This window comes from Sipha flava, unplaced genomic scaffold (assembly GCF_003268045.1).
Source record: "Sipha flava isolate LNK unplaced genomic scaffold, YSA_version1 325_pilon_pilon, whole genome shotgun sequence".
NCBI classification, from domain to species: Eukaryota; Metazoa; Arthropoda; class Insecta; order Hemiptera; family Aphididae; genus Sipha; species Sipha flava.
The window spans coordinates 658,089-719,036 of NW_020273010.1; the positions used below are offsets into that span (position 1 = coordinate 658,089).

At 32.4% G+C, this 60,948-nt stretch overlaps 1 protein-coding gene across 1 annotated transcript; it reads left to right on the plus strand.

The window, feature by feature from the left end:
• Positions 1 to 29,195: 29,195 nt before the first annotated feature.
• LOC112686824 lies at positions 29,196 to 60,549 on the plus strand. The gene is made up of 3 exons (XM_025559269.1): positions 29,196 to 29,597; positions 57,168 to 57,908; positions 59,566 to 60,549. Exons 1-3 carry the CDS (start codon positions 29,568 to 29,570, stop codon positions 60,454 to 60,456), a joined length of 1,662 nt encoding a protein of 553 aa, XP_025415054.1. The 5' UTR covers positions 29,196 to 29,567; the 3' UTR covers positions 60,457 to 60,549.
• The last annotated feature ends 399 nt before the right edge of the window (positions 60,550 to 60,948 follow it).

The window sequence follows — 60,948 nt, forward strand, 5'->3', positions numbered from 1 at the left end:
AGTACAGCAGTATCTCGTTATATCTTGTTGTATCTAAGTGTTTTCTCGCCGTAAACGCTTCGGTACACACCTGAGATTAAGTACTCCGGAAAAATATTTAAAAAATAATTAAAAACAAAGTAACTCTTAACTGAAACAAAACCGGAATATATTTTAGTTTTTTTATTTTTTTTTTTGTTTTTTAAGAACTTACAGTAAAAACTATTATAGCTCAACAATAACATGTATACCTACATATAGTTTATAATGAAATAACTTAAAATTATAAATAATGATACATTTTAATATTGAAATATTTGATACGGAAAATAACGTATATACATTATTATTATAATAGTTGGTATTATAAAGGTGCAATATAGATAATGAAGGTAGATAATGGAATGAATCGCTGTGGATATTAACAATTAAGGATTGGATATAGAAACATTATTGTTCAAAGAATTTCGACAGCAAAGCTATTAACGGAGTAGTAATAGATCATTGAGAATTTTCTTTATATCCTCGGGTTTATTCAGTTGGCAGTTTGTGTACAGCACCAGAAAGATCATGTGCGTAAGAAGTGGGCTTAGAGTTAGAATTTAAATTTATATTCAAAGGATATGAAAACTGAAATATAATAATTCCAATCTTACAATAAGATTAGCAATTAACTTTTAACCAAAACTAGTCGTCGGCTACGACACTAACACGAAGCCCGACCGTCGTAGCCGCTGTCTTGCGTTGTCTTTGCAATTCGTTTGAATCGGTATTCGTTTATTTCTGCCTCTTACGGATTAACAGTACGGGGTTGTAATATTATAAAAACCTCCGTACACAAAGCGCGTGCGAATTATACATCGTTTCATATTGTTCGCGATGAAGTTGTTCATCAAGTCGACCCGGTCACGCGTCGCTAATGGGGTGGGTGACTTCTTGTTGAAAAATGTCGTGTCGATAATCGATTCACGACACATTCTAATCGTACTACTCGTACGGACCGTGTGTATTTCTAAATGTAACATAAAAGAGTAAAATTAAAATAAAAAAAGTTGTTCGTGTAGTGATTACTGTGCAGGACATTGCGATAAGTTACCACATTTATTATTTAACCGCGTCACACGTTAACTCGAGGTGATTGTGAGAGAGATAGGTAATTAAATAATAATTGAACACTTGTATTTTTAACACTTATGAAATTTACAACTTTTATTAATTAATAAAATAAATATGACAAACAATTAAAACAGTTTAATGATATAAAATAAATATCAGTTTAGTCTGGGTAAAGAATTATGTACTCGCCGCGATGTGGCTGTAACGATGTCCACGACGAATAATGATTTATTAAAAAGGGAAAATGACCGGCCCAACACTGTCTAACTCATAACTACCTGTCTTTTGCTTTACATTAGGTGTCACTCTCGTATTCATATGAGGGCTTCCAATGAAAAATGATTTAGAGATATGATAACTCGTGCTCTTTAAGTGATCCTCACACGATCAGTATTACTATCAGTAAAAATGTTGACAGTATTTCGATATCCGATTTTTTTCATCAGTCATCAGTATTGTTTTTTCATACTGACTGTACGTACAGTACTTACCTCACATGATCAATAATACTGTCAGTATTATTGATCATGTGAGGCCTGCTTAATTGAGCACAAGTTATCATATTCTTTATAATATAAAGAATAACTTATTGTTTTCAATTTAGATCTATATTTCATGTTATGTACATTCACCATATATTGAATATCGCTATCTTTGGAGGTACTACATTCGTTTCGTCCGAACGTGCGCGAGTCGTCGTCGAACCATGGGTATCCTACGGAACACCCAATGGATCCGCAGGTTTGAATTTGTTTTTCGAACGGAAACGCCACGAAAGACCGCGTACGGATCGTAAACGGTCCACACGAGCAGATCACTGCACAGCCAAAGGTATGCATGCACGGGGAAACCGATACGGCCGTATCAATATCGCTGCCCGCTGTCACTTTGGTTTCGGGACGCGTTCGCTTTCCCGTTGCAAACATCGAAATGCATTTCGCAAGTCGGGAAACAACAATCCCCATCCCGTTAGATCGATTTCAAAACGCAGGCCATAAAAGATTGACCGTCATGGACGTACGTAACCTCGATCCACTCCCCCACATTAAAATAATATACTTTTTTTTTTTTTGCCAATACTTAGCATGTAATTAGCATGTATTTTCATGGCCGGTTCCAAACCTCTAGTGTTATCCGTTGGTTCGCAAAATTAATTAAACCGATTTACACGTATCTCCAGCCCTTTTTATTGACACCATACAAATAAAAATCATGCAAATTACAAAAGTTGGCATGCAAATTTATGGTAATTACATGCTAAATATTGGCAAAAAAAGAATACATTATTCCAATGTGGGGGAGGGCCTGAGTTATGTATGTCCATAGTGGCACGTAACCAACACGCGTCGTCCAATACAGTTCAAATGCCGTTCCGATAACTATCATTAAAACGGTTCCATACATAAAACCGTTCGTAGTGCCTCTTATGTTGAGGTACATTTTCAGTTGGTAATAGTTAATTCCTAACGGAAAAAAAAATAATAAATATAAATTGACAACAATAATTCTGAGCCAGAAAAAAGAAATCGTACACCACGGGGAATGGGGGAGGGAGATTTAAATCCTATTCCATATTTTGGTAAGCCAGCGAATGTTCTAGCGTTTACATCTGAGCAATTATTGAGTTCTCGTGTAAACACTATCAATACTGTTTTATTTGTTATATCGTTTCATATACCTCATGAAACGCGTGTTCTATAACCCTTCCCCTCCTTATAACTTTCACTGTGATTTTATTATAGAAAAAATTATAACGTAAGACAGTATATATTGTATTAATATTCGTTGGAAATACCTTTCACCCGGAACATTAGTGTTTGTGCTGCACGTTTAAACTAATGTTTTGTTCTCGAAAGAATTACTGTTATTGTTATAATCAACAAATTTAGTCTACGTTGTACGATTTAAAATGAATCGATTCAACTATAGATATTAAATTGATAGTTTGTTGACGAATTTAAATGCAAGACAATTAATCAATTAATTAATTCAAGCCCGTTCTGTAAATGAAAACGAAACGATCGTCAACATAGATTTTGATTTAAAATTTTTCTTCGCACTATTAAATGCTTAGTTTATTAATTATTTTTGATAAATGTTAGATATCCGATTTAAAACGTGATACATATAAATCGAAAATACATTGATCAATTTACGTGCGTACGATAATACGTATACTATGTACAATGTCAAATACTATCGACAAATGCTTAAAAATGGTTTAACATTGAAAATGCATTAGTCAACCATTGAATTGTAACGCGTAATTTTTATCCGCACATTACATTGTATAGCTGTAGATTATTACCTGGATTATGAATAATTCATAATTGAAAACCATCAATATTAAAATTAAACTTTGTTAATATCACGGTTAATATCATGGTCAACGGAAACCGTTTAATTTTCAATCGTAACAATGAGCACAATAACATAACAAATCATACCTCAATTACCGTATTAAAACTGTATATTGATCAACTGCGGTATGGTAATTAAAACTAGACGGTGTATATAATGCCTGATGGTTGTTCTATGCATACATGTACAAAACGATTTCGATCCGTAGTCGACGACCTGTCATTTGACACCTCGAATGAATCATCTGTACCACAATTTTAACGGCTGGTCGTGGACAATTAAACACCAAATGAAACATTGTGATAATATTTATAAATATATGTGTATTTACTCTTGCGTGTTGATTTCTGTCGTCGGAGCATTGTCTGCTTATCGCGGACCAATCGGACGACGGAAATATACACTCAAGTGAATTAAGATATTTTTTTGTGTCGTTACTAAGTTGTATCTATTTAATAAAGTGAATAATTTTTTTTTTTTTTATAATAATATGTATTTGTTACCCATATTTTTTTAAAAAAGTTTCCTACAAAATCATGATGTAAATTATGATAAATTTTATATAATAATAATTATATTATTTTATTTTTTTTATAAATTTTTTTCTATACATTTTTACGTATGCAACGTTAGTAAGGGGGGAATCTCCTTGCAAGGATAAAAGTATGGGCGTAGGGGCCGTGGATTAGAAAATGTTGCGCACCACTGTCCATCGCACCTAGAATCATTTTCATTTTCTTCTCATAAGGTACGTTCCGATTTCTTAATTATTGCACGCGTTTTCATCGTTTATGAGCGTATTTATTATAATATTCTGCGAATCCCCTCCGTCGTCCGTGAACGATTAAATAGGGCATTCGCACGTGTGATGCGTCCAGGTGACGGCAACCCGCGTTTTTCAAAATTTGTACAACACCTAAAACATAAAACAACATCCTGAAACTTTTTCCCCGTCGTCCAGGATGTACACACACGGGTTTTCACGTGGTCATGTGATTTCCCTGCGGTTTTCGATCCGTTAAACATTAACGTTAATGTGTACACGCGTTTAATTACACCGGACGCATTAGCTGTATTCGCGGCGATCCGATGGGAATTTAAAAACACGGGTGATTTCAATTGGACCAACGCTCTCATAACACGAATACGCGTCATCGTTTTTTCGTGTCGACCTAGCCACGGTCATGATGGGCGTATAAACGCGCGTCTGAGAAGCGCACCCGCTCGACACCGTTCTCAACGTATACACAACGGTATACGATAATATTTATGGGCACGCCGAGTATGCAACGGAGCTGTTGCGGCGTTTGCGTTTTTCGTAGACGTTTTTATTGTTCTAAAAATGTCAAAGCTCTTGATTTAATTACTCGCATGTCCGTGTGAAATGTACATTAAACGAAATTAAAATAGTAAATAAAAATAAAAGAAAAAAACGTGATTTTACGTGATTCTCAATTGTGATGATAAATTGGGTAAGTAGGTAACGTATGCTATATAACACAACTAATCATTTATGTACTGCGAAATTATGTTTTGAGTGTTTTTTATTTCTGTGTTCATGATAACAGGCATCGTGTGCACTGTAACGTTATTTCATTTTTTAATAAACGGGTGGTGAGAGAAGGAAAATTCGTAAGTTTAACGTACACGATTCCACGGAATTTAAGATGAATGCTAAACACAATCATTCCACAATAATACCGTGAAGGTTATACGAGAAAATCTAATTTTATAAATTTTATAATAATAATTAAATTATTAGATATACCTACTGATTTATTTTCATGTAAAATTATTGATATGATTAACGTATATTTAAATGATTTAATAAAATACCACGTTTAAGAAATAAACTAGAACTTGATGGGTGTATCACAATATTATATCATATTTGTTTATATATTTATAAATGTATTTACCTAATTTAATAAGTGTTAAGTAATCAAATTAGAAAATTTTACACTAAATCGACCATCTTTATATTCATTTTTATTGGGCATCTTGTGTGTGTGTGTGTTATTATAATGTTATAGTAAACTGACAACACTGGTGAACTTGACTATGTCACATGTTTCAGGATACATGTGCACTACACTGCTACTATTGGGAACTCATACTTATATACAAGATAAATGTTTCTGTGAACATCGCCGATACGTGAATTTTATACCAATATGTATAACAAAATAATTTATCGTATACAATATTGCTATACATATCAACGTAACCACAAATATTCGTTTGGCTCGAAAAATGTTATTCCGATAAAAATCAAGATCAAAGTGAAGATTCTATTTTATGCTATCGAACCAAGTACTCTGTAAACATTTTCAATTACAGAAACAGTTAATGTATACCGCAGCAAGGCATAGTAATTTGTTGTTATAAAAATTAAATACATTATTTACTTCCGTAATACTGAATAACTTAATCTGTAAATAAATAATTTAGGTTTATTATAAAATATTTTTTATTTGCCCAACATGAATTAAATGACTGGTAACTTGAACAACAATTTAGATAATGGGTTCTCAATCCTTTGAGGTCCAACCTTCATATTATTTTATGAGGACACTCCTCTCCCCACTATATAATTGAAGTATAATTATTGTGCTAATCGATAAACAATTAAAATTTTTTAATACATTTTTTTACATAGAAAAAAAATATTAATTAAATTTCAATTTTTCTTTAACAAAGTTTACTAAAATATTATAATGACTTTATAAACATAACGTTTTTAACATTTTTTTTTTTTTTTACTATTAAATATACATTAATGAGAGCAAAAAAAAGAACAAAATTGATACTGTTTAGTTTTAACTAATTTTTAAATGTTTCGTGACAACTGTGGTAATACTATGCGTAATTAGTAGATAACGCAATTACTGAATTACGTTTGATAAAATATAAACAATCAGATATAACGTTTTCGTATTGTATGGTTTTTAAAAATCTTCACGCCTCCCCATTGAATTTTTTTTCATACACGTCATCAAGGTTTAGAATCATTGATCTAGATCATGTTACTCTGAACAAGACATTCGTATTGTATTTTACGTCTAAACGGCATTGGTAAGTTTTCGATACAAATGATCAAAAATCAAAAATATAATAAATTACGGTTTGAATAATTGTAACAAATATTATAAATCTGTACTAATGCGCTCACAATAACCGATATGATGCTCAAACAACACCGCAGACCGTAATAATAAACAGCTCCATGCACGTGTATGATTCGTGATGATCAAAGATGGTAAAAATTAATAAATAGTATAATAAACATGACTAATTGTTATCATCCTCTCCCAACGAGCCACGCGCTCAGTGTTTCATTAGATTTCGTCGATGGCCGCTCCACGTAGTTCATACCTACTACAATGTATTGTTATCGAAGATGCATATACAGTAGAACGTACTAAATAAATCGGACGATCAATCATATGAACAAAATCGGTATGGATATAACTACGAAACAGTAAATACGAAATCGGAGATGTAGTACCAAATAGTAAATAAACGGTAGTCGTCTAATCGTGTGATTACGATTGTTTTTAATTTTTTATGTTTTTTACTTTTAATTTTTTCTCTCTATACACAATCATGTGTACCGTTTTATTAATGGAATACGTCTTCGGCAATCTAAAGGAGTATGGATTCCTCTGAAGTTTAAGTCGAATTTTTTTATTACTCTACATAACCAAAAACTCATTAACTGTGGCGAAAATAGCGTTGTTTTTGAATACTAATCAGAAGTGTCATTCGCAGTGAAAATAAGAAGGAAAATTTAGTATTGTTTAAAGTTTAACACGACGAGTGGTAGTGCGTAAGGATATTACATGATAAACGTCGCGTATATTAACAGACAAAATAAAGACATGATATTATTATAAGCATACGTATATTTGTGGTTGATGAGTACAGATCGTGCAGGATTTTAATTTAGACAAGAGACATTCGTACATAGTTTAATATAGTTTACGAACAGAGAAATAAATAGAGTATAATATCACCGTCAAAGTATATATCAGTTATTATGATCATGAGCTTTAAAGGAGGATAATATGACGTACGGCGCTCCTCCATCTTTCACGTCTTCCGACTTAATCGATTTTAATCCCGAGACGAAATACGATCGAGATTGTAAGACCTCAAACTCAATTTCAGTAGAATGTTCCTGCGGTGACATTTGATACCACCTCAATAATAATAAATATGTTAATCAATTTTATAGGAGATCATGAATAAAATTAAGGTATTCCCGTGTCAGACTGGAGTCGTTGCACGGTTAATTAGTCGGTTCGGGTCAATCAAACTGAATAAATATTTTTAACCATTGAGGTAATGAATTTCATTTAGTGTAGTATAATATGAATGACAATGCATACGCCATTTTAGGTATTTGTAACATTTTGTGTTCGAACATAAGAAATTCAAATGCTCTCCGTAGAGATTCCAATTTTATAATACGGACATAAACCTTTTCCGCTGAACCTCAAACTGTAAATCTGATAAAAAACAAATTAATAATTTAATACAACGAAACAGAAAATGTTAACTAGAACGCAGCATTTTTTTTTTTTTTTACAAGTTTTTGCCTAGTACATATATGTGCATTATGCATATAGTATGACTGTGTTATTACAAACCGTGATATTGCACAGTAACAACAAATTGCAACTACACATAAAACTATTTGCGTGCATAAAAGATAGAAATATAAATTTTTCTTCGCATTTTAGTATGCGCAGCTGTCGAGTTTAAATATTTATTTATATATTTTTTGACATCGGGTTCATTTCTATACATTTCGCTAAAAGTCGTTTTAACTTATCACAGCTAAAATAGAAAGATCGAAATCGAGTAAATTGCATTGACGTTTTGAATTTTCCCATTTTTTTCTAATTTTCTTCCACAGTCTTGTTAATTTACTAATCTTTAACGCTAATATCCATTACACATAAATTGTATTAATCAATGAATATCTGTTTATGTACAATTAAAGAGAATATTAATAAATACTCGACATTTCCCACATCAAAAGTTCCACGTTTCAAACTTCAGTGTAAAGTATGAGCATCATGTTTTCGTTCTGAACCGATTACGATGAAATAAAGACAATGAAATCTCTTGTCCAAATAAATGGCAAAATTTAAAGTGATGTTTATCAAAGATAATATGCGGCGCCGAACACTTGTCTGTTGGGTAAAATATTTTCAAGCCTCTTTCAACCGTATACATTTTAAAATCGTACACAATATATTTCACTGCAATAAGCGCGATTCGATCAAAGCATATGCAATCGAATGTCCTGATTATTTTTTTCTTTTATTTGTGCGAAATATTAAATATGCTAAATATCTAGCAGTATGTATATTGAAATTCATCCGTACGTTTCTATATTATATTATTATTGTGTGATCGTAATATGACATTTCGATGTACATTTAAAATACTTGATCCTGTATTAGAATGGATAGAATGGAAGAAAAAAAAAACAAATAATAATAACAGATAACCATATGATTGAATATCCTATTAGCTTGGTTTGCTCAACCAAATTTTACGTCAAGTAATTAGTTGATAATCTTGTTCTCGTTTCCCATAAAAACTAAACAATTCATTTGGATTTTTTTTTCGTCCCATCATTTGGGTTAACATGAGGTAAATTACCGTTATGAGGTTAAATACTTTAGAAAAATTATTATGGTATAAAAATATTTGAATATTTTATAATTATTACTTGAGTACAGAATTATATAACACATATAAAATATATTAAAGAATACTATAATTTTATTCATAAATATTTTGTTATATATATTATTTTATTTATATGATGATTTTTAATGAGAGTTCATCAAATATAATTATTCGAATCATATATTTTACTTTATATTTTTTCAAATGATTAAAATGGTAATATATTTTTTAAGATTGTTCTCTGGTTAAGGCTAAAACATTATTTATGTTCAATACAACTTTGCATGGGGTAATAAACAAATAAAAACAAAATGTATAAATTATTATATTTAATTTAGATTAACATAAACATAAAATATTAAACGTTAATTTTATTATGACATAAAATATTTATTAAACCTCAGATAAAAGTTCTAAAATGCTTTATTCTTTAATTTGAAATATCGCTAAGTGTAATATTATACAAGATTTACCGGAAGAGTTTTGGGCAAGCTGTGTCATATTAATCAAATTACGAGTACGATATGGCTAAATAAAACTATGTCTAATAATAATACAATAACTGATAACACAAAATGTAAATGGATATGTTTTATCGATTTCAACGGAATATAACATCTTGGACTCATTTTGATTTCTAAACACATTGTCTTAAATGCATTGAAACTGTACATCATAATGTAACATGACCGTTTTTTATTAGCAAACATTTGCCCTGAAATCGTTTTTCAATAGTTAAAAGTATAGGCATAATATGATCGGATAGAACACGATTGCGTATGGAATTGTACGCAACGTTGTCAAATTTACTAATATCACCGTATTATATCTAATAAATATAGGATACATACACATATAGAATACACACACTAACAGTTATACTCGTATTATAATCCATAAAAAAATTAATAATAAAATAATAAATAAAATGAGAATAACTGAATAAAAGAAATGTAATTAATAAATAAATGAAATCGTCACTATTTATTTTAGTATATTTTTGTTAGTAAATTATTTGAAAATGCTTAAATTTGGATTCCCTGACATTTATAACCTACTACTCTTACTGAAACTCGGAAAATACTTTATAATATAACGAAAATAAAAAAAATTCGTTATATCTGATATATTTGATATCATTAACAATCAACATAGGTAATAAAAGCGATAAAATACAAAGTATTTACTAACTTTTTTAAGTTCTCTCATATAGGCATATGATATACACCAATACCGGTATGAAAAACTAGGTATACCCGACTTAACGAAATAACAAATAGCTCATACTTTATCATATTGTTTATTTTTAAAACGATTCAAACGCTAAACCGACACATTCTGATATCGTATAAGTCATATAAGAAATATATTATTATGGTTGGTGTGATTTGATTTACAATATTTAAACTCCACTATTGTGCACAGCTCGTGGAATCCGATATATTTTCCAGCCAACCACCGAGATGATAATATTATACGTTTTAATAATATTTTATGGAATGTCCGAAAGGTTTATCGTACGAGAAACGCTATTGTTCGTTCGACGAAGCGCAATCAGTGGGAGTCTTTTAAAAAACCTTTTTTTTCGAGAGTCGGAATAATAGACGCGTTATTATAATTATTATTTTTTTTTTTTTAGAAATGAGAACACGATTATGGTTTTGTATTCGACCAAAGTATCAACAGTTCGGTAGAAGTAGTCCAAGTAAAAACTCATCGCAACCATATTAACTAAATGATTCATTTCCAGAGGTTTCAGTTGTGTCGAAGTTGTACAAAACCAAGTGTGCACCTTTATAACACGTTTACCGAAACCGAGAAAATTTGACGGTTATTACCGGTTTCAATTTTAAAACATGGTTCGTATTAAACAACTTTCACTGTCTATATTTCAGTACTAACGACCATCAAAACAATTAATAAGGGTTATCTAGTGTTTTCCAAGACCCAGATTATTATTATGAACGAACAAATACACACACGCCCACACACACACACACACACACACACACACACACACACACACACACACACACACACACACACACACATATATATATATATATATATATATATATATATATATATGAGGACTTATTAGTGGATGCATATATAAGTACACATATATGGGGGGGGAGACTATTGAACCATGATTGGGCACGGGTTTATTTAAATAAACTTTAACGGTTTTCAACATCGCATATAAGTTTTAAACACCGTGCATTTCAGCATAAGCTTAATAAACGTAGGCTCCTACTTATACAATGTTGCTAGTTGTATTCGTATAAAATATATAAGCAATAAGCGTCGACGGTATTTCATCAACGGATAAAAGCTGTTAACACGAACAATTCCGATATCAAACCTTTTTGGCGTTCGGTTGAACTGAATTCTAGTTTTACGGAAAAAAAAAAAAAAATGCCTCCGTAACAAGGGACTGACCATACGAATCGCATTCCGTTTCAGACAGATATTGTATTACCCTATACATAATCCACTCAAGCGTGGGCGAGAATTATTTATTAACTACTGTACAAGAATATAAAATTGTATTGTATTCATTGCACATGCTATTTAAATGGTAATTGTTTTCTTTTTGGGATGCGATTAGCAATTATCATTATATTATAATCGTTTAGACTAGTAATAATTTGCTTAATTTTTTTTTAAGTTTCTTTAAACCTTCTTACGTATGTTGATAACGACAATATTTCCCATAAATAAAATATATAGTAGTCTCGTTTTTACATATTTTAAAGTACACATCTATATTTGTCTGGCTAGCAAAACGAATAAAGAAATGTACTCAGCGTATTTCACCGGTCGTATTACCGTTAGTTTTAGCTGCGATAAAATGAAGGAAATATTAAAGAAAGTGCACTGTATAAAGAATGAAAACGATAAAAAATGAGGATGGGATAAATATATGTTACAGTTAAAGTATTGAATCATTTAGTTTATGAAATAAATAGACAATTTATAAAATAACTAAAACTTATAAATAATCTATATAGTTTATACTTTAACTAGTTATTTTATACATTTTCTGGCATCACTTCGTTAATGTGTCAAATTAGTATATGCATGCATGTACAATATCGTTATTTTAATGTCCATCATTGCAATAAATAAGATAAAATTTTCGTTTTTGTTGTCGGTGACTGCAGTGTTCATGTACTTTTATTGTATGGATAAAATTATCGTGTATTATTATTATGACTGTTAATAAAATTGGTTAGGTTTAAAGTTTAGTAATTGTCTTACAGTCACACGCGTTCAGTGTTGGATCGTCTGTCTCTAAAATGTAGCCATGCGTGTACAAGTAAATAATTAATTAAATGTCGTAATATATTTTAAATTTTCATTTATTTAATACCATAACATAAATCAAACTAAAAGCATATAGAATAACTAGATATTCTATAAACAAGGGCACCCATAGAAAAATTCTCAAGGGGGGACAACATTTTATTTTATCAATCTATTCATAAATAGGAATGACCCACGGCATAGGAAAGGGTTTACAATCTTACATTATACTATTACATTATATATATCAAACTGGAAGACTATTTATTATTTAACCAATTTACCATAAAAGTAATTTATTGAAATTTTTATTTAATTAATAATATAAATTGGACATTTAAAACATTAGGTAGTCATATTTATTAAAATATTAATTTACAAATATTATATAAATATTATGGTTGTGTACACACACGCATATACATACCGTATTTCTGGAAATACACAATATTTTAAGAATTGATAACTATCCAAAGAATAGAAACAAAAAACGTATTGTTATTTATAACTGATAACCTGATTTTCCAAACTAAATAAATAGATTTTTTATAAACAAATTATAGATTTTCATATATTAAATTAAATTTTTAAATTATATTTAAATAAATATTTTCTGATCATAGTAAACAATTTTCCAAGATTTTTGATATTTTTCAGGGAGGGGACATGTCCCTCTCTTGCCCCCCTATATGGGTGCCCTTGTCTATGAAATAACTATAGGTAAAATATAATTTCCATATATGACTGTATACTTTAACTAACATTCGTAGGTAATTCATGGACTACCTAGTTATTTCATAAAATAACGGAATTTAATACTTTAGTTGTAACATATATATAATATACGAGTAATCTGGTATTATTAATAACAATACGAATTAAATAAAAAAACTATTTGACTTGTATTTTAACACGTTTTACAAAAAATAAATAACGAAATATCCTAATGCAGGGTTAGTATTGAGGCAATACTTTATTCGATATAACATTGTTATAGAATACAAATAAAATAATCATACGAATATAAGAAAAAAAGTGAACAAACGTGACCCGACCCTGTTGGAATCGATCGAAGCGGCGCCGTCGATGGTGAGTGCTAAAAACTCGAACTGGCCGCCGAACAGCAGATCAGTTACGGCAACGATACTCAACTAACTGCGGTACTTTGACGATTTAAGTGTGGCCGAAAAAGAACTCATTGAATTTATAATAAAATATAAATTTCAAAACTTATATTATAATTATAAAACAGGTACAACAAAACAATCAAAGTGTGTCATCAATTCAAAAATTAAATATGCAAAGAATGTGTACAGAAATCGGCTTACTGATTCATATTTTGACGACTTGTTATGAGTATCATGCAGCAACTACAAACCAGATGTATCAAACGTGATAAAACGATCTCAATATCAAAATTCACACTAATTTAAAATAAATATTTAATTAAATTTTTTAATAATACATTTTCAAATGTTATACAATATAGACAATATATACATTTTTTTTTTATTAATTTCCATTTCGTTTGTTTTGACTTGCGGTCCGAGAAATATTTTTAAATATTTTATGTGGTACAAATAAAAAAAAGGTTAGATATGGCTGACTTAAGGTACGGCAACGGCGAAAAATCGACCACGGTTGAACGCAAACGAACCTCGCGCGTAAGAAACGAGACCAACGTGACGGAAAACCCTTACGTGATGGGTTGGCGTGACGGTGGTACAACGGAAAAACAAAAAGTGATTCGCACGTGAGTGGTGGATCCACGGAAGGGGAAGTTAAAAAAATCCCAAAATCAAGAAATATATATATTAAAAACCAGTAATTTTATGAATTGAGAAAAAGATTTTTTTAAAAGTATATAATTTGTATTTTTATTCATAAAAGAAATTAATAATCTTAGATTTAAATTAATGTATTATATTATTTACTATTATCTTAATTTATTATCAATCACTGACTGCAATGTTATAAAAAATATCCCAAGGAAAACATTTAACAAAACCTCCCCCAAAAGAAAATCCTGGATCCGCCTCTACGCACGCAAATGGCCGTTGATGGCAGGTGACGACGCATCGGCTGGATACGCTTGGACTGTGTGTCATGGAAACATGCGATGAACCCCTGCGGAACACACCGGGACATCCCAAGAAATGAACAGAACCCGTTGAAACCCGATTGAGCACGGTCTCTATTTTGGAACAATCTGATTGAGCACGGTCCTTAATATTTAATAGCCCAATTGAGCACAGTAAAACGAATGCAACGTTGCCAGTTTTTCTATCCGACTACAACCAGGCTACAAGCGTCTTTTGAAATACTCGTATACGTAATCGTTGTACTTTATAAGTCGTATGAGAGGTATTTAACCTTAGAGCATGTTGCATGGTGATTATTTTCATTTGTGGTTTCCCATCTCTTGAAAAGCGGCACGAGTCTAAGGAAAATCGATAAATAATATAAGAGTTGTTTAGGAAACGACATAATCGTAAAATCAAAATAGGTACATCTATGCATTGGCGATTACGATTATCTATTAAATTGGATATTATTTGTTATCTACACAAAATATAGAAGCGGGCTTTTGTATTTTTAGCTATAGTAACTTAGACTCAATAGTATCAGGCGTTAGTGGTTAGTGGTTGTTTGTCGTTATACGTTACACCGTTTTGTTTTAGACATTTTTACTTTTTTTATATACGTCGAACGCGATGGAAAATAATGAAATAAAAGTTATTGTATCAGAGCGAGGAAAAGAATTAGCCAATGTTGGAGCTTTTAACTATCGATTTATTGGATTCATAAAAAAAAGCGAGTTATTAAAATAGCGATATACAAAAATAATTGTACAGCTATGACTTATTCTGGGCCAGATAAAAATATTATTATTAAATCAAGTGGACAACATAATCATGTAGGAAATTCACATAGTAAATTAGAAAGGCAAGTATTACGTGAAAATTTTAAAAGACGTGCTGAAGAGTCACTGTCAACTCAACCTTTAAAATTGATTAGAAACGAAATTTTAATTAATTTAGAACTATCTTCAATTGTTCATAGATTTAAAAACAGTTCTATGTATGATAGACGACGAAAAATACTTCCCGAATTGCCGAAGTCAACGGAAGACGTTTTTTTATTGTTAAATTTAATGAAAACTTAAGAAAATTTTAAGTTTCATGGACAACAAATTCATACATATTCCTGCAGACAATAGTTTTTAATGTATTACTTGTGATTTCAACCTACAATTTATGATTAAATATGATTGTACTGATTTTTTTGCGATTGTACATTTAATTACGCACCTAAATATTTTGTACAACTAGATACTATTTATGGATTTAAAAATGGTTATTATTTGCCGTTGGTTTGTTTTTTTTATTCAAAAAATCAAAAGATAAATATAAATAAATGTGGATATCCCTACAAGACGTATGTATAAAATATATAGGAAGTCAGTTCATAGTAAAAAATTACACGTTGATTTTGAAAAGGCTGCCCACCAAGCCGCGTATGAAGTTTTGGAAAATGTACAATTAATAGCTTCTCGATTTCATTTAGGCCAATAATGGTAGCAAAAAATAAGTATAAAATAATTTCAAATCAAATAATCATACATTAATTGTATTCTTAATTATTATAGATAAATAGCGATTCTATTCTCAAAATAGCCTATAAAAAAGAAAATGATGAAGTAGGAAATTGGATAAAGTTTTTTTTTGGGTTTGCTTTTATTCCCAATTATGAAGTAGCCGATGCATTCGTCGAACTCATGAGTGCCTGTCCAAATGATAGAGTCTGCTCAGAATTTAGCAATTATATTTTTAATAATTGTATAGATGACGAATCTCCATTTCCCTCAAATAAATTGGCTAAAGAACCTATGTTTGATCCAAGGTAGATCATCCAAAATCTAATTATTAAATACAAAAAAAAATGTTAATTTAATTTCAACCTTTTTAATTTAATACAAATTTAATTTGTATATTTTTAGAACAACAAATGCGGTTGAACGTATTCAAATAACTTACAATTCACGATTCTACAAGTCTCACCCACACATACACTTGGTAATTATGGTTTTACAAGAAACTCAAGCTGAAACGATGACGAAAATTCGGTCAATTGAAACTGACTGTCGTAAAAATATGAGTTTTATTGAAATGCAAAAAAATAATGCAACTATAATGGCTTACAATGAATATTTAAAAAATAAACATTCTAAAGATTTACTAAAATATTTATTAAAAGTGAGAAAGAATTATTTAGGGATACCAATTTAAAACGTTGACAAGTAATAAAAATTGTATAACATAGTACAAATATTATTTATTATATTAAGTATTTCTTATTTTATCATGAATTTTTTTTTTACATACATTTTTTTTTAAAAAAATGATATTATGAATTACTTCTAACAATTAACTTTTAGATCAATCTGTTCTGAACATAAATTATACATATATTTGTAAAATAATTTAATACATTTAATTTATACACTAATAAATACTTTGATGATTATTATAAAATAATTCTTGTAAATATTTCAATATTTTTTTAAATTATTATTTTGTTGTGTGGGGCGGCAACGTTGTACGTATTTCTATGCCCAATCGTGTTAAATTTTGGATTTCTATTGTTTAATTGTATCTGTGCTAAATCGGGTAATAAAAAAAGATAAACTGTGCTCAATCGGGTTCCAACCACAGAACCAAGGGATCACGTGATGATTTCTCAGAAAACAAGTTGCTGATAGGGCACAGGTATAGCTTGCAGATTACACTCACCGTAACAGAAACTCCTGAGTTCAATATACTTATACTAGGTGCAGTCACACATCACGAAAAAAAAATTATGAATTAAATTAATTACCCAATAACAAAAAATCCGAGGGGATTACATTTTTTGCATACTTTTTACAACTCGTTGCATTGAAAATATGTTTCAGCTGACAAAATTATAAAATTATTAGACTATCGAGTTCGATTCAGCACGTTTACTCTACAGTGCAAGATCCAAGAATTTTTGGTCTTTTGAGCAATAAATACTAACCGGCTACGGAGTTACCTAGGCAAATAATTTTTTGTTCTTAGTTTAATTTTTATTTTCAGAAAATACTTGTTAATTGCATTTATAATTTTACTGATTTACTTATCCTATACATTCAATACATTTTCCGATAACTCGTAGTTTCCATGCTTCTATTTTGAACAGCAACCGTTTTAGGTCTACCTAAAGATCGTGTTTGACTGTACTGAGTCGGGTAAAACACGATTGCGTACGTTAGTTATCGGTGATACCTTTTTAGCTACATGATTCCGTACGATTTTACCACCTGATTTTTAACTACACGATTGAGTACGAAGTTTTAAACGTTGATGCCAATTTTCATATCGGTATTGGTATATACCACATGCCTATACAAGATAACTTAAAAAATTTAATAAATACTTTGTATTTTATCGCTTTTATTACCTATGTTTACTGTTAATGATATCAAATATATCAGATATAACGAAATTTTGTTATTTCCGTTATATTATACGGTATTTTTCGAGTTTCAGTAAAAGTATTAGGTTATAGATATCAGGGAATCCAAATTTAAGTATTTTCAAATAATTTATTTATAATAATTTCATTCGAATAATAACTGTCGATTTTATTTATTAAATATGTATCGTTACTTTTTTTTTATTTAGTTTATTATCATTATATAATCTCATTTAATTTATTATTTTATCATTCATTTTTTTTATGAAGCATAGTATATGTATGTATTTTATATGTAATATTTTATTTATATTTTTTTTTATAATATTTTATTTTATTTTATTTTTTTTTTTTTTAGATACTTTTAAATCAGTAAATTTTATAACGTTGCATACTATTTCATATGCAATCGTGTTTATTTATTTTTCTTACCAACCTTTTTGTTACCCATCTACAAACATACGCAATCGTGTTGCCATAAAGGACAAACGTAAGTAATCGTGTTCTACCAATTTTCAAATAAGCAGTACGATAGGTAACAAAAATAAGTTTATACGCCTTGATTCAATTATTTTAAAGTATTCGCAATAAGAATAATTTTTTTTTTTTCATTATTATTATTATTTTCATTTTTTTTTTTTTTTATTTTATATTTAATTTTTAAAATTATAAAAAAAAAACAATACTATAAATTATTATAACTAGCCAATAGGTAAATATAAAATTATAATTTATAATGAAAATAAATAATAATATTAGTTGGTTAATAAAAAAAAACGTGGTTCACATTGCCCGGTATACTACATTACCCGTTATAGAATATTTTCGATGGATCTGTTATTAGTTCCCCTAGATATGTTGTTGACGTCAGCCGAAGACTCATCGCTCTAGTCCAGAGATTTCCAAAATGTGTTCCACGGTTAGTCTAAGTTAACCTAAGGGTTCCGTGGGACAATCTTAAAGGTTTCGCAAAATGTACGTGAATATTGAAAACAGTAATTGTATGTAGTAAACAATAATCATAAACCGTGTTTAAAACCATTTTTGGAGTATTACTTCTTCGAGAAAATAATTGAAAAATTGTTAAGTTGGAGGTAGAGACTTTGGGGTTCCACGAAACAAAAATATTTCTCTAGGTTTCCGTGTTCGTAAAAGTTTGAGAACCGCTGCTCTAGTCTATTATTCTATTATGTTTCCTAAATTCCAATCGGTTTGTTTACTATCCATTGCAGTATAAACGTTTACTATCCATTGCAGTATAAACGTTTATTATTTGTTCGTGGGCATAACAATGTTGATAATACTGTTAATAATTTATTCATGCGTTAGGATAGAAATGCTTAAGCACCTTTTCACATGTTCAATAAAGAATACTTGAGAGATATTTTGATAATTAACTATTATATTTTCACTATAGCAAAGTGTACTACGTGTAGTACTTTTTTTAGTGCGAAAATAATAAATATTTATATATTATTTAATTAAAATTTTGTTTCCAATGTACATATATATTTAAATTATTAACAAAATGATAAAGTAATATCATTAAAACCGGTCTGAATTTTAACATTTAGTAAAACTTAAACAAAAATAATAATAATAATATTATTTCAATACAACCCGTGAATTTTTTTTTCTTTTTATATTTTAATAAACAGTTTCAGTTATTCAATTTGGTAATGCCAATTAAAGAAGTACGATAAATTTTCCAATATACTGTAATTATGTCAGAGAACTTTGAAATAATTGTATTGTATTTACATTATGAACATAACATTTATTAATATTTTCAACGAATTTCACGAATTTCTTTCTATTTTGAGTTCAAAGCACTTCGAATGAAATTCGTGTCATATAATGGAACATTATCACGGTAAATTATTCTTGAATTATCCGTGTAATGAATGTTTTATAAGGAAACATATTCAAACAATCTATAACGCATTTATGTTTATATTCGAACACAATACTCCAAGCCATATACTGGAAGCTACTTCCATTGTTATAATTAATGTGGTTATAAAAACGAAATTTTTATTATTCATAGAAACGAATGATATATAAATAAGAAAAAACGGTAATATATACAAGATTGTAGCCATGAAATATATTAGTTGATTGAGTTATGTCAGTCGATAGACAATTGAAGCGAGTGTTTTGAAAATAGAAAGTGATGACAAACGATTATATACAAACCCTCATTTGAAATACTATAGTAGTTAATTACTAAATTAAAAATATTTTAAGTATTTCTAATCAATGAAATAATATACTAACAACATTTAAGGCATTTTATATTTCATAAATGCAATAAATATGTTATTAAAAATTATAAGTTTTTATTTCCAATACTACGAATTATATTAAACATAAACAAAAAATATATATTACCACATAAAATTTAAAATTATGATTTTAATTAATACACAGACATTCATAAAAACCTAGTGTGTGATAAAATATTTTCGAGACGTTCTTCTTCATAGTAAAAAGTATGATAGAAATTATTTTTGTATTAAACACAAAATCATTTTGAAATAACAATATTGTTACAACTTTTAGAGCTGTCTGCGTATTTAAAATCGCTTATTCATTAGTGTTAATGTGAATTGATTTTTTTTAACTCTAGTTCAAACTAAAAAAGAATACTGCAATATATTTTGTTAAGTTTGCAATATACTCCCGGGGAAATTAATTTTTTTTTTTTTAAATAAAAATATCAAATTTTCCGAATTTTAATTTGAGTCCAAAAATATTAGTTATTTTTTAATCATCAACGACTAAATATTAATTAAATCTTCTAAGAACTATTAATTTCTAAAATGCTTAATAATCGATTCAGTTTTGTTTAATGATAAAATATGGGTTATTTTCGTAATATTACATTAGTTTTTCGAAATCTTTGACTAAACCTACTGACACATTTTATAAAATTATATCATTTTATTAAAGCTATATCATTTATAATCAAGTAAACCAATAGGTGTTATAGTAAAATTCAATAATCGCAAAAAGAAAAATCAAGAAAAATAATACTTTTTTAAAAAGCTCGTGATATGGCGCTCGTAGGAGCACGTTAACCACCCAAAAAAATTATATGAAAAAATATTAAATGCCTATATTAAGCTAAAATCGGTTATTATACATAGTCTGTAATTAATGAAAATGTTTGTTTAAAAAAAAAAAAACAGCTTTAGCAACTTTTCGTGTTGAGAATTGGGTCTATTAGTGATTGAATAATTAGCGGAGCACACGTTCGTTGTGGCCGTATAAAAATTAGCTATACGCGTTGGTTAGTAATACATGGTCGTTTGGAACACAATCGATGTGTGCAATGGAATTATTTTTATCGTTCCCATTACCACGTTGATCGGGAAACAAGATTTTATGTTTATGGTATGTTTCATATGCAATAAGTTTTTTTTTTTCAAATTTATTTTAATTTGGCCGTAACTTGGAGAACTTAAAAAAATTGACTATTGACAAGTACGTCGTTATATGTACCTATAAATATAGGTCCTATACCTATAGACTAACATATTTTCACCCGTCTACATGGATACGAATTATTTGTGAATCTCACGAACCGTCACTGAACTTTTATAATAATATGAATTTTATATTTGTATCATAACAATACAATTACGTCGTTGCAAAACGTAAACGTTTATCACCGCTCCTAGAGTCTAAAATAAAATACACGATGTTTATGTACGTTATACGGCAATCTCGTTCGTGCTGGAATCACGCGTTCGAATGTCTTTTTGTTTTCGACGGATTTCCAAAGTATAGCGTAATGGTTTAACTTGTACGATAAACAAACACGGATCATAATGTTGTTTATAGCAATCACTGACCCGTAATGATAACGTTGAACATTTTTTTCAACGGTTGTACACATCGTAAAAATTCCTTACGCCAGGTACATGTTGTATAGAAATATTTCTTAATTGATATTTTATGTTTTTCGTGTCCGACCAGATCTTGGTTTTCGACCCTAATATGATTTTTTCTGGACGCCAGAACGATTAGCCGATGGCGATATACGTACATGTATAGGAAACACGTGCGTAGCAATGGGCTCTGCTCATATTAAAAAATGCCATGACAATCAATTATTGACTCTTTCGTCTCGCTCTGAGCCATGAGAGTTGAAGATGACGAAATAATATTACAATGCAAATGCATATATGTATCGGAAAACAGGGAAATGGTCGCTCAGAATTACCATATTGTGCATTGTTTTCGGAGTTCAACTTTCCGAAAACCTTTGCATTTAAAAGAGCCGAATAATCTTTTCTTTTTCGGTAGTTTTAATTTTTCTTTTTTTTTCCCCTTGACTTTTATTTTTCAAGTTTCCTGCGAGAAATCGTCTCGCTGGACCGTAAACGTATTATCGTAGGTTCCATATACGCACACACACACACACACACACACACACACACACACACAATATACTATATACATATAAAACAAAAACAAAATCAATTGAAATTGATTTATGGCAATCGCATTTGGGTTGTGTTACCCAACGCGATTGGATACCAGCAAAGCCATTTCTGTTGTAATCGTATACAGGTAATGCGATATTGTTACACTAACTCGATTTATCCTATACCTCCGACGTGGGTCTTACGTCTTGTAGTTCAAAGATTATTCACTTAGGTTCTCGTCCAGCTGTATCACGCTCCAAGTCTTTTAACGTTTTAGTTCGTGACATTATATTTAAATTTAACGCAAGCTTGAAAACCGTACTATATACACACATACATGTACACATTATGTTTACTTAAAAAGTGGGAATTTCATCACATATATTATTATTATAAAATGCTATAAAAGACGATATAAAACTTTGATTCACGTACTTCGTTGTGTATAATACCACTCTTTGTTTCGTAAATATTCAAAATGTGTTGGATGAATCCAAGTCCGTAGTCGAATACAGTCAATGATTTATAAGCGACTAAAAAAAAAAAAAAAAAAGATATCAACATTAATAAAATACATTACTCAATTCTTTAGTAGCTTAAATGATTTACGTATCGTAATAATGTACGCGTATTAAATTAGATCAATTGTTATTCTACGTAATATAACATATAAATAGTGAAGTATTAATTTTACGTTCCCGAGAAGATCTGACACGTGCCCACGTTCTGTTTTACAATATTTTTTTTATTTTATATTAAAACTTACGTGTATATTTTATACTACACGAAAAAAAGTACATGTTGAATGCAATTCTGATTTTATTCGTACCATAAACAATGGTCGCAATGGCAATCGTTGGAACTATAAATTTAATGGTTTATCGTTAAAACAGCATATCGCGTAAGCATGAATAATTATTATAATTTGTTTGAATGTTATAAACTGCATTGGCAACAAAAAAAGTCGAATCGCATAATAAAAATTAACTCATGACTTCTTTTTTTTCAATCGTTTCGAACTTTAACGGTATCATATTATTATTTCGTTCGACTACATTGTCGAAACGAAAAGTTTCACAAACACAAGTTGGGTTATTAAATTTAACACTGCACTATATTTTTGGAAACCATCAATTTATTCAATTATGTTATTGCGTGTTGTACACACAGATGATTTGTTTCCCAATTGTCGAATTGGTTCCCGCAAGCCTTCATGATAATATCTTGTTAAATTAACTTTTCGAATTATTACGATATATTCAATCAGCAACAATTTCCTTCCCATTTATACAGATTTAGGGTCGTCTAGAATAATATATATATATGAAATATTTCATAATTTAGTTTAATAGTTCAAACACTATCTAGAACACATTTAGTATGATTAAAAATGTTGCTCGGTATTATATATACACAATATACGTGGTTAAGTTAGTAATATTAATATTTTTACTTGTAAAAAATAAAAATAAACAAAAACTAGGACATAGGTAAATAATATTTTTTCCTTAAATCAATAATATATCCGTATTTGAAACCATTAATAACGAAAAGTTTTTTTATTTTTCTCACCCTTAACATCACTTCCATTTCAAAACACCCACACTAGGTTGAGTGGACACAAAAGTGGCGAGAAACAAATGTAATCAATCTATTAGATATATATTTTATTTTTAGAAATTATTTTTCTAGACCATCCCAGATATTGCAAAACCTACTAAAATATTATAAGATTATCGATTTTACATACATTGTAACAGTTATACACTGGAAAGCAATTTTTTTGGGAACCAATTCGGTACTTACCTACGTAAAAAAAAGTATACGAATCGCCGCATTTCAGATACGTAAGTTGTAATAGTAACCGAAAACGAAGCTACTTATTATGAATATGTGGTCTGTTGTAGTTTTTCGTGTGAGTTAGGTACTAAATGAATAGAAATCGAAGGTCCGACGAAAATTGTAATGATAATAATAATAAAAACATTGCCATGGTGTTATCTATTTGCTCTGCAGTTCGCGATATGCATCGTATTCGGCCGAAACGTTGTCAGCCGAAAAAATAAAATATAATCACAAAACTGTTCAACTACAGCGGTAGGTACGTGTTATTTTCGTACACGGAGTGAGCGGTGCACACTGTCCGACGATCGCGCCTACTCGTAAATTCCAGAAAATGGGTTCAAATCGATCGCTACGACAATGCCGGCCAAGACGTGGAGGTGCAGGTCACAGCCGTCCCCGGATGTATATAATACATCCAAAGCGGCTCTAGGTGCGCGCACATATAATAACAGGTTATATCTTAATCGTAGTCCAATATTATATCCGTTCCAGTGGCCCGCGGGTGATAAATTTCTGTCCGTCAACGTTACATTCTCGTACTATGATACGGACTGCGGTATGTGTTGTATCAATAAAATATTTGAATTCCGTTGAAAATTGAATACGGAGTGCACGAAGAATCACGTATTTTATAGATGTACGCGAAGCGAATGCGACCAGGTGTGCTGCGATTACGGAACCCGTAGGACGAATATCGAGTTCGGTGGCTCGGAAACAAAGACCGCTTACGCGCACGAAGTACCTACATATAATATTTTCAGTGGCATGCACAAGAGGGGGGGGGGGGGAGGGGGGATATATCCCCCTCACATGGGATATTTTTTGTTTTTTAGTCTTAAACGTTTAAAACCGTATTTAAAAAATTCGGTGGGGTGGTCATCAGTTAAATAGATTGAGTTAATGAACATACATCGAGACATTCCATTACCTACAGAACAAATTATTGATGAATATAGTGCAAAAGTTAGAAGGACGAGTTTCCGCCTTGATTGAATTTTTTTTTTTGTATAATATTAAAAAATAAAGATTGAAAATATATTTTATACATTTTTATGTATGACATACCTCCCTCTATACCAAATTCCTGCGCACGCCACTGAATATTGTTAATTTTATTTGCCCACTAATCGAAATCTGTTTATTGATAAACGCGGATAACTGCAACACGTGATTAACGTCTAAAAATGTGTTGCGTTCGTACACTATTCCGTTTATGAGTCCATTTTTTTAATTTTTTTCCGCACGTGCACACGTGTGGCATGGAAGGAGTGGAAATCGTGGGACAAGTGCGCGTGTAGGATGTTTAAAATACGGTATGGATTTCGCGCGTATTCCGTTGCTGATGTGAATAACATCGTTAATAATGTATTCAGACATTGCGAATAGTTAATTTGAGTTTTTATTCTCCTTCTCCGTTAATCTAAAAAGAAACAGACTGAGGATTTCAGTCGGTACTGCGCTTAGGTCGGTGCAGATACGTATAATATTATCGTAGAAATACAAAGACAAAGCACATAACACGTAATGTTTTTCGTACACAAGATCGAGAAATAAAATCACGAGTTGTTGTACTCGACGTCGACGTAATTTGAATATTAGGTCATGCTGCGAACATAATTTATTATTCGGCTTACGTTAGCCAGATGAAGTGGTGATGGACGCAATACGACAAAATATCAAATATGGAACGTTATTTTTTTGGCAACCACGCAGCACAACCCATCACAAAACGTACGTATGCTCGATACACGTTTACAGTAAAAAACAGTTTAACGTCCGAATGTTATTCGTTCGCACTCCTATTTACCTATTTCAATATCGAGATGTTTCATTTTCAGTCGATCGCCATTTCAAAATTGGTAATGTTCTGATTTTAATACGTCACAACAACCTTCTATATATAGTAATACTATACATCTGTACTTGCTAATCGATAAGAATGCAATTGTGTTCAAGTATGTCCTTGACTTCTACATGATGTACAGGTAACCGTTGAGTAATGATGAATCATCGTAATAGATAAATACTATATAAAAATGAAACTTCATAATTTTTGTATATTAACCTCGTAATTATTCCGATCAAGATTTTTCAATATACTATTTTTATTGTTGTTTTGAAACGAAACCGAATCGTGCGTTTACGAAAAAGTTTTTCTGTGTACACGCAAACTAGAAGAAAAAATGTAAACCTGTCGGGTACAGATTAGAATCGCACTGATTTCATTTAAATTTATATAACTCATATAATAACAATATAAATTACTCCTTTCAAATATAATGCACTTATGTATATGAATAGGCGTGTGTATATGTGTACAAACGGAATATCTACGAAAAAGAAAACGTAATCCAAGTCATATATCATAAGCATGATAAATAAAATGATTAGTTCTAACAAAAAAAAATACAATTTTTCATTCCGTAAAATTTGTGAGATAAATGAGAACAATTTATTATTTAAATAATATTATTCAAAATATTAAAATGTTTTGTACAGTAAACTATGATTCGTTTATGTTTTATCGTTTTGTGTGCGGAATTTGAATAGAAGCAACAAAAAAAAAAAAAAATTTAAGTAAATATTTTTCTATCATAAAACCATAGATTTTAAATCGCATAAAATATAGTACAATAATATATTTAGAATATAAAAACGGGAAAACATGGTGGCTGTCATTCTGTATAATATTACGTTACTATATTATTTTAGTAAGCACGACGACTCAATTTAAATGTTACATTAATACATTCAACGTCTACATAAACCGCAATAAGTTCATAAACATAAAACTATATTTTTTAAAATATTGCGAAAAGAAAGTACATTCGTTAGCAGAGTTAAATCAAGTACAATAATAATGCACTTGTTTGAAAATCAAATCACAAGTAACCGATTTATTTTGACGATCTCAAATTACATGCATTTTTTTGGTACTTATACATACCATTATGCATAGTATTACTATTATTTATTTATTTATAATAGACGTAATAGAAATAGTATTATGTTATCCGTTAAACTTAAAACCAGTAATACCTGTACTAATATAATACCTAATAAATTAAAAATGGACGGTTGTTGTTCGTTAGTCGTATCTGACAGCTCCCAAATAAGTTAGCAGGATATTTATATGTATAGATACATATTTTAATTCTTTCTAACGAAGGAGTGGAAATGAACTTAACCGATTGTAGTGCAGATAAATTAATTTGACTACTTGATAGGGGCCCCCTATACGATCAGGCGTTTTTGGTATTCGATCAACTCCTAGGATACATTATAACAAAAAATACACCAGCTGTTTATTACGGCAACCAGGACAGCATGACGTACTTACATTTTTACGCATAAACGTTATTTACACTGCGCAATTCAATATTATTGTTTTTCTTGTTCCAGCTAAAGTGTTTTCTTTTTTCTCTTTTTTTTTTACTCACGCTCACGGTACCAAACGAGAAAGTAGTAAAGTACCTGTTGGGTTAAAAAAAAAAAAAATAACAAAAAACGGCTGACGTGCAAGAGTGTCTTTGACGTGTACATAACTGTTATTGTTATTACACACATCCTTTATAGGTTGATCGATGGAGCAAAAACTAATCAAGGTCGCTCTAAAATATACGCATATCTACTAATGTCTTAGACGATGCACACGCACGTACGTAAAAATATTGAGTTTAATAAACGCGTTACAATGTACACCACACGCGTACACACATACATACGAACACGTGCGCGCGCACTCTCTGTCCTAAAGAGGAATACCATCGAAGAATGTACTCGATGTTCGATGTACACATTATTACTCATGTACATATATATATATATATATATATATATATATATATGTGTACACAACATGTATACATCTAGTATATATACAAATGCGTATGTTTGTGTATACTATTGACTTATTTATAAAAAGTATATGTATATAATATAATAACGTAGGTACACACGTGTATTCATAAACGTACACGCACTATACTAACGGTTACTATTGCACACATACATAATATGTATACAGGGTGACCCACGAAAACTTAGTAATTGCGATAGAATGTGCATCATTAAAGATGGTTGAATCGTATTCATTTTTCAATAAAAAACACAACCGGAGATTATTAAATAATATTTATTTTTATTTTTTTTAATTAAAATGTTAAAGTAAAAAGTAAAACAATCTCTTACGTTGATAGCTATTTTATAGGGTTTATTTTTTTGGAAATGTTGACGTTTCGATTGTTAAATTATAATAAATCAAGTTTGTAATCGTTTTTCTTTTTTAAAGATATTTTTATCTATCCCAGAGAAAAACAATGAGCTGCATGAGATGGGTATTCGGGAAGAAATAAATCGGGTGACGGACGAACACTTCTCAGGAAAGAAAAACTTAAGTTTAATGTTACGATGAGTATTAAAGTTTCGAGAATTAAAAAAAAAAAAATGTATATGTATAGATACAAGATTTCTGGAAGTGTTACATGAACCAGTGGTAGTCGGACCTCCAGAATTTCCAGAAAGGCACGAATCGACCGCCTCAAATGTTTACGGAAGCAACAGAGCTAGAAATTAGAAAAAAAAAATGATCGTCAGCTGAAACCTATTTCGCGCTCGTTCGGAAGGATAAAAAACCAAAACGCAACGCACTTGGCGAGTAGGATCGGATGTAATGTTATAGTGTAGGAGACAATAACTGCGACAATTATCGCGGTGAATCTTCGTGGGACATCCTATGTCGGGTTCGTTCCGTCGGGCCGCAGATTGGGAACAGCCTGAATGCCGCCGGTAGTTACGCGCGCGGGTGTACGTACCGATCGCATTGTGAATGTGCAGGTGCCGTGCGCGGGTGCGCGTGCGCGTGCGCGTGAATGCGCGCGCACGCTCTCGCATCGGTGCGCGAACGCGTGTAAACGGCCGAGAGGGACTGGTTACGGCGGCGGCGACGTTGGACTGGCCGCGGAGCGCGCGGGTACGCGTGTGCGCATCAACAGTCGCTACCCAGAACCGGCCGAGTGCGTCCCAAAACGCGACACGACGCGCGCGCGCTTCTCCGTGATTTCCGTTCGCCATCGCGGCAACCGCGGTCCAGCGGTGGTGGTGCGGTTAGAATACAACGAACGAAAAACGGTTCGCGCCGTTCTTTATCCCGTGGTCCCCTTCGGAGTCCCTTCGACTCCACAGTCTCTTATTCCGGCGTCCTTGTCCTTGTACTTCATTATCCCACGCGTCGCCACTTCCCGTTCTTCGTGTGCGTGCCGATACACTCGAACACGGTCACTGTCATGGTGTTTTCATCTGCAGCCAACCGCCGGACGAAACATGAACGCGGCCGCTGCGGACATCGGTCAGGTGAGAACCGATTGTATGTTCACAATCATTATTATTATTATCATTACCTTGTACTGATGACACCGATAGCGCTGATATCGCGCGCGGTGATAACGGCACGGCTGCCTCGAAACGGTATGCACTTTTACCACCGGAACCGGGATCGCGATCCCTGATCACGACTTCCCGAATGTATCGAATTCGTCACGATTCCCAACCGACCCGTCCTAATTTCTTACGGCTGTGTGTAACCGTTTCGAGTACCGTCCTTCCCGGTCTCATCAGCCCCTATCGTCCCAATAGTTACGTCCGTCCGACAGATGAACGGGATCCGGTCTCAACGATGACGAATAATTGACGCATTATTTCACGCGTAAAACAATAGTTACGAAAGGCATATCCACTATGTGCTACAACGTCGCGTTTATTTCGAACGTTATTTGGAATTCGACGTATATTCCGGTCGGTCGGGTCGCGCGCCGGTCTCGTCGAGTTTGTGAAGCGACTCGGTTGTCCGTTGGCATGTTGTTCGATTTCGTATCATGCATATAATGTACATTCCAGGCCGCCGCCGCCGCCGGAGGAAATGGCGGTTTGGTACAGGTTTTACGCGATTCTCGGCGGCTAGTCTCCACCGTCCACCCGCGTCACTCGCGAACGCAATTTCAAATCCGTCTCCCATATCCGTTCGTTACGCACCGTAACAATGTATAAATACCGATTTATAAATTGTGTTAATACGATCCATTATTGCAAGAGATCTTATAGCGCGAAATGATACTAAAATACGCGAGATAACGCAAACGTGAAAAACACTGAAAAAGCGATACTTATTCAAAACGATTTTCTTCTCATAAACTATAAAATTTAAAAACAATAATTGTGGTCATTGTGTGTTATGTATTTGTAAATAAGTACATGTTATACAACTTTAATGAAACGGACATTAATATAAGGACTGTTCTTGTACTTGCTAATTTTCCCCCTACAATTTCAATTACGAGGTTTATGAAAAACTAGATATAAATTAAATGTAATACACGTAAACCGAGGTTTGCGCCAGAGGGCCAACAAAATAGAATCCTAAAAGTATGCAAAAATACGTGGTATACAACTGTCAAAATGTGTACTTCTTCACCGGTTGAATAAAAACTAATTTATCTGCTATTTTCAATGGTATACCGTTGAGGAGAAACGGAGAAAATTATGTTTTCAAGGTACACACACAAGTTCCCGTTTGACACGTATTCCGGTGACCATCTGTCTGTGGGTTGAGTGTGCAGGGAGGGAAGCGCGGATTTACCTAGCATCAGTTCATGATGTTGTATCTGTGGAAAAGTACTCTTCGTCCCGATAACTGCGCGACACCCGATTATCATAAAAATATCAAAAGGCCACAATGTGTGAACTCGATTTTTAATTTTTTTTTTTTATAAAAATAACATCGAATAAATAAAACATTATAACTTTCAAATATATACCGTATGAAAATGGACTTATTACCGACACACAATTATAGGGGTCGTCACTTGCCGTGTTAAACTCGCAAAGGGTCTCAACAAAAATAATAGTACATACCTATATAAAAAACTCTTATATCATGATCATAATCTAGCCTTTACCGTCAGGATCATGTTCGCACGAGCTCGTCGACCGAAACGTCACAATACCAATGTTTTCCGTGCTCCTGACAGTGGATCAGTGTTGATCGTGTCGAACAGTTTTCCCCGGACGACGGTCGCGAGGTCAGCTCGTTTCGCGTGTGATTATCATAATATCGATGTGTACCGTACGTTCGATGACGGGCGATGACGCATTGTAAACATATTGTGTCGTAAATATATACAGTGTCCAAATATTACAATGACGATGTTCGTTGGATTTCGCTTTTTTCTCTCTCCATATGTATTTAATTTTTCTATTGCCTACCGTCACGTTGTTGAGTTTCGTCTGAATCGTTCGTTTCAAACCTCACGCATATACACGTCTCCCCGACACTCGACACAATGGTGTGGTGACATTTACTCCACGTTGATTATTATTATTACTATTATTGGCCGTCAAGCAACGGACGCGTGTATTGTTTTGGAAAATATTGCGGCGTAAATAGGTGACGCGAAAATCACCGCTGTAAAACGGTTTCGTCGTGAAACGTTTCGATTATGGAACATTAACGTCGGTTATAATGTCGTACGACAATTACGTTACAATGGCGAGAACGCGCGTTGCCCCGGTGCAGTCCGCGTTTCGTCAAACATCAATGTCGATCGACGACGACTCGTAAGACCGTTTACCCTGTGTACACGTCCTGTGACGGCAAAATAAAAATACCGATAACGCGCATCGGTACGTTCCTAGTAGTACGCGATAAAAACGACAATTTTAATTTTTCCATGTGCGTGTACGATCTGAAACGCCGGCGTGCGTTCATTGTAAACATACGTTTTTCAAACGTTTTAATTTTAATTTGCCGTACGAAACGTTTGAATGTACCCACCTAAATAGGTAGTATTGAACGTGCGTGTACCGTAAAAGCAATAATATTGCATATTAAACGAAAACAAAACGATAGAAATCGAATGAAATCTTTGCCGGATATTTTATCGACCGAATAATATGCAAACTTCGAATATTTTGCTTTCGTGTCGATAATATACGATGGTTTATTCATTTTTTTCCTTTTATGTGTATACGGGTACTTTGAATTTTATACGCTATCAAACTTTTACTGTTCATGTGGTAGATAATCCATACGCATTTGAATATCCGGTTACAAATAACCTTTTACTAAATAATGTTTTTAAATTTTAACCGGATGCACTCTGCGTTCGGATTTTTTATGTTTTTTTTTTTTTTTGTCAACCCATTATGTTAAGTTTAATTGTAAATTATTTTAAATCTCTGTAGAATTAACGAACAATACATAATGTTCCAATAGTGGTCCATAGATACGCAGAGAACTTGCATACACGTCATGGGGTATCATCAGTATGTGTTAGCGTGTTTGTGTGAAGTATAAATGTACAATATGTGATTATAATAAATTTCGGTTTAGCCGCGTAACAAGCTTAAATTCTCCAATAAAACGTTAACAGTTATGAGCATGTTATGTAGGTTAACTTAACCAACTACGTTGTTCAAGCGTGAGCCTGGATGGTTTTGTTTTAAAATATCTTTTGGCAAATTTTGCAATTATCTCAAATGCATTCCAATTGTACAAGATAGAAGCGATGTTCCTTTTATACGGCCGTAGTATGCCGATAATATTGGTGCGTGGAAATTGTAAGCCAATTACACTGTAAGTCTTTAAACTTCCATTTACCTGAGTTTAAGCACAACACTATATTATAAATTATAGTGCGAGTAAAGGTTACCAACTATTAGGTTATAGCTTAAATTTAATTTTGTTGTGTGTACACTATTCGCAGTTAATGTGTGTTTTTTTTAAATTGTACATATTTAATTAGAAACCTGGAAGGTAAAACGGATGACTTTGATATTATAACACACCAGTATTATCACTTTACTAAACCGTAAGTCGGCACCGATTACTCAAAGTAATGTATTAAGGAGGGTTTGTTTTTGACATGCGATCAATCTAAATATATTTATTACTCAGTAATCTGGATTTCTGGAGTTATTTACCATCATTTTATTTGCAAAATTTTTATTTTTGTGAACGTCAGACTAATTAATAACTTAATAGTTCCATTTTTAAAGTTCGAATCGAATTTCACTTTGCAATTTTAGTATTTGTTCTTGTCAATATATTGAATCTGATTATGTAATATGTAGGTTCTTTTAAAATAGTACGTAGAACATTTTAGGAAATGACTAATTACACCTCAACATCTGTTTGATTGTGGTAATGGCAATAAATAAGAAAAACAAACACGCATCCAAGCTAATTAAATAACGTTTGAAGGTTTAGATATCTAAAGACATGTACACATTTACATAAGCAATGAATCATGAATAGAACTTATAGGTAAATCACTGTCATACTATTGATATGAATAGGTTCCTAAATGCTATGTATATTTTAAGTAGATACCTATATATTACCATAGATTAAATATATAATGATTAATTATATATCTAATCTATAATATTACTTACTTTGTTGTTTCAATGTATCGTTATTTGAATTAAATAAATATACGAGTGAATTATCTCTGATGATATAATATCAACTATTTGTAATTTTTCAATCTTTAAAAACGATTAATACAACAGTGTTAAAACATAAATATCTATAAATGTATGTGATAAAATTGAACCAGTTCGAATTGTTCCGGAAGACAAATTGGATTTATTCATATAAATACTATTTTTATTGTGTTTTTGTGGTTGTCGCTTCTTTTGGCGTTTTACATATAAAAATATAGTTGATGATCGTGATTTACACGTTTTATTTCATTCCAAGATTGATGTTGTAATAGCTTATTTACCATGGTCACTACATGCGTTTCGAAATTTTGATTTGTCCTGAGATTGAATTTAAATTTCACATATTTGATACTGATAATATAGTGTAATTTTTTATTTTTATAAACACTATGTAGTATAATTTATTTACCACAGGTATCTGATGCGAATAAATGAATAAATGATGCAAACATAAAATATAATATTAAGTTAAAAATAATACGGTATTTTTTAAAAACAAGATTTTAATAAACGAAACACAATATAGTTAACATTAAAAATTGCGGAAAAAATGTAAATACTGTTATTAAAATGTATATTTCATTTCAAAGTATTTTGTAGTGTTTTATTTTGCGAAACAAATTTCGTTTTCTTCCGTATTTCTGAAGTATTATTCATCACATTTTATGGCTTTAATATTATATGTTTACAGTTTTATATATATATTTTTTTTAATATTTACCAAAGTAACGTTAGCTTAGACTTTTATAAGAAAAACTTGAAGTATATTTGTAGAATTTTTTACAAAATTACTTTTAATTATAACATAGAATTTTAGTAGAATTTAAACCATCATTTTCTCACACATTTTTACTTTTATTACGCTACAATGAATATTTAGGACAATGTTTGTATTTTATTTTTATATTAATTCCGGATCTCCTACAAATACACAGTTATATTATTTAAATTAATTTTTTTATTCAAATTTATGTAAACAGTAAATAGGCAAGTGCTATATTAGTCGGTTATGAGCAAAATAAATATTTCCGCAACAACCTTGAGATAATAAGAGAGTATCCGTCTTACATAAATGATTTAAACTATAAAAAATAAATACAATATACATTTTATATACTTATCTACATGTGTTTAAATGTTTACCCATTCATTGTTGTTAAATGAGAGTAATTTTTAACGTCGGTCATATTATTTTATTTAATTATAATCGTAACATTTAAATTAAGACTTGACGATATCGCGTACACATGTTTATTTATACTGTCACGGGCTACACAACAGATGATGAGACAGTTTTCGTGCTCGTCACTATATAATCGGTTATGGAAATATGCGCGCGCGCGCGCGCGTGTGTATTTATGTATTATGTATATGTGGGTTCCTGATTATGATGTGTTCCTGCGAATGGTTTCATTTTCCCTCTCAGCTTTCGATACGGCTAATGTATAGTATATTCCGTATACCCTCTGTAGAACAGTGAATATTTTAACGATTTCAATATGAGGGAATTGTATAGGCGCGCGCGTGCCCGGTAGACACATACACGAATAATTAATATGTACGCACCGTACATGCACCAGTCATCAAACATTGCGAACACAATTATATCATGTCCGTCTATGGATTATCGTGGTTAAACGTACAGGGTACTCGGAAAGTTCACCGCCGTCATCGTGTTGGCGTGTGAAACGCCGGCCCGCGCATTTCGAACGCCCTGTATGTGTTTCACCTATGTTTTAATGTATGCAGTGTGTGTACGGTAAATAATTATATTCCTGTACACGTCATCTAAAGACCGATAGCCTATAACGCGCTGTGGACTGTAGCATAGCTGTACGCATAGCGTCCTATATACTATGAATGTGCGAGGTTACTGCAGCCGCCGCCGGCCATATTTCACCGTTTTGTTAATGAGCTTCTAATGATTTTTTTTTTTTTAACTGAGATCCGATTGCGACCTGTTAATTGTTCTGTTAATTAATAATAGGCAGGACAGAAATAAAATTATATTTCAGTTTTAAAGATACATGTGGATTTATTTGGTGTTTACCACGATTGTGAACTAAACCGTTCATTTCGGGGGATTTCTTTTAGATGCGTCAAAATCATTTTTTACTCGGAAAACACACTATCACGTACGATCATTCTATGTCGACATGTTTGTGGTTTTGTTTCATCAAATTCGTGCCTTTGTCATACTATTATTATTGTATTTTTAAAATTAGTCACATGAAAACACGATACGCCAAATCGTTATTAATATTATAAAACGGATCCTATTGAAGTGGATCCGATGAAGTATCAAATATGTATTTATTATTACGAATAGCGGTTCGTTAAGAACATTCATGGCGATATCGTGATTAGCGCAATTTATTTAATTGTTTTTATGACAACATATGTACGCATTCCTGCATTTAAGAAAAATTAACGTATTGTCAAAAAAAAAAAAAAATAAAAAAATTAATGAAAGTAATTTGCATAATGTCGAGTTGTATGAATATCTAATCAAAGTAAATATTTGTGGAATGCGTGGAAAAAAATATGCAACAATAATGAAGTTCTCTTGCAGACGTAAAATAACGATATAGATGTACAACATACTAAAACTATTAAATGTTAAAAACTTTGAAAACCCATTATGGCGTACAATGTTGGATATTTTTATAATTTTGTAAGTTAAACGCTTTTATTACGTAGATTGTTGTAACATTGTAAAGTAATACATTTTATCTGTTAACACAATATATACATCAATTATGGTAATAAAACGAGTAGGGCTGCGTGATTATTTTATTTCCATATAATCGATCTGTAGAAAATTATATCGATTATAATCGGTTTTTTTATACATATATTCTAATCGATTATTATCTGTTATAAATATTATAATTGATTCTTAAACTTTAATCGGTTATTATTTAAACATAAATTATAATCAATAGGGCTCGGATGTTGTTGCATTTGCAACTTTTTTTCTATTTTTTCGATTCATTGCGAAGTAGGTTATAAATTTATTTTAAACGAGTACAAACAATTATCTAAAAATTTTCAGTGCAACGTTTTGTAATTTTTGACCTTATTTCAATTTTATTGCAATTTTGTTGATTTTCGTCATTTTCAATACAATATTATGTATTTTTTGTTTGTGATTTAACATTTTAAAAAGTAACAAAAAACATAACAGAACATAACGTATAACAAAATTTTGTTAGATTATATAGGAATAATCTATGGTTTTTTTTTTTTTTTTTTTTTTAATAAGAAAGCTTTAAGTTTCAGCTAATATAGCTTAACAATTACAGATAATCTATGGTTAAGTTGGGCAACAAAGCCCAACCAACAAAGGTTGTGACTTGTGACGGCTCCATTCACCGTCGTTGTTGGTGGTAACTGGAAAAACGGTTTGATTAGTAGAAAAGTTGTCCTTACTCATTAATTGTTTTTACTCATTAATCAGTCGATTGATGTTAAATATGTTCTCAGTATGCAGATCACAAATCAAATATGTGTCCTGGTGTTCATTCATCCGTTAAATTCAACATTTGTGAAAGGAATAACAATATAATTATAAATATAACATTGTATCAACAATAATTCTATCAAATTTTAAAAATAAGCTCTATATTCATTTATGTTTATATTATTTTAGTAATGGTAAATGGGATTTTAAGCTATAAATATAAATACTTCAAAAATAATACCATGGCCGCTATAATGAAAACATTTTATATTTATGTTATATTCCTAAAATATTTTTCAATTAATATTTAAGTCAATTAATAATTGTTTTCATTAATAGAAAATAATCGTACCATCTTGATTATTCGATTATATAATCAATTAATCGAATAATCGAGAATAATCGAATTGCGGTTGTATCGATTATTTATAAAATATGGAAAATAATAGATTAATCGATTAATCTATTAAAATTATCGATTATAAAAAATAACCACGCAGCCCTAAAAATGAGTGAATTAAAGCTAAACGAAAAAAAAAAAAAAATGCGCTTTATTTTTGTATAAATTTAAGGATTCAAAAAATATTCAATAATAATTTTAATAGTATCTGTTTTTCTGTACTATTATATATTTCTCCATTATGTACGTATACAATGAAAAAACTACATTTTAAAACACTAAAATAATATTAATAAAATAATGAAGATACTCGTTTTAAATTAATAAAGTATAATAAGTAATTTTATATCTATTTCATGTTACACATTTAGTAGGAACTGTTTTTTTTATTTTATATTTATTGTATTTAAAAATGTTTCAACACACTGAGTGCTATTACAAGTTTGAGAATCTTATAATATAAAATAATTATAATTACATAATGATGTTTACATATTTATTTGTTATTTGTATTATGCATATTTATAACATTTGTATTGTTGATATTTGATGTTATAATTGACATTGATAATGGATATAATTAGTTTATTTGTAAGAGATTTTAAGACGGTACACAGAAGAGAGATAAAGTAACTAATTAGTCATTTTAAATTAGATATAAAACTTAAACGAGTATTGGAAATTTTGTGTTTCGTATAAAAGTTTTGATTTTTGGTGGTTTTCGCATAAGATTTGGTTTTAAAATTTGGCGTTGGAATCAGAGTTTTTGGCTGGAGTGACTCTTGGAACTGTTTTTTAGAGCAGCTTTGTAAACTGGGCATTTTTTATAGTTAGATATGTTTTAGTCATTGCAAAGGGCACATTTGGCAGAACTGAGATGGTCTTTAGAGCACTCGTTCGTGGTGGCAATTATTTAATGTGTGTCCGTAGGATTGACAATTGTGACACTGTGAAGGACCACGTTTATTTTTATGTGGTTTCTTAATCGAGACTTTGGTATTGAGTAAGTATTTAATTTCGAGAACATCTTTGTCATTGTCTTGTGTTAAAATATCTACAGAAAATAAGGGTAAAGGACATTTGTTTTTATTTTAGACGTTGTATATGAATTTAACTGAGTGTCCAAACTCAGCTAAAGCATTAATAATGTCATAACTTAAGTTGGATAAGTGTAGGTTTCTGATTACGGTCTTATAAGTGCGAAGGTGACGAGGGTTATATGAATGAAAATTAGCATTAGTTTTGTGTAAATGATCAATAATTTTATTAAAGTTAGTTTTAGCAACCTGTTGGTTGTATGATGATGTGTGACGACGTTGACAAAAAGGTAAAACCATTCTTGTCGGTGATGTTGTTTAATACCTAATTGAAGAAAGAATAGTTTGAAATGTTTTTGACGTGGATAGGCGGAGTCGGAGGTTCCATGTATTATTTAGTGTAAAACAGGTTCACTGGATCATTCTTGAAGTTAGTTAAAGACAAAGTTGTTACTACATCGTTATTGTCATCAGTGGCGAGTGGGACAAATGGTTAGGTGAAACATAGAATTTGATTTTTTTTGTCATTTTGAGTTGGTGAAATTAACAAATTTCAATTTAAAGGTTAGGTGTGTGCGGTGAGACCAAACCGGCATTTTGTGTTTATTCATAGTTATGATATTATTATAAGTTAGGCGAGCACAAAAAAAGGGTTTTTTAAAATTCTATCCCTAAAAGGGTCAAACATTTGATGTATTGATCAACGCACAGTCCAAACTGCTTGGTCTAGAGACTTAATATTTTTTACAGAGATTCCATATACAACGAGCACCAAGAAGATATTTTTTAAAATTCTGCCCCAAATGCGTTTTAAAAATCAGATAAATTTAGGCAGCGAAACGTGATTTCTAAAAAGTTAAATTTTTTTTTTTTAGTAAAATTTCCGATTCACTTTGTAAGTGCATACTTAATAAGTATAAATGAATTGTATAAGTATTACTTATACAATTTATTTATTATTGGGCTTATACAGTTTACTTATTAGTATACACAATAAAATAATAATCTATATATCTAAGTAGGTATATAAAAACCAAATACCACTTACTCAATTATCATCACTATATCTTAAAAGTGACGGATCGTATGCAATTTAAATTTGACATAGTGGTTTCAATAACACTCTAGATGTATAATAACAAAGGATTTTTCAAAATTGAACCTCTAAGAGAGTAAAAAGGGGTAAAAACGAAAAATAAATATGAAAATAATCGATGTCACAAAAATTATTTTTACGCTATATTTTAAAAACGACAACATTTATAAACTTGAAATATGATATAGTGGACTTTTCAATACTTTAGACGTCCAGTAAGAAGGGATTTTAAAAAATATTGGCACTAGCAAAGACGGTGGCAATATATATATATATATATATATATATATTATCTACACACTACTATACCGATTCATTTCAAATGTCATTTTATTTGTTTTTTTATCAACTGTTACACCATATTAAGCTTTAAATAGTGTAAGTGTCATTCATTAAAAACTGTCTCAGAAAATACTGTTCCGTGTGAAGCCGGGAAATTCAGCTAGTATATATACATATTATATAGTTATGAACAAAACATACTTATACGTCGTTACAACTGCACAAATTTATTTTTTGTTTTGGTATGGTTATTATTCGTATGTATACATTATTATTTTTTCGATTTGAATACGATTTGGTGTTCCATATTGAGTTGAACAGAAAAAAAAAAAATCGAATAAACCACGTAATATTATTAGCGGCTTGTTTTTCATAATAACTACGCGTTGCTGGCTCTCCGTTATGAACAATTCGTATTATCACTTCGCTGGGGTGATAATGATCTCTCGAGTGATCACCACTGGCGTTTTTCAAAACAAAATTAAATTTATAGACGAGTATATTAGGTATATATTATGTGCCGAGCATGCATCTAAATACGTACTATCGGTCGTGGTCTGTTGTGGCTGCGACAACAATGGTCAACAACCCAGACAAAGTGATAACACGGGTGGGCAGGTGTACGTGATAATATATGGTTTTATTGTACAATGCGTTTAAATGATCAGTCAGTTCATTACGCAGGTCTCATTTGTATGGTTTTACGTTATTCGATTGCTGTTGCAAATATTGTTGTTTATTATAAACGCATCTCTTTGCGTTTTATTTCCGTGCATGTGTCTTATAAGCCATTTTTATTGTTTAAAAACGAATGGACTGTGCATTTTGGTTTTAAAACGACTCGAGGTGTAATATTAAAAGTAACAATATGGAATGTAATGTTGTCAAATTTTCTGGTATTCCGGGGGAAGAGGGCTTGAAACTAACCAACCATCTGATTCCCGCGAGTACGTTACCATACAATGCCCGGAGTGGCCTTTCGGTCACATTATACTAAGTTGCAAGTCAAATGCCGTTACTGCTACAATACCACATTGTATTTGATTATACAATTGTTCCACATGAATGATTGACTCAATATATTTTTACTTCAGCACATTTCTGAGGAAAGAGATAAGTTCTATTTTTCGGATGACCCTTTTTCTTTTCATTACGTGGTTTTATTTTTTATTTTTTTACAATAAACAACGGTTTATCGTTGATAAAGTAATGTTATCACAGTTCAGCTGCTGTCGGTTCAAACAGATTGAAAAAAAAAAAAAACATAACGTCTGGTAAAGGAATACATATGTATTGTTTGAGGATGACAACGACCAAACTGCATGTTCACCACGTACTCGTAAAGCTGGGACACTCCCACCACGTCACGTCCATTATCCGTCGAAATGACCGGAAATGATCATTTGTTTAGAGGACCGTGAGTACGGTCAAATTGTGCGAGGATTTCGTTTGTCTGTGTATGTATGGGTGTGTTTGCACTACGAATAAAAATTAATAAAAAATCTGAAATAAAAAATGATAAACGAGCGTGCAAGTGTGTATTGAAACGGCAGAGGCCGTTAATATGGGAACCGACTTTACTGTTTATCAGCTTCTTTTTACTTCTTCTACCACGATAGTGCCGTATGTGTGCAGTCCAACATAGGAAAAGCGAAAAAATATTTGGTTCGTAAAATGTGAAAACATCGATCGAACTACACAACAGCCGTCGTCCGAACAAGTATGGTAAAATCGACGAAAGTTTTATCAATTAAAGGTTTAATGTACAAATCGTAATTGGGTTTAGTCACGTAACAAAAGTGAAATTGCAACTTTCCACGAAATACGACTGGATTAGCTATGGGTCTGTTGACAAGAATAACGTTATACTCGTATTCAACGTTTCCATAAGCTCATTTTTCTTTAAAAAAGAATTTAATTTAAGTTAACAACTAAATGTTGGTAATTTGTCAATATACATATTTTTGTGGACCAATGAAAATGCCATACGGAACAGATTGATTAAATTATTATTTGTTATCGTTCTGATGCACTCGGAAAAAAATCCGTGCTAAAATGTTTAATTTAAAATTTGAGTATTGAAAAATATGTTACTCTAACAATGGAATTGCCATCGGTTGCGAGTTTGCGTTTATTCATCGCGTGTTATTTATTTTTCTACGAACCCTGTGCGATTCGACCATAGATAGATTTGATCAACTACAATTTTAATATTTGCCGAGCTCTCAGAAGGTATAAAAGCGTTCGACTATCCTGGTCCGTATAACGTTTGTTTCCGTTCGATTCTTATCGGGTTGTCGAAACGGAATTTTTTAGTTAAAGTTATTCTAAATATTAATATCCTGCCGAGAACCACTCATCTATTCCTGAACGATTGTTCTCGATTCGCTCTAATGTGTTTCACAAAATCATTGAGTAATGCAAGTTATTTTTACATTAACATGTTTATGCTAAATATGTTAATAAATAAACTTTTACAGCAGATTTGAGTTTATTTAATTAAAATTTGTCTAAATAACGCAGTGTTTAGCTTGGGATTGTTATCAAAATTTTTTTAACGGGGCATTGCCCTGTCAGATATTGCTCACAAACCGCCTCTGTTTTCAGCTAGGTACACATGAAACCGATCGATCATCTCTATCGCTTCAGCGTAAACTACAGTTATACCCGGAACTGTTGCTAGTGCAAACAATATTAATAATAAAAACGTAGATGTGATAACACGCGTGGGCATTGTTCTTGCGAACAGTATCGTTTTTACGCGTGTAACACGACATATTGTACTACAACGATCCGTTAATTTGATATTGATGTCAAACACGCGTTCTGCAGGTACACGGCACTATATTAATGCTTAATTATACATCATGTTTGTGGTACCACATGATCACAGCCTCAGCAGTGACACTAGAAACAGGGATGGCTATACACAGATATAAGGATAATATATTGTTACAGCGAAATCTTCCATCCATCCACCGCGCATTTTCGTTTGTCGACAGTATTTTGTTTCATGATCTCAATTATTATCGTTTTATTAATTTTTTTTTACTCTTTTCTCCGTAGTAACTATAGTGTACAGGATCCAATCAATATGTTTGTCGGTCGGTAAACTGACGAACATTTTATAATCCACATTGGTTACCTCAAGACGTTTTTAATAAGTTAATACTGTTACATAATTAGTGCCGTAACTAGACCACTCGAGGCCTGTGTGCGAGTCAAAATTTTGTTCAAAGTCATCTTGTTCATCAAACGTTTTTGAGCATTTGATCTTTTGAGGCCCCATAATATATAGTGACCATTCTCCTCTTTTATATCTAATCTACACTGCTAATATACCTACATCTTCCTTCACTATTTTCAATACTTTTATCGACGACACTAGTATCTTAGCTTCAGATATTAATCCACAGTTGCAATTTTCAAATTACAATACTACCTCAATTACTTGAAAACTAGTTCACATTATGGAAAATTAAAATTAATACAAAAAAATCGAGCCACATTACTTTTTCTCTTCGTTCTAAAAATTGTCCACCAGTCAAATTTTACAACCAACCTCAAACCAATCAAGTCAAATACTTAGGGCTTATTTTTGATGAACGAACTTGGAAAGACCATATATCCGATAAAAGGAAACATTTTAACGCAAGATTACATTTACTTCGACCTCTTCTGAAATCCAAATTAAATCTGAAACTCAAAATTCTTATCTACAAAGCACTGATGTATCTTTTATGGTATTATGGTATACAAATTTGGGGTAATTCTACTCCAAGTAACATGCAAAAAATCCAATCTTTTCAGATCATCTCCTTACGCACTATAACAAAATCTCCCTGGTATGTTAGTAACAAAACCCTCCATTCAGACCTGAAATAAAATTATGTAAAACCAGTCATCGAAACTGTATACCGTAAACTACTCCAAAAATTTGGCTCTCATACTAGTCTCAACATAAGTCACTTTGCTTCACTCCACATCCCTGAAAAATCTAATAAAAGTGGTGTAGAGATTTTTATTAGTATTATTCCTCACTAGTATTTAAAGTTGATAGCTTCATCGGGAGTCCTTCTACATCGTGTCAATTTCCATGTTAAAAAAAAAAAAAAATTTCATTATTACTTGTTTGCTTGATTTTATAGTTGTATGATTCATTGTTAAATAGTATAAGAAAAAAAAAATTTCGATGGTTTTGAAATAATGTCTGTTATCGTTTGGATGCCAGTGGTTTTGACGGATTCAATCGTTCACCAATGTAAGGGAGAGTGTGATGTAAGAGGCTCAAAAATAAAAGTCGGAATACGTAAGAAAGGATTGGAGAGTTGTAAAGTTTTATAATGTTGGTTTTTATTGTCATAGAGACTGTTAGTTTTATATAGGATTGGGTAAACGGGTTCGGGTCGCATTTTTGGTAATGTTAGTAGATGCGTTGTCTGAAGTCAAGTTTGGGACCAAACGATAATGCCGAGGCGTTTGACTTGTCAAGATCGGTTAACTGTATAATTGTCGACAAATAAAGAAAAGAAGCATAGTTAGTTGTGTTCTTACGTGCGAACGTGACGGCTACAGTTTTCGTTCACGTAACAAAAAACGTGAGTCGTCCTGAGTGCAACTGCACGACACAATGGTGTGCGTACACCTAATCTGATGATTTTTGCAAGGAATTTTCATGGTCGAGGAAATTCATCGTGACGTTCAACATAATGCACGTATCGTGTTGATCTGCCAATTCTATAAGGTATTCATGGAGGTTTACTTAAATGAAAACATGGCATGTGTGTGTGTGTGTGTGTGTGTGTGTGTGTGTGTGTAGATCAATAGGAAATTATCGTGAGTAGAACAAAAAAAAAAAAAAAGTACGTAGAAGCAAAACAGTAAGACCACCAATCCGAATCGTTGGATGAAAACTCAAATTTAGCTTTTAACAATGAACTTACCTCTACAGTACCTATATATAGTATTGTTTTTTTACATTTGTACGGATGTATTACAATATTTATTGCATCGTCATCCGATCGGTTAAAATACCGTGTGATAGACGCTAAACGGAATACACTATGCGATTATTTTAGTAGGATCGTTGTTTCGACATGCATTTTTGCATTCTATAAATAAACAAAACTACGTACATGATATACGTAAATGATAAACGTGTGCATGCGTGTGAAAATTTCATTTTTCTTTTTCGTCAAAACATCGCTTTTTTTGTTTTCGGCTTCATGTGCAAGTTTTCATTTTCAACCGGAATCGTTAGAAATGCGTATCGGCGTAATATGTCTAGAGGAAAACGGAAAAAAATGCGAACGCTGCACAGAAGAAGTGTAAGTGCACATTTTTTAGTTTCCTTCGTTCGTATATCACTCGTCTCGGCAGTTAACACGCAGCCGTTAGAAAACTATTTCCGCAAACGCATTAGATATGCCGTGAAATTATTTTAACACGTTAAAATACATCTAACCTAAATAATGTTAACGTTGCTCATTGTTTTCAACGAGTTTATTAATAAGAAAAAAACCAGCGCGTGGTTCAAAATTAAATCATTGTGAACGATAATTAAATATGACACACGTTTGCTGTTAAAACAATAAAACGTAATAACCCGTGTGACACGATTGAAAGGTCAAAAACGTTATTATATCTGTTTTACATATGAATACGATGATGGTTGTCAAGATCGATGAAAATAAACTTTCCGTCAATCGTAATGCATTTCGCGGTTTAAAGAAATTAGATTTTTTTTTCGATCCGTTTGAAAACGGTGTATTGGGAATTCTGAACACACATTTGTGTTGTACTTTGAACATGGTAAATACATGTACGAATCGCATACCTACACGCAAGTAGATGCGTTTATACTCAGTCGTGTAATTCGATCAATGAAATCTTACTGAAAATGTTAGTTGAATCCAGAGTTTCTGTGGTTACATGAAAAAATCATCGTAAAACATAATGATAATTTTTAGCTACGTGAATGACAATATTACGCATTTATTCGTTAACATGTGCATTCGTTTATGTTTTTAGATTTAGAAACGAAAAATGTATTTGAATTACCATGTTTTTATTTATTTTTTTGTAGCCGTGCGTACGATTACGACATGATATTTCCGATCGTCAAAATCATAAACTGTATCCGATTGGATACATTTTTTTAGCAGATTATTTGATTATGATAATTTCACGAATTTCCCGACTGACGAAAAATTATAAAAAATAAATGTTATGATTTACGACATCAGTTTTCGAGAAAAATCGAAATTTTTTTCATCCTATGTAATTCAAACAATAATATATATGTTACGGGTAATATTAACATTTGGATAATGTTGACATTATCCGGCTAAAATCAACATTAGCCAACTTTTATCATTACCTGCCATGAATATTATGAAATGTTGGCTAATGTTAACATTAACCGGATAATATGATATTAGCCAAGAATATTTGGATAATGTCTTAGTAACCATAAAAATTTAACGTGCATGAGATAAAATAATTGTAAATCATTAACAATATTATTAAATATATTTAACATATAATAATTTAGTAATTACCATAAAATACTTAATATTATTAGTATAAATTTATTTTTTATTTTTAATAATTTAATTTACTAATGATACAGTATTAAATTTCATATTTTATATTATAAATTATTTCTTAAAATATTATTTTAAGTACATATAGAATTAATATGCTTATGTTTTAACCTTTATTATTACATGGCATGCTTCCGTGAAATTTTAAATTGCGCAAAATGCTAGATGATTTGCATTTATACATCGATATATTGTTCACTTTATCGGCAAGATAACTGACTAAATCGGTTACAAGTCAAGATAAAATATTATGCTTTGGAAGTCCAATGCTTTATTATTGTATAGAATACTAATAAAAACTCTATAGTCTATTTAATATACAAATTTTCATATTATCCAATATTGACTGGTTAAGGTTAATATTATCGGGATAATGTTAATAATTACGGCTTATAAACGAAAAACTACACATTAGCCATAACAGGTGGCTAATGTTGACAATAGCCGGATAATTTCGACATTATCCAAATGTTAACATTACCCGTAACATGTACATGACATTTTCATTGAATGTTTAGATTACCATTTCTGGTAGATGGTATAATCTTCAAAAAAATGTTTTCAGCTATTTATATTACGAAATTTGTACGTACAAAAAAGTTGATATTTTCTGTTGTACTATTTTTTTTTTTTTTTTTTTTTTTTTTTTTTTTATCGATAATGTTGATAGAATAATTTAAGTTTGACAAAAGTCCTGAAAATTGAATAAAATATTTTTCATGTACAACTTATATTGATAAAGGTAAAAAATTAGCTTAATATCAAAAAAGAACATTTTACTATCGTTTCAATATTACATTTTGTCAAAAACGATAAGAATCACGAAAATTCACTTTATTTTTGTAATAAAAAGTACATAAGATTTAAATTAAAGCTTGAGAATTGAATAAAAGTTGTTTCATAAATACAGCTTGAAATATTAAAAATACTGGAAAGTCACTAAATTGTTTTATGAGCGTTACAAAATAAAATTCAGTGTATTAAAATAAATATTTCAACGATTTTCCATTAAATTTAAATTAGTTATTTAATAATTCAGCAAATACTAACCGTAGTTACTTGAAAAATTTACTAAGTACTTATATAAGTATTTCAGAGAAATTTCATAGTTCAAATTATTTTAACAGAATTTATGCACTAGACATTTTAGATGATTTTTCGCAAAAATGAGGATACTAAAAGTTAATTAATCAATCTTATTAAAATATTCGGTTTATTATATCAACGACTTTTATAAGTATAAATTGATTCATATGACTTTTTCCACTGATATATATTTTATCGAGAACAATAGTACATTGGTTTGAAATTTAAAAGACCAATACGGCATATTATAATTCCATCCTTGTATCTCGTTAGACCATCGACTGTTAACCCAACCAACGAGTTTTGCCTTTTTTTTTTTTATTTTTTTTTAATTTTATTTCAAACTATTTGCTTACTGTATTTGTGTTTGGTGTGATTTTGTTTGACAACGTTTTATTTATTTTGGACACACGCAATATTGCCCTAAGGATAAATTTGATTAAAACAAAAATAATTAAATATATGTACAATATTATTGTTGTTGACCTAGGTAGTACGCGTTTAAGCGAATAAATTTATATAGTTGAATTTATATAACTTTATTACCATTATTATTATTCATAACTAACGCACGTTAAGTGGTATTAGACGCGTACAGTAATAACCTAATAAAGCGCATAAGGTTTTCGGAACAAAAGGTTAGGTTACAATCAGCGACTACCGAATCATTTTTCACCAAATCGGTGACAACAAACGGTTGCGAAAATATCGTCATGAGAACAGTAATACTATTATATAATAAATATTTATTAATAATATTTCAGTAATAAATATTTATATAATAATACATATAATATAGTATTCATCGGACGGCATCCGTTGTACCGACGACTTGTGTTTTTTCGACGATCGAATACAGTTTTGCTGTACACGTTAATACTAACTGCAAGGCCGGTTTGAAAACCGTTTTTCGCGGACTCTTAGAAAAAAAAAAAAATAGCTAATACCAGGAACGCTGAATTTTCGATAACCGCTATTCGTTAAAAACAAACGCAATCTAAAACGTCATACCGGATGTCTCATTCGTCATCGTCGTCGTAGATTATCCACAATGTACGCATGTACACAATGGCACATGTATATCTCATAACGCAAAACGAGTAAAATTTGCACAGTTTCACAATCAAATGTTTTGGTCGTTGTAGGATAATCATAATCAAACATTGTCGAATCGGTTACACTTTCATCTGAACATTCACACGGGATCCATTGTGGTTTTGAATTCTTAACGTACTACTTCCTACCACGACCAAATCGTTTGATTCGTGCGTGTTATTCGAAGTATTTCCATGGCTTCCGGCAATAAGACATTTCCTTTTCTGATTTTTAATTATTTCCTCTGCAAACATCACGTTTACTTTTAATTAAAATGATAAGTAATTGGTGTTATTAGAATAATTTACACTATACGCTCTAAGTTGATTTCAGACGGTCCGAACACTATTGTATAACATATAATATATACATCATAAAGTAACGTTATTTAACTAACAATGTTATTACAAAGAAAATTTGATTTCATTCAACTGCGTCCGTGGCTTAGCCACTAGGTATCAATACTGTGGCGTTTTGAGAACCGCAGCGGTATGCAACCGCATTTCATCGTACGTCGAGGACCACTGGTCTGATACATCCTAAACAATAATAATATAAAATATATCTCTAGTCTCTTGTCCATCGATTTACGCAACCGCCGCCAGTTGTGTTGTGCATTTTTTTTTTCTTTCTTGTACTCCGGTATTTTCGCTCTCGGTCACCAGTCGGAAAACGGAATACGTGTACGCGACGTGTGAGCTCCGCGTTACGGGAGTTATTCGAGAATTCGATTTTCTTACCGCGCGTTCCTACCTTTGAGTTTCGATAAACCACATTCGATTTCTATTATAATAATATATTACATCGGTTCGCATTAGTTTATTTAGTTTTTTTATTCGTTTTGACGGATTTGGTTTATTTTTTATTTTTATTCAATTTAAGTCCCCCTTCCGACAGTATTCGTCGAAACTCCACTGAAACGTCGTCGTCGTCGTCTGATCACCGGATCGGGTGTTTGCGTTTTGTTATTTTATTTTATACGGCATGCACGTGCGTGTGTATTTCTTTTATTTATGTTGTTTCTTTTTATTTTCTATTCGTACAAAACTACGAGTTCGCGTGTGCGCGTTTGCGCGCAGACAGATTCTACGGACAATATGGCCCGGCCTGGAATCCGTGTAAACGCACAACCAGGAGAGGGTCACGGGATGTGCAACCGCGCGGAATCGTCATCGTTCCGGGTACGGACACAAATTCTCGGTAGCGGACGCTGTTGTCGGGTGGTGTGATGTGTGCGCGATCGTTACGTCGTGTATGCCGGTAAAGCACGATTGAGCATAAAACGATTGAGCATAGACCTTTTTAGCAACACGATTGAGCATAGAATATTTTATGCGACGTTGCCACATTCACGTTGCCAAAATTTTGTAATTTATTATTTTCTCGTATTATTACACCAATTATTATGATATCTGACGCGAGCCGTGAGCTTTATCGGCTTTATAAATTTTATCGACAATGTTATCGATTAATAAATTAGTTCCGGAGCAAAACGACGTTTTAAACATTTAGCATCGGGGGAAAATATAAGATAATTAAGATACAAATCCAAAATTATTATAGAAATAATATCAGTGTTCGATCACCTGTGTAGTGTATAGTGCGTGTATACTTAGTGCGTTTTTCTATTTTTTTAAAATATGGATATAACAATTATTTTATCGGAAAGAGGCAAAGAATTGGCCCTAGTTAATTTATACAAGTATAAATTAATTGGAGAGCGAAAAAAAGACAATCTTTTGAGATGGAGGTGTACTAATAATAAATGTTCGGCAATAATGTTCTCGGGTTTCGATAAACGTAAAGTGATTGAAACTGCTGGACAACATAATCACGATAAAAATTCTATTGAGAAAATAGAAACGCAAGTTTTAAGAGAAAATTGCAAAAGAAAAGCTGAAGAATCAATTTACACACGGCCACTTAAAATTATTCGCACCGAACTTTTAAATTCTTCTCCAACATCAAATTTAAACAATCAAAATGTAAGAAATGTACGGAAAGCAATGTATGATAAACGGAAGCAGACCTATCCTAAATTACCAACTTCTTTGGATGAAACAATTCATCAATTAAGTGACTTAAAAAATGAAGAATGTTTTAAATATAAGGGTCAACAATTCATTTACATGCCGACTGATGATAATTTTGTATGTTTAACTACAGAACAAAATCTACAATTTATGACAAATAATTGTACTGAGTATTTTGGCGATGGCACATTTAATTATGCTCCAAAATATTTTATTCAATTGTACACAATACATGGATATAAAAATGGATACTACTTACCACTTGTTTACTTTTTTTTACCAAATAAAACTAGGTCTACTTATATTAAAATGTGGCAATTTTTAAATAATTTATGTTTGAAATTATGCGAAAAAAGTTTGCAAATTAACACATTTCATGTTGATTTTGAAATTGGAGCTCATCAGGCAATTACAGACGTGTTTGGAAATATTAAAATAATTGGATGTAGATTTCATTTAGGACAATCATGGTGGAAAAAAGTAAGAAACAGTTATATAATATAGTGCTTTTTTACTAAAATATAATAATTTGTTTGTAGATTGTTGGCGAACCTTCACTCAGAATAGCATACATGGACAACAGTAATGAACTAGGGAAATGGTTGAAAATGTTTTTTTGGTTTGGCGTTTATTTCCCCAGAAGAAGTAGTTGATGCATTTCACGAGTTAATATCAATTTGTCCAAATGATGACGGTTTCATATTTTCTGATTACATTATATTATGATATTTTTTTGTCATGTTATATTTTGATTTATTATAATTATTTAAATAAATGTTTTTATACGATACAGTTCAAAATTGAAAATGGCAACGTTGCAGAGTTTTTTATGCTCAATCGTGTTGGTTTTCTTTTGTATTTCAATTTCCTTTGATACGCCGACAATTTATGCTCAATCGTGTCGCAAAAAAGGTGTTTTATGCTCAATCGTGTCGCAGCCGTGTATGCGCGACTTATCGGACGGGTTTTTAGTGGTGCGGAACATAGAAGAAAAGAAGGGGAAAAAATGAAGTGCAGGAGGAGAAAAATATGGATCCGTTCGACACAACCAGCGTTGAAACTTATCTAAATAATTATTTAACTATCTTTTATCTAGTCGCCGATTATTAATGTCCCCGATAGAAATTATAGACATTTGTTCTAGGGAATCTCAATATGGTTATTTATTTTTTTATCGTAATATGTTGTTATTGAATTTACATCAGACGTATTAATATCTTAACGTGTCATCAAATCGTACACGTCCATGCATAATCCTCGTTAATATTGATTGGATTAGCTATGGATTAAACACGCGGGCCTACACACAAAAGACTCAAATGGGTTCAGTATTGATTATGAGAAATATATTAGTAATATTTGTAGAAACGATATACTTATAAATCAACGTTTGCCTTCTAAACACGGTTTTAAAATATATTAACGACCGATGCTTAATGGATTGCCAGGGTTTATTTTTAATGTAATTAGTTAACAAGGACAAATAACTAAAAAGTGTAAAAACTAAGGAACTGAAACTAAGTTTAATTAGAATATGGATAGCTGAACAAAAGAAGAGAAAAAATAGGTTATTCGTAAAAATTTCGCTTATTGGATATCACAGTTTTGTTATTTATTTTTTAGAAAAATGACTTTTTTCTACGTAAAGGTTATTCACTCCTATTTTTGAGTATATAGTATGTGAATAATAAGCTTCGTCCACGACAACGTGATTGATTTCGAAAGGCCATCGATACGTCATTGTTGATAAACCGAGCGCAAATGGGTCTACGACCCGAATTGAGATTATATGGAAGTATATAAGGATAATATAGACTACGGTAAAACTGCTGTCACTGTAGATTTAACCGTAGGATTTTATAATTAGGAGGAGAGTAAAACCAAAAAAAAAAGTATACAAAATTAAAAAAAATTAAAATACCACCTCTTAAGCAATTTATTTTGGTTATATATATATATATAAACAATACATCCAATGGAAGGCATGTTTCATGCTCCCTCCCATGGCTAATAGTCAAATAATATACTGCAAAGTTTAATAAACTATATTGCAACCAACAGAATATAGTACAATGATAACTAACAAAAGCATCAAATACATTTTTTTCATATCACTTTTAATAAATTGGTTTATTAATAATTTTAACTTCAACGTACAGTTTATCATGGAAATTAATACAAAATATAAATGTAAATATAATAATAAAATTTAAATAGGTATATTTTCAATGATTATCCTTCTAGAAATTTAAAGCATTGTTGGACGTAAGACAAATCAAATGAATGTAGGACGTTCCTGACCAATATAGAGTGGTTGGCCATCCTAAGTTCTACACGATTTATATAATCATGGTTACGCTCCAATTTATCTGTGAATTAGAAGCATACCTATTGAATTAGATATATTTTTCTTTGCTTTTGTTTTATCGGTAGTATAGCAATTTTTTCGCAAAAAAAATTCTGGCTTTTGTGAGGTCTGTCACAGAACACGCTATCGCTTATATGTGTTAACACCCAAATAGTGACCGTAAAAGACGGTACAATCGCCATTCGACGTCAGTTTTTTGTTTATCTCAAAAAATATCGGACTTACTCGGAATAATCATTGTTCTTTTGCAGGGGTCTTCTAACTTTTTTATTCGAGGGTGAAAAAAATATCAAATCTCTTAGCGGGCCAAAATGATGATACAGCCGATACAGATGATAATTAAAATTCGTGCGCGATAATGATTTTGAATTCTACACTTATTTTTAGATTACTTACCGATCTTTTTTGGGGTGGAGGGTCGGTTAAGTCACTTGAGAGCAAATGGCGGCTCCTTAGTTTAGAGACTCCTACCCTAGACGACGGAATGCCATATGATACGTGTAGACTCTGATTTTCACCTCACAACTCAAACTCTCACTCATCAATCCTCTGGTATAAGTGAACTTAGTAAAAGTCAACAGTCGCGTATTGTTAATATTATTTTATCACACTTTTGTAAATAAAAACATTTAAGTTACAAGCCCTCGAGTTAATTTTATTTTTTCACTATCCAAAGATTAGCGAGCTTCGACAACTATTGCAACGTTTAACAAAGGTTGTTCATTCTATAATCCGTATTAATAATATACTACACACGAGGTGGTTAAGCTAAAATGTGTTATTTTCATCAGTGGATGGGTGGCTGGAAAAATTATCGTATAGTTTTAATTTGATGTAATTGCATGATATCATACAGTTGTGCTACAATGTTGTGGCATTAAATTACGTTTTACTTTTCGATTGTACATATGTAATTGTAAAACGTTTTTAAATGCTGTGCGAAACTTGGAATGTATTTTCAAGTAAAACCATGTAATTTCCGTTTCGTAGCTAGAAGTAAATTATTTTTTCTGAAAACGACGACGTATGTATATACAAATAAAAAATAAGTCGGGCACTGGCGAACGATGTGGAGTGACGGCTGTGGGGTTACCCGATGTAAGGGTATTGTTCTGCTCGAGTAAACTTTACACACATTGAATAACAATTGCAATAATCGATTAAAAACTATATATTTGTTGATGTTCGTTCATTGATATTACCAGAAAATATTCCGTTTCAGAGTACGAAATTAAAAACGTATACTGGTGTTTTTTAAATGTAAAACCATTTTTTCCCAATAGGACGCTAATTATGTATTGGATAAAAGTAATATTTACGAAAAAATATAACCACGGATCGAGAAAATAATCAGTGATGTTTGTTAAAAATTAACAAAGCACTGCGAATCGTTGGTCAGTGTGCATAGCGTTCGATCCGAATCCTTTGCCGTCCTATGCGGTTTTATTCAAGGATTTATGTGAAACCGATAAATCATTAAATAATCGGTTGTCAAAGTTGTGAATAATATAAATCACTATACTTTAATCGGCGTATGAACACAAATAATACATAACGTTTGTCACATACGTATATTACTTAATACACGCGTGCTCTTGCTCTTGAAGAGCGGTTCGACGTTCAATATATCCATAGCCGCCTATAATTGGCAATAAATGCAACGCACCAAACCATTAAACACATACGTACGCACAAGAAATACGGTGCATTTAATTCGTACGTTACAGCTATTGCGTGTATGTGTTCAGATTTGATTTATTCGGTAGGTTTAGATTGTTTGAAAAAGAACTCTGTTTCGAATGGGATTGCGACTAATCGTTCGTGAAAACGTTACAAGAATCGGTTTTGGCTATGTAATGTGATATACCAGCTATCTTTGGGAATTGGTTGGAAAAAAAAGGGAAAAAAGAAGTATTAAGTAAAGAAAAAACTATCAACGCCGATTTATTTTATTTTTTTCTTAAGAGGTTTCTACCTGAAATTGCATTATCATAATATGATACGAGTATGTATGGTACATGAAGGAAGGAGGAGTTGAAGGTGGAGCCTGTTAATGAAAAAAAAATCGCGTTAATTATTTTAAATACGAAAACGGTTTCTAGTTTAATTGGTGGACGCACGAGACGCCGAAACTATTATTTCTGGCAGTGCTATCGTCACGGTCCGAATAACATAATAGTATCTCTTTTGTAATTCGAAATACGGTTTGTAACCTGTACGGCAGGTATAATAGAAATCAAGACGTTATGTTAGCGAAAATCCGTATTAGATTATTAGATATAGGTATTGTTATTTTTTTAAGCACGTCATTCTGAAATAAATTGTAATGGCTCACGCGGAATGTGCGATCGTTGTCTTCTCCAATTTTTCAAGTAAAATAATTATTATTCGTTCATCTGTTTGCATCAGCGAGAGAAAGCGCAGTCCATACCGTACGCGCGTGCACAAAGACACTCAGTGTGCATAGGCACACACGAATCATTCTATACTACGATTTATGATGAATGTGGCTTTACGTGTAGTACACACGAGCACCGCGATCCATTTATGATAAGTTATAATATATCTTATACCATACGTGTATTGTGTTAGCGGACGAAAAATTTATTTCCGTGATTTTCAACGCTGCACAATAACCTTTTGTAATGTTCGATAAGTATTTTATTCGCGTCGGTGCAGTACACAGTTTTTATTCGTACCGTTGTTGTTCGTAAAGTTGTTGGGTTCCCAAAGAACGGTTCGAGCTGCGCTGCGCGCGATGTATTATACCATAATTGTGGCTAGGAGACTTGGTGTTGCCACGAGAACATTAAAAGAGATTAATTATTATTTCCATCGGATATGTTTTATTTATTTATCGTCGTAACGACAATATTAATGATAATAATAATATTTCAGTCGCCTTTTGACAAAAACCGTGGCGTGATGTATGAAATTCTATGAACGCTAATTAAAAGTGACCTAGTTATCTCAAAAATGGACGCATCTAAGATTTATTATTCTTAATCCTAAAAGATTAATCTTATTTACCCGAAAAAAAGGGGAAAAAAATATTTATTATATTTGCGAAGGACAAGTGATATTTTACATGATTATATCCACTGCTTAGCGTGGTTCACGCTATGGCAAAATTATGTTTACGTCCCACTGCTTCCAATATAATAATACGCTTTAACGGTAAAGTGACATTTATTAATTTTTCAAGTAGGAACTGGAAAATCATCGCACAAAAAACATATTTCGAGTAGGAAGCCATTTTATAGTGTGCTGTTCGGTTTGTTGAAAAACGGTTAAGATGAATGATAACTATAAACTATTGTTTGATTACTTTTATACTCACTATTTTGTCACATATTTTTTCTCACATGATTCCTACCAAATTGAATAAGAATTGAAAAAAATTAAGAGTTGAAATCAAATCTCAATTTATAGAGATGATGCTGTGCATTGAACTTTTCTAAAAGATTATTTTTCATCGCTGATAAGTGTTTTTGAAAAAGAAAAAAAACACCAAACTCGCGCCTGTTGTATATACACCTAACTTAACGGGGGAAGAGGCTATAGTCCCTTCCCCCCGAAATGTTTTAAAAAACTTAGAAATTATTTTAAACGTATGTTATATTTTAATGGTGCTTTATACTTATTTAGAATTTGCGTTCAATGTAAAATCGTTTAGGGACATTCTGTAAATGAAATATAGATAAGTAACCTACTTGTAAGTAATTCTTAGATAGCAGTGGTAATTTAACTCTGTCTATAGTAGTCACTCCCGAAAAAAATGTTGTATATGCCACTGATATACACATAAAATCAATATCAGCCCCGTCGTTTGTCTTGGAAAACATACCGTGTTTTAATAACGATTACTACCAAACGCGATTTGACTTTGGACAAAACGGTAATTGCTGGGCCGAACGGACAATAATCGTGTGGTGTTCATTGTCGTTTCGTTTCAGATTGACAACGTTGCAGCCGGATCGAAAAACGCATTGTCCAGAACGAAGGGCGCGCCGAATGGGCGGACCGCCGCGAAACGGCATCGGACCGCAGTCGAACTTTCGCCGAGGGTGGATCGGAGAACGGTGGACGAGCTGCTGGAGTGGCGGCGGGCGAGCTGTGACAATCTGGGCAAGGTGCTGAGATCGCTGTACGTGTTCGAGTCGCGGCTGAGGAAGGAGCAGCGGCAGATCAGACGGCAGCTGGGTGAACGGGACGCGGTCATCAGGCAGCAGCAGGTGGAGATCGCGAAGCTGCGACAGACCGTGGCGCAGCACTGCAGCCGTTGTGAGGACGTTGAACAGCCGCCGCCACCGCCATCGAAGCCGGATCTCATCACGTGCATCACACCACATCAGTCGGGCGAGCCAGCGAGAAACACCGGCAACGATGCGGACCCACGCGAAAAGCCTACCGACGACGGTCCGTGGCCGGCGGTCGTGCCGTCGAAATTGGACGCGGCAAGCAGAAAGACCAATGTCGCGGGTCCGCCGCCGCCCGTGGTCGACGCGCGAGCGAAAAACAAGAACCCCAACACCAACGTGAACTTCAACAAGAACGTGTACAGCAAGACCGTCACGGATCTGTCGCTCAACGACATAGCGTCGTTTCCCAACCCGACGCCCAACAACAACCTGTTCGTCGTGTCCAACTCGATTTTCTCGAAAAACGATTTCACGTATAACGGTGTCTCCAAACAGGTAAGCTTTAATATTACGTATTTTATTCCACAAGTGTGCATGCACGTTGGTGTCCTGTTTTTTCTGTTTACCCACTCCGCCCTACGGGCGAGTCTAATATTCGTTTTTTCATAGGAAAAAATCGTTTTTTAAATTTCTCTACGGTTTTCCGAACATTTAAGAGAATAGGAAATAAATTACTAAAAACTTCAATAGTGATGAAGGTTTCGAACATTTTCTAGTACTTTTGTAATGTATTATTCTAATAGACAAATAGCAGAATTTAATAGTCATGTCACAGTTTTCGAAATATTTTTACTAAATTAGTGCTCATTAAAGGCAATTGATATTTTTGATTAAAAGTTAAAAGTGTCTTCCGCCGGGTTTTTTTTTATACCCAATGTAAATCAAACGAGTAACTGAGTGAACTTTCAATACATTGTTGCTGATAATATTTTGAGTCATCTCGGTCACATGGTTTCTCATTTTATTTTCTCTACATGTACAATAAGATTAAAATATTTATCGGTGTAAAACGATTTAGTATTATATTTTTAAATCAAACGATTGACACGTTTATTTTAATCGTAAGAATAAAATTAATTGTGTATTAAATAATATTGTACCCGGGGCTTATATTGTATAGGTTATATTAATATATACGAGTATATATATTTTTTTAATAACACCTCTTTTTAAATTAAGCTCAATGTCCATAAATGACAAGGACGTCACAAAGCGAAATTCGATATATTCTTACCGTCGTTTTTTTTTTCCGTTGATTAATGTTATTGAAATTAGATTCCCGTAATTGATTACAGGACGCAAAATTATAAATCTAATAAAAAGCTAGCCCTTGAGCACCACTACATGAACTAACGCATTTTGCAGAAAACACAACATGGTTGTTATTATTGATTCACTACGCTCATGGGTTGGCGAACTTACGACCCGTAAAAAATGTTGATTTCGAAACGACTATTTCACATAGTTAAAGTTGGTTTGACAGACGTTCAATGTAAATCGAATCGAAATCGTATTTTTTCAATTCGAAACACCGATCCTTCGAGGTCGACCACGACCTTGACTGTAAAGTGCACGTATTTGCGAAAACCGGAAGTGCACTATAAATGACCGAAGATAATAACAATTAAAAAATACTAAATAACTGAAATACGGACATATATCTTCAGGAAATTAGGTGTCCCAGCAGGTGAACAGCAGTCGTTCCACGCTTTCAGGGCGGATGGCAATGGGAAACCGCCACGTACACAAAGTTGTGTAAAAACTACTAACACATACTACCATTAAACCTGACGGGTGTTGATAAAAAAAAAAAAATATGGACAAATAGAAATATTTGTAATAAAAAGCGCGTTCAGTAACCGAAATTACATTTTAAACGATTCATTTTTGTAGTCGAGCATCTATCACCACCACCACCATGTCCCCTAATGTCTAACCTTACAAATCCGTGGGACCGTTCTACGCCTTATAATAAAAACTAATGTTATTCTTTTTACGAGTTAGACATGTAAATATTTGACAATTTTTTTACACGCAGTAGTTGCAAGTATCCGAACGCCCAACATCGATGGTGATGGTGCTAGGTTCTATACGCCCCATTGCCCCCCCCCCATTGCGTGCTTGCTCGGAATATTGATATCGAGTATTTCAGGCGTTCACGTCGGTGAAGCAGAATGGCAAGGTGATCACGTCGGCGCTGAAGAAGGCGGACAGGTACCCGTCGGCCAAAACGGTGCACTTCGGCAAGACCACGCACATCCCGGAGCCGGACGAGGACGGCCAGACGGATATCGTAAAAACGGTCGAGACGCTGCTGCTGCGGTGCGGCGGCGACTCAACCGAGTCGGAGAACGACACGTCCAGTACCGCGTCCACCGAGACCTCACCCAGTGTCTCGCAGATGGTTCGCAAGTTCGAAAGCATCGGCACCACGACCACAATTACCACCGCCGGTATCAACGGTGGTGCTGGCGCTGCGACGACGGGGGCCGTGGTGCTGGCGGGTGGTGGCTCGGACACCAGATCGTCACCGGCCACGGCCGCGCACAACGGCAGTTACATCGCGGACGCGCAGCTCAAGACGGCCGCGGAGCTTGACATCCGGCCGGACCCGGAGTCGGAGCTCAGCTCGGGCGGCGGATCGCTCAGCGATCTGGACCCCCGGAACAATTTCGAAGAGTTCCGGTTCGAAGATAGCGACCTGGACCGCGAGTATCGGGCCGAGACAGACGGGCTCCTCGAGTGCCCAGGTCGGGCCGCGGTCGTGGCGCTGTCCGGCAGCGGCGGCGAGGACGACGACGACGGCGACCGCGACCGCGACGATGACCGTGCGGGCCGCATCAACTACGAGTCGTTCCTGGAGGTGACCGGACTCAGTCAAAAATCCATCATTACCGTGCAGTCGAACCGGAACGTGTACGGCTCGCACAGAAACGTGCAGAAGCCGAAGGACGTGAAGAGCAGGAGCCGGGCCAAGTCCGCATCATTCGAGTACAAAACGTACCCGTCCACCGTCAAGTACTGGACGGAACCTTATCTCTGACGGCCATAGTTACCTACCCACATTCCCACACGTGTACACATATTATTATTATTTTTATTATTATTACTATATTATAAAGCACTGTTTTTTTTTTTTTTTTTTATAATGGTTATTACATTGATGAATTATGCTTTACGCGTTTTTTTCTACATAGAAATTTAATTAATAACAATATTAGATACCGTGAAATAGTGGTATTGGTTTTTATTGTTGTTGTTACGTTCGACTAGCACTGACGGTTCTACAATTCGGTTAATGTCGCGCGTAATCGAAATAACGTGTTAACGTCATGGACTCAAGCACACAAAGAAATAAAAATAAAAAAATTAATAAATAAATAAAATAAAAAAATATTAAAAAAATATATATATATATATATATATATATAAAAAACAAACGAAGCAAACGTTGCACATGCGTATAAAACGAATATATTATCGTTATCGCACGATATTGTTTTGTTTGCGACGGTGGTCTGCGATATTACCGGGG

Excerpts from the sequence above, each read along its gene's own strand:
- LOC112686824 (XM_025559269.1), top strand. The coding sequence starts at position 29,568 with ATGAACGCGGCCGCTGCGGACATCGGTCAG. Across the intron at positions 29,598-57,167 it reads CCGCTGCGGACATCGGTCAG|ATTGACAACGTTGCAGCCGG; the intron begins GTGAGAACCGAT and ends GTTTCGTTTCAG. Across the intron at positions 57,909-59,565 it reads ATAACGGTGTCTCCAAACAG|GCGTTCACGTCGGTGAAGCA; the intron begins GTAAGCTTTAAT and ends CGAGTATTTCAG.